This window comes from Hakea prostrata, chromosome 1 (assembly GCF_041222555.1).
Source record: "Hakea prostrata isolate BN-2017 chromosome 1, UWA_Hpros_2, whole genome shotgun sequence".
In the NCBI taxonomy this organism is placed as follows: Eukaryota; Viridiplantae; Streptophyta; class Magnoliopsida; order Proteales; family Proteaceae; genus Hakea; species Hakea prostrata.
Genome location: NC_142600.1, coordinates 73,600,689 through 73,672,777, shown reverse-complemented (window position 1 = coordinate 73,672,777; position 72,089 = coordinate 73,600,689). Strand labels below are relative to the sequence as shown.

The 72,089-nt window shown below is 38.5% G+C and overlaps 2 protein-coding genes and 5 pseudogenes across 3 annotated transcripts; all 7 read right to left on the bottom strand.

The window, feature by feature from the left end:
- Positions 1 to 7,322: 7,322 nt before the first annotated feature.
- Positions 7,323 to 8,717, bottom strand: LOC149029964 (cytochrome P450 86A22 pseudogene; annotated as a pseudogene).
- A 1,418-nt stretch (positions 8,718 to 10,135) lies between these two features.
- Positions 10,136 to 11,734, bottom strand: LOC149029963 (cytochrome P450 86A4 pseudogene; annotated as a pseudogene).
- Positions 11,735 to 18,346: 6,612 nt separating this feature from the next.
- On the bottom strand, positions 18,347 to 20,347 carry LOC149029962 (cytochrome P450 86A8 pseudogene; annotated as a pseudogene).
- Positions 20,348 to 34,991: 14,644 nt separating this feature from the next.
- On the bottom strand, positions 34,992 to 36,628 carry LOC149029961 (cytochrome P450 86A8 pseudogene; annotated as a pseudogene).
- Positions 36,629 to 40,649: 4,021 nt separating this feature from the next.
- On the bottom strand, positions 40,650 to 42,849 carry LOC149029960 (cytochrome P450 86A22 pseudogene; annotated as a pseudogene).
- Positions 42,850 to 44,364: 1,515 nt separating this feature from the next.
- Positions 44,365 to 53,925, bottom strand: LOC149029959 (Divalent ion symporter). Of its 2 annotated transcripts, none has more exons than XM_089142284.1 (6): positions 53,664 to 53,925; positions 53,150 to 53,314; positions 52,640 to 52,724; positions 51,227 to 52,538; positions 50,806 to 50,995; positions 44,365 to 46,091 (listed from the first exon to the last, which is right to left on the bottom strand). In XM_089142284.1, the coding sequence occupies exons 4-6, from the start codon at positions 52,442 to 52,444 to the stop codon at positions 45,832 to 45,834; spliced, it is 1,668 nt and encodes a 555-aa protein (XP_088998410.1). In that variant the 5' UTR covers positions 52,445 to 52,538; positions 52,640 to 52,724; positions 53,150 to 53,314; positions 53,664 to 53,925; the 3' UTR covers positions 44,365 to 45,831. The 2 variants fall into 2 exon arrangements, with proteins under 2 accessions (XP_088998410.1, XP_088998409.1); XM_089142283.1 differs by having other exon boundaries at positions 53,150 to 53,235.
- Positions 53,926 to 57,070: 3,145 nt separating this feature from the next.
- LOC149029958 (uncharacterized) lies at positions 57,071 to 65,547 on the bottom strand. Its single transcript, XM_089144160.1, is given in 6 exon segments — positions 57,071 to 57,501; positions 59,739 to 60,039; positions 60,539 to 60,885; positions 63,924 to 64,113; positions 64,329 to 64,970; positions 64,972 to 65,547. Coding segments are annotated over 6 exon segments (2,487 nt in total).
- Between the last annotated feature and the right edge of the window lie 6,542 nt (positions 65,548 to 72,089).

The following is a 72,089-nucleotide window of genomic DNA, read 5'->3' as shown; positions in this document are numbered from 1 at the left end:
TAGCTTGTAAATACAATAGCTGTTTCTAGCTACCAAGAAGAAAAGATACTTGAGGGTTTCTAATAATGCACTTTTAGATGTTGCATCACCTTGTCAAACATCATGGCTCTTCCAACCACTTGAGTGTCCCCTTTCTCCTGCCGTGCCATCTCGAACCTTCTCCTCTACTCTTGGTTTGAGCGATAGTAGCCCACTGCTCATCTGTTGTTTCTAGCTCCAGAGAAAAGTAGCTCCTGATCTCATCGAGTCTTATCACTCATATATCTGATACATCGGTGTCTTCTTGAACTCCCGTTCTGACACCTTTCTTTATATTCTGTCCGTATTCATTGATCTCTACCTACTCATTGACTTGTTCCCCCATCTCGATTTATCCTATTAGATTGCGTACTCTTTGAGATTTTTATATATAGTCCTTTTGTAGATCACTTGTGTCATATATTCTTGATCCTCCTCTTTATTCTTTCCCTTATTTTATTTTATTATTATTATTATTATTATTATTATTTTATTATTTTATTATTTTTATGTTTTCAGATGTTAATTCCCTATATTTGGCTCTATCTCTTGCACTTTTTTTTTCGATATACCGGAGTCGGACTCAACTACGAGCTCCCGTCTCCTCCACCCTGAGGACATCCCCTCCACACTCCATTGGTAACTAGACATCCTCCCCTTTTCCCTCCCTTCCTCCTCTCCCATCTCTCCCCCCCCTCCTCCCCCTCCCCATCCCCCTGGTCCGCTCTTTGCTTTCCGGATTGCCTCCTTGATCCTTCCCTCTGCTCCACTCCTTGCGTGATGACCTGCCCTGCCCTGTTCTCCTCTCTTCCTCCTCTTTTCTTCCTCTCTCTCCCCTTTTTTCCTCCCTCCCTCTCCCCTTCCCTTTTTTGTGCTCTCCCTTTTTGTCTCTCCTCTTCTGGTTTCTTGTGTCCCTTTTTTTTGTTTTGTCCCCCTCTTCCCCTCCGTTCCCTTTCTTTCCTTCCCCTCCTTTCCTTGCGTTTTCCTCCCCCCCATCCCTTCCCGTTCCCTCCCTTCTTCTTCTTTTCCCTTCGGTTCCCCGTCGTCTTTCCCCCCCCCTTCCCTCCCTTCTTCTTGCTTTTGCCCTTCGTTCCCCGTCTCTTTCCTCCCCCCCCTGGCTGGCTTCTTTGCTTCCTGTCCTTTCCACTTCCTGCCCGCTTGCCCTCTTGCTCTCTCTTTCTCTTCCCCTGTATCCATCTCTCCTGGATTCCTCTCTTTTCCCCCTCCCTCCTCCTTCCCCGTTTCTCCTTGCCCTCTTCCTCCCTTCCCTCCCTTCCTGTTTGTTCCTCTTTCCTCTTTCGTTCCCCCCCTCCTCCCCCTGCTCCTCCCCCTTTCTGTCCCCCTCCTCTCTCTCTTTTCCTCCCTGGTACATCTCCGCCCCTTCCCCTGCTTTCTTGTCCCTCCTCCTGTTTCTTGGGGTTCTTTTTCCCCGCTGTCCTGTTTTCTTTCCTTTGCTCTGCTCCCCTTGCTCTTGGTTTGGTTCCTGTTGTGCCCCTTCTCTGCCCCTCTGCCCCCCCCTTTCTTCTTTCCTTCTTGGGCTTCTTTGGCCTCCCTTCTCCCTCTCTCCGGTCCTCCTTTCCCTCCTTTTTCTTTCGTCTTCTCCCCTCTTTCCTTTTGTTTGTCTTCTCTTTGGTTTTGTTCTTTTCCTCTTTCTTCTTTTTTCCTCCTCCCTTTCTCCTCCCCTTCCTCGTTCCTTCTCTGTCGGGTGCCTCTTCCCCTTGGGTGTTTCGTGGGTTTTGTTTCTCTTTCTTGGGATCCTGTTTGTTTCCTTTTCCTGGTCCCTGTTTGGCTTCCCCTGTCTTTTTTCCTCTGGCGGTCTTTTCCTCTGGCCCGCTCCCTTTCCTTTCGTTCTGTGGTCCCCTTGTGCGTTCCCTTTCTTTCCTCCTCTGTCGTCGTTTCTTTCTCTTCGTTTTTTTGTGTGTTCCCTTCCCTTTCCGTTTGGGTGTTGCGTTTTTTTTTTCTCTTGTTTTTGATTGTCCTCTCTCCTTCCTCTTTTCCTCTTTTTTCCTTCTCTTTTTTTTCCTTCTTCTTTTCTCTTTTTGCCTTTTTGTTGTGTGTCTTTTTTGGTTTGCCTTTTCGGTGGCTCGTTTTATATTTCTTGCTATCTCCGTTATTCTTTTTGCGTTTGTCTCTCTCTTGGACTTTTGGATTTTCCTGACTCTGCTTGGCCCTGGGCGGTCTTTTATTTGGATACTTTGTCTTTCTTTCTTCTTCTTCTTTTTATTTTTATTTTATTTTTATTATTTTTTATTGGGTGGGTGTATTTATCTTCACTGATACATGCTTGTTCTGTTTCTTTTCTCTTTCCTGTTCCCTTCTTATCCGTGTCTTGTTTGGCCGTTTTTCTTCGTTTCTTTATTTCAATCTCCTTCTCTCTGGTCTGTTCTTTCTTTTTTGTTTATTTTGGATGTTTCTGTTTATCCATTTGTTGTTATGTTCAATCTTTCCTTGATGTATGGTGAATCTCTTTCCCCTCCCTAATCTCTTCCTTTTGTGTTGTTCTCTTTCATGATCTAATTCCCCCCTCTCCCATTTGAATCCTTTGTCTCGGTTCGCCCCCCCTTGTATCTTTTTCATCTATCTATCTTTGTTGGTGTTCTTTTTTTTGTCTTCTTTGTCTTCTTTTTCCGTCCTTAATCTCTTAATTTCCCTCGTCACTCTGCTCTTCCCCACTTGGGTGTCCCCCTTTCTCCTCCTCCTCTCCCTTCTCCTCCTCTTGGTTTGCGTGTGCCCCTGCTCGTCTCTTCTCTCCGTTTTTGATAGCTGCTGTTCTTTGGTCTGTCCCTCTTTTCTCGTGTCTTCGCTCCCGTTCTCCCGTTCTTTTTTCTTGTATTCGTTTCTTGTCCGACCGTTCTTGCTTGTTCCCTCTCGGTTTCCTTTCCGTTTTTTATATAAAGTCATTTTAGTAGATCACAAATTAATGTTGGATTCATTAGTAGTGCAATATATTACGTGTGGATCCTAACTAGACTGTTAAGTATATATTCAAATTTCAAACGTATTAAAAACTATACACATAAGTTTTTGTGCTACATGCACAGCTTTATTAGAAACTAAAACACGACGTACATACACATGGTTTCTTGATGCACCTTATTTATTTAGTAGTGCCATCGACCATCTAATCAACTGCGTCCAAGTTGCTGCGACAGTGGACATTTCCAGTGGAAGTTGCCCCATCCATTTCCTTGCGTATTTCAGCTGCCACCGCTACGAGATCCCTGTGGTGCACCTTTACCAATGTCCCATTCTTCATTGGCAGATTAATTGCTACCTTCAAAACATGATACATGTGAATTCAAATTTTTCATCATTTCCTTAGTTCTCCTTCAAATATAAAATCCATATAAGTCATTGTTTTAGATATCTATAGTTCTATCATATAATATCATTTGTATGAGATGATATGCATTAATTTTGTATGATGTTGATATCATATTAAGTCAATATCGTTTTGATTGCATGATATGGACAGACATAATAAAATCTAAAAACATAATTTTTAAGAAATATTAGAATTTTTTACTTGTGGATCCTCGTAATAGAACTTAAACTAATGTTGGGTCCCCTTAAAACAATAAATTACATCTAGTTCCCAAAATAACGAATATTTTTTGAAAGTTGTTAAATTTGTCAGTGAAATGACCAAAGTTACTCTTCCACTTAAACGAGCTTTGCAGAATTATCTTCCCCTTCAGTTCGCTCTTTCGATGGATCCACCAATTTGTGATCATCATCATCAAGGAGATATCCGTTTGGAGATACACTATCTCCTAGTAGATCATGGAGTGCAGCATGCGCCGTGTTTGCAAATATAGGAGGGTGGATTGCCGATACTCTTGTAAGCAAAGGTCTTTCTATAACCTCAGTTCGCAAGGTAAGCTCTGCTTAATTAATATTCACCACGGAGCATAACTGGCAAAATTATAGGACTAAAGCCCCCTCTCACGATTGCTTTCACAATATTTAGTATTTTCACTCGGGGAAGCTAAATCTCACCCTAAGCTACAAGTAAGGTTATGGTAAGTAATGATCATATATATGGTTTTCTGCAAGGCTGAGCCCACATCTCTATCGTCCATCATGTCCTCCTGTCAATTCTGAGTCTCTCTTTGGGCTTCAAGTCAATCTCCTTAAATCCTAACTCTTTGTCTTTGGGACTTTCAATAGTCCTTCATTGCCTCTTTTTCTTCACATCACAGGCTTCTCCTTGGTTCCATCCCATTAAAATACCTTGTGCTTCCCCTTCTTCCTGCTTTGTTTGGTTGGGGTTATCTCTACACTCCCATGTTTGACCCAATTCGGAAAAGACTCTAGCTTTGGAAGGCAAACTCCTATGCTTATTTTGATCAGATCGATCTTCCAATCTTCCTACATCAACTGGTGTGGAGTCTTTGCCTTCCTAAAAATCATTATCAAAGCCATGGAATCCCTTTTTTGGAGAATCACGGATGTTTGTATGACAGAAACTGTTAAATTAATCCTTGTTATGTATGTTCTCGGGCTCTCGTGAGTCAAGCAAAACTTGAAATGTTAAATTTATCCCACACACACATATGTATAGCCACCTGAGTGTGACGATAATCTTTTCTTTCTTCATGCCAACACATATGGGCTTGTTTTTTTTTATTAGGAACCTCTCTATGTAGGAAACTGTTGTTGGGGGTGGGGAGAGAGGAGACCATAAATTGACATGTATTATAAAGCAATGATAACTTAAATAGGTTAGTTGCAAAGGTTAAAGGAACCAACCCCAACACCCCTCCCCCAACCCAACCAAAAAAAAAAAAAAAAAAAAAAAAAAAAAAAAAAAAGAAAAAGAAAAAGAAAGAAAGAGAAAAAGAAAAGAAGAGAAGGTAAAAATAGGATGAGAAGGAGTCAACCCCTAGAACCAATCTCCTATTGGAGCTTGTTTATTTTAGTAGCAGTCTAAGCCCATACTATCTGTGAGATTGCAATATGAAAATGCACTGATGTGATGTACCACACAGCTTATTGAAACAAATGTAATTTATTTACCCAACACTTATGTGTTGTATCTTATCTTTTTTGGAGAATAACAAATGTTCGTGTGGGCAGAAAACATTAAATTCATCATTGTTATATATGTTCTTGGGATCTCATGAGTAAAGCAAAAATTGAAATTCATCACTAGAGCAGAATTGAGTTCAATTTCTTCTTCCCTTTTTTAGTTAATTTTCATAGTATCTCTCTCGCGTTCATCATTGATGAGTATTGGAAGCAAATTGATCAATTAGCTTTTTTGTATTCCTTCATGAATTTTTTTTTGTGTGTGGAAGAATTATCCCTCATGATTGCTTTTGTTGTTTCTCTCAATTTCACATCATTTACAGTCCTGTTTGGTCCAGTCAACAGTTTTCATTTAATCTAATTTGAGTGTACGTATGTTATTTCTCACAGTTTCCACAGTCTGGTCTCTATTCTAATCACCAAGACATTGGACCACGTTATGTAAGTTTGCTGCGTTATTTTTCCTACTTTTTATGGGATTTTATAATATGTTTTTCTGGTTTGAGCTCCATAAAGGTTGCTTCCATGCAAGTTAATTTTCCTGCGTGAAATTTATAGATATATTTTGTTCGGAAAAAAAAAGGTAACATTGCAAACAGAATGTGATAAAACAACAGTGAAGGGTAAGTGAGTGGTTCATACACTATGCAGCACCAATAGGTTGAGCATCTAGTATAGTATGAAATATTAATGACAATGACCTATAAACGTTATCTCCATATCTTCATCAAAATAACTTGGGTCTGTCAATGCAGTTTGTTATGTAAATTTGGTAAATATAGGGAGTGCTGCTGGGATTATCAAACACTGCAGGAGTGCTTGCTGGTGTTTTTGGCAAGGCTGCCACTGAATACATTCTCTAACGAGGTATTGCAGTGAAATCAACACTGTTTCACTCAATTGTTGTAGGTTGTTGCATTTGGCTGAACTTACTGAATTGATCTTTGGGTTTTACCTCTTGCAGGTTCATGGGATGATGTCTTCAAAGTTTCTGTCGCCTTGTATATCATTGGCACGCTGGTCTGGAACTTGTTTTCAACTGGAGAGAAAATTCTCGACTAGGGAAAATATGGAATGATAGGAAGAAACGGAATGGAAAAGATGATGTGTATTATGTATAATAAAGACTCTTTTGAGTTCATGAAGGTAACAAGAAGAGAAACTTGAAAACCAGGTATCAAATGAATGAAGCTGAAAGCTTGAAAGTGGAAAAATTCAGAATGACACTGTTTTGGACTTCAATCTCCTTCCTGTGAACTAACTCATTTGAACCTTTGCTCCACCAATATGAGGTAGTCCCTCGGCTCGAAAAGCATCGTTGCATAGGTTTTCAGATTTCCTTGAATTTCTGTGTACATGTATTCGTTTTAGAAAATTTCGTGTAACTAATTCTTGTTGAACCTCTCCCTCCAATTGACACTATGCAGTAATAAGGTGAAAACTTCAATCTTAATAGTGTTATCTTTTACCGGGTGAAAAGAAAACCCATTAGAAACTAACAGCTATTATAGAAATTAGATTTCCTTTACTTTTTTTTTTAAGTTCAAACTCGAGATCTCTTCGGTCTTTTTACTACAAGAAAAGGATTGTTAGTGGTGGTTTTTTCTGCCATTAATTGTGTAAAAAACTGCTCCTAAACAAGTATTTTTCTGTGCCACAAATTTGTGACGGTTTCTAATAAATCACCATTAATTGAAGCTAATTGGAGGTGTTTTTCAGCAAATTTCAGCTAACTAAAGTGTAGAAGTGTCATCTTTATATTGGAGGTTATCACCATAACCGACCCACGTTTTATATATTTGCTAATACATGAGCCAGTTTAAACATCTTTCATGATATTAGCAGCAGCGATAGCATAAGGAAACTAATATTACCTGTAATTTTCTATTAGAAAAGAAAAGCCAGGCCTTGGTAAAACACATCAAATTTATATTGTACCACTGGTTCCTATAGAAGATTACAGCAACGCCAACTTGGCTTCGAAACGAGCTCACACAGTGATAAGTGATGGTACAGTAACGCCAACTTGGCTCACACACTGATAGGTGATGCTACCAGCAACACCTGGGGCACCTCGACTGACAGAACATATGTGACGAGATACAGTTTCAACATGTCCCTTGTCTCTCACCAAGGATCGATCAGATAGACCCCTTATGTAATGAAGATCGACTAGTAGAGTAGAAGTTCAAATACCAAACGCTCCTCAGGTTATGCAGTCCTTGGTTATCCCTACTCCTGAGTTACATAGTTTGAGTAGCTTCAACGACCATCTAATCAACTGCGGACAAGGTGCTCCCGCAGTTGACGTTTCTGGCCGGAGTTGCTCCTTCCCTCTCCTTGCGTATTTCAGATGCCACTGCCGTGAGATCCCTATGGTGCACTTTGACCAACAACCCATTCTTCATTGGCAGATTAAGTGTTATCTTCGGCTCCACAAGATGACCTGGTATTAATGTCAGCCGGTGCCTGAGCAACACCGCCATGGCAATGGATTTCATTTGGATATAAGCCATGTCCTTTCCTAAACACATCCTAGGACCTGCATTGAAAGCCAAGAACTCAAACTGGTTCTTCTCTTTGTAACTCTTCCAATCAGGTGACAACCAGCTCTCAGGACGGAATTCCATACAATCTTTTCCCACGTCCACTCCATCCTTCCAGCAGAGTATATAGAATAAAATACCTTCGTGCCTGCTGGTACAAATGTGCCATTTGGCAACACGTCATCTCTAACCACTTCCCGATTGTTTATTGGTATTGGCGGATACAACCGGAGGGTTTCTGACAATGCCGATTTTAGGTAATCCAGACGAGCAGCCTCCTCGAACCCCAATGGTTCCTCCAACCACTTTGGCATGTCATTGCCACGTGTATCCATTAAAACTGTGCAAGTCTCACGCAAGATCTTTTCCTCAACTTCTGGGTGCAACATTAGCGACCAAAAGAACCAGCTTAGCGCCACTGATGATGTTTCTCGTCCAGCTAAGATGAAGCTAAGTAGCGTGAGTTGGAGGGAGGTGTCGGATGGAAAGAGTTCTTTTTGATTTAACAGCCTAGAGAGCAAGTCATCATGTGGGCTTTCTTTCTCTCCGACTTGAAGATTTTGTTGCAGTTCTAGCTTACGTGTCCTGATGATATCTAATAGGTATTGGTCCACGTGTTCTTTTCCGTCTTGTTTGAAGATTTTGCTCTAGTTCTAGCTTATGTGTCTTGATGACATCTAATAGGTATTGGTCCACATGTTGAATGCTCCTTCTCATGCCAACCTCCAACCCCAGCCAAAGCCATTTCTTCAACTTCCATATGGCTTCGGGAACAATGAATCGCTGTAGGATGGCCTCGACAGCTATGTAAAATGTTGATCCAAACTAGTGCTCTGGTAGATTGGGGGATGTGGTTTGAGGGTCATTTCCAAAGGCTAGTGCACATACGTTATCAGAAGTTAATCGGAGGATGGGATCTTCAAGATCCACGATCATAGATTCCAATTCAGCTATTTTAAGGATCAGGTAGAACTGTAGCTTGATGGTTTTATTTAGTCGCTAAGTGATGGCTTGTCGTAGTCTCCTTAGGGTGAACTTTGATGCGGGTGCCTTTCTCTTGGATCCACATCCTTTGTAATTCTTTTCTCTACAATTCCCTCTTAGGATTGTGCCATGTGGCATTAAGTAATCCAACGATCACCCAATTCAAACTAGAGTTTAAATAAAATTTAAATTTATGGGCGGGTTTAAATAAAATTCAAATTTAGTTTGAATTGGGTAACCATTGGATCACTTAATGTCACATGGCACAATCCTAGGAGGGAATTGTAGGGAAACGGAATTACAAAGGATGTGAATCCCTTTGTTGGGATCACACGTAATAGTCACTAAATTGTGTTTTTGCATGACAAAAGGTACAAAAAAGAGAAATGTTTGGTACATCGCACCACATGTAAGGAAAATATCGATGAGCCAATCATGGAAGCGATTATAGTTATGGAACACTCCTGGAAGAGAATCGACTAAAGGCCATACTCGTGGGCTTGTAAGCAAATGAGAGGTAAATTAAGGTGAACGTACCACATCATATATATAGCGGTAGCAACAAAGAGTAGTATAGCCATTGATGACTCCATTGAGAATGTTAGAAAAGAAGTTGCTTAGTCTTTCGGAATAATTTGATCAACAGATAAAGGGTGTTTAGGAAGGTTCAAAGAGAGTAATAGAGATAGAAAATATATGGTAAGTGTAAGAAGTGATTGTGAAGGTGATGATAAAGTGATTTATGGATGAATACTCAATTGTTACTGACTGATTCATATGTTGACACGCTTCACACTTCTCAAGCGTTGAGACATACCTATAAATATTAATAACCTTGACACACGTCACACTTCTCAATCTATAGGTATACCAATGAAAAGGAGACATGCCTATAGATAAATGTTCAAACATAGATGAATATTCAAAGTTATTGATTGAGCCACATCTTGACAAACTTCACACTTTCAATTACCGATACATATACTATTAAATTAAAAGTTGATAAGGAAAATTTGAAGACTAAAATAATTTGAAATTTCTTCTCACCTGGTGTGAGGCTGAGTAGAAATAAAAGTTGATAGGGATAATTACTAAAGCTCCCAATTATTATTTTATTTAGGAGGCTCTTTTTTTTCGAGTTACTAATCCCCTATTATTTATTGAGGACTTGTTTTTTTTTTTTTTAAGAACCCAAAATAACCCTGACATTTGTCAAATCCTGTCACGAATATTGTTGCTCTGACTTTTTGATCTCTATGTTGGCCTTCAGCTTCAGTTGTAGATTCTATATACGAATGAATAACTTAGATGAATATTCAGCTCTATCAGAAAACATGAAGCACTTTGAATATAAAACATGTCGGTTACTATAGAAGATTACTACTGTATCGCCTCTTGGCATCCAAGTGAAGTTCACACACTCATAAGTGAAAACACTAGCAACAACACAAGCACCTCAAATGACACACCAATGTAACAAAACATAATTACTGTGTTACATACACAACTTTGTTTATTAAACTAATGGAACACAATAAATGGTTTCTCGATGCACCTTATTTACTCCTCTCTTCCACCTGCAATCCTCGTATTTCAGCTGCCACTGCCATGAGATCCCTATGGTGCACCTTTACCAACAACCCATTCTTCATTGGCAGATTAATTGTTAACTTTGGTTCGACATGGTGACCGGGCACTAATGTCAGCCGGTGCCTTAGCAAAACCGCCGTGGCGATGGACTTCATTTGCATATAAGCCATGTCCTTTCCTAAACATATCCTAGGACCTGCATTGAAAGCCAAGAACTCAAATTGGTTCTTCTCTTTGTAACTCTTCCCATCCGGTGACAACCATCTCTCTGGACGGAATTCCATACAATCTTTTCCCCACGTCAACTCCATCCTTCCAGCAGAGTATGTAGAGTAAACTACCTTTGAACCTGCTGGTAAGAATGTCCCATCTGGCAATACATCGTCTCTAACGACTTCCCGTATGTTTATTGGCACCGATGGATACAGTCGGAGGGTTTCTGACAATGCTGCTTTCAAGTAAACTAATCGACCAACCTCCTCAAACCCTAATGGCTCCTCCAACCACTTTGATGTGTCATCGCCACGTGTATCCGTTAGAACCGTGCAAGTCTCGTGCAAGATTTTTTCCTCCACTTTTGGGTGCAACATTAGTAACCAAAAGAACCAGCTTAATGCCACCGATGACGTTTCTCGTCCTGCTATGATGAAGCTGAGTAACGCATGTTGGATCAAGGTGTCGGAGGGGAAGAGTTCTTTTTGATTCATCAACCTAGAGAGCATGTCATCGTGTGCGTTTTGTTTCCGTCTTGTTTGAAGATTTTGCATTAGTTCCAGCTTACGTGTCTTGATGATATCTAATAGGTATTGGTCCACATGTTGAATGCTCCTTCTCATGCCAACCTCCAGCCCCAGCCGAAACCGTTTCTTCAACTTCCAAATGGCTTGGGGAACAATAAATCGTTGTAGGATGGCCTCAACAACTACGTAAAATGCTGATCCAAACCAATGCTCTGGTAGTCCGGGGGATAACGTCTGAGGGTCCTTTCCGAAGGCCAGTGCACATATGTTATCAAAAGTTAATCGGAGAAGGAGGTCTTCAAGATTCACAGTCGTGGATTCCAATTGAGTCGTTTGAAGGATCGGGCAGAATCGTAGCTTGATGGTTTTGTTCAATTGTTGAGCCATGGCTTGTCGTAGTCTTCTGGGAATGAACTCCATCGCGGTCACCTTTCTTTGAGATACCCATGTTTCGCCATCAGATACGAAGACACTATCTCCTAATAGATCATGGAGCGCAGCATGCGCAGTGGCACCCTTTTGGTAGTTGTCGAAGTGCGTTTTAAGTATGTGCTCTAGGTTCTTGGGATCACATGTCAAAGTCAGCAAATCATGTTTTCGCATAAGAAAAGGTACCAAAAAGAGACATGTTTGGAACGTCGAACCACATGTGCGGAAATTATCAGTGATCCAATCATGGAAGCGGTCATAGTTGTGGAACACTCCTGGAAGACAACCGACTAAAGGCCATACTCGTGGGCCTTTCAATAAACGCGAGGTAAAGGTGAACCACGTCAAGTATATAGCGGTAGCAACAAGGAGCAATATTGTAATTGATGCCTCCATTGCGAAAGCCAGAGAAGAAGCAGTCGCTAATTTTCCAGTTTCAAATTAGTTTGATTTGCAGAAAAGTGGGGTGTACAAGACTGTTCAAAAAGAGTAGTAGAGATAGAATATGGGAAGTGTATGGAGTGATTGCAAAGATGATAGAGCGATTTATAGATGAATGCTCAACTGTTGTATACTAAGTGAGTCGCATCTTGACTTGCTTCATGCTTCTTAAATGTTGAGATGTAAATTTGTGCCTTCTGAGACAGTTGGGATTTAAGGAAATATGGCTAAAGACTTTCTTCTTTTTCTTCTTGTAGATAGGTAAAACCTTCAGCCTAAACGGTACTCTCTTTTGAGCCAAAAACAAATTTTGTTGTTGAACGCAACTAAGAACATTTACTAAATGGTTTACGGTTTTGGTGGAGCAACTGAAAGTCTTTTAGCATATGTTCAATATTGGCTTCTGAATCGTTACAACAGATATGCCATTGCTTGTAATAGCTCCTTCATTCAATAAATTTCGTATAAAAAAACATCCATTCAGAGAAATGAGTTAGTGTGAAAGCTAACAAATTCTTTTACCAAAACAAGGAAGAAAGGGGACGAGTAATTGGTTATTTTGGATTAGAAAGGTATTATGAACTTCAAAACATGATTCAATCATGTGAACTTGTTACATGTCAATTCAAATGTTTCACCATTTCCTTAGTTTTCCTTGGAATGTTAAATTCATCTGAGTTCATGGTTTCAGGTATCAGTGTTCTATCATATTGTGTCATTCGTATGAAATGATAAGTATTAGTTAACTTTGTATCTTGTCAAAACATATCAGGTCAAATACCATATTGATGCATGATATGGATAAGTATAACAAAGACTAGATCTATCTTTCAAGAAATATTATTATTTGATACTATTGATACCTGCCAAATTCAAATTTGATATTATTTAGGTTTCGTGTCTACAATACTCATTCTAATACCTTGCACTAAAACCATGTTCATGCATGTGTAGTTTAGGATTTTAGTTAAGGGTGATTTTCACAGGTGGGGAAAGTTAGGCTAGGGTTGGGTGCATGTACCTTTTTCATGTGCAGTTTAGGGTTTTAATTAAGGGTGCTTTTCACAAGTGGGCAATGTTCAGCTAGGATTGGGTGGGTACCATATTTTGGGGTTGTTTTATTTATTATTTTTTTTTTTTGGGGGGGGGGGGGGGTTGTTATAATTTATATGTATATAGTTTTGAAGTAAATAAAAATATCATAGCTATGAATCTTGAATATAATTCTTGATATCATATAGGTTTCGTGTCTATAATACTCATTCTAATACCTTACGCAAAAACTATATTCATGCATATGCAGTTTAGGGTTCAAACTAAGGGTGCCTTTCATAGATGGGCAAAGTTGGGCTAAGGACTAAGGTTAGTGAAAGAATTCTGATATTTGGTTTTGAATGCTCAAGACTTCACATTAGCTTGAATATTGTATTTATAGTGTAATCAATTACATGAATAGGAAGTTGAGATATACAGGGAAACAAACTTAAACAAAATACCAACTTTTAAGTTGTGAAATATAATTCAAACTTTAAACTAAAAAGTTTTTCTCTCACTCAAACTCTGGTTTATCAGTTAGGTGTGTGTACATTTCCATGTGCAGTTTAGGATTTTAATTAATAGCACTTCTCATAGGTGGGCAAAGTTGGGGTAGGGTTGGGTGTGTGTACCTTTTTTTTTTTTCGGGGTGGGGGGTTTATATGTATATAATTTTTTAAGTAAAAAAATACCACGACCATGAATCTTGAATACACACTTATATATGTATCATTCAAATGAAAACACCAAGGAGTGTCAGTCTTCAAGCCAACCAAGAAATTGCTCTCAAACCAAATTGAAACCAATTTAAATCAAACCAAAGTTTATTGGATTGGTCCAACTTGATTTTATTATTGAGTGATGTCATGCAACCACTAAAGTCGAATTAACTTTTGGAGGAGTTCGGATCACCTCCATGTCAGGGTAGAAGTATGTGGTCATTTGACACTTCTTCACTACACAACAAGGGTGGGCTCCAGTGGGATCTATGGGAGGTTCCACCTCTGATTAATCTTAGGGAAAATTACCTGCATGATTATCTATTTTTAGGTTTTCTTTTACAAGAGTATCCACTCGATGTTTCAATTAATCAAACTTACTAAAACTGAGTTTGGATTTACGCAACTAACCAAAACAATGACTTTTCATCCCCATGTTGGTTTATGGGTAAAAATATCCAAAAGGATAAAAAATAACTATTTTGGATAATTTTGCAAACACAAACCTAGTTTTAGCTAGTTTTGTTAATTAAAACATTTTTTTTAGTAAATAAAAGTATCATTCATTAAAAACTAAAAGGTAATACAAAGATAACCGCATGTAGCAGAAGATGTGAATGCCTCCATCCAACATCCAAGAATGGAATTTGATTGATCTATCAGACATGAGATAGACAAGGCCTTCCAGACTAGGGTGTCAATAAACCTAGTAACCCTAGAAAGAGAGCTTTAATAAAGGGATCGACCAAATTTATGCCCTGAAACTTACAAGCACAAAGGGAAACAACCATGTCATTGCAAGGAAGAGGCACTAAGGGAAAGAGAGTTTCGGGTCACTAAGATGTAAATAGACTAGGAAAATATCAAAAGGTGAAAAAACGATTGAAAGAGATACAAAGAAGTGAGAAGCAAGTGATAAGGGAAAGAGAAGAAAGGAAGAGGCAAGAACAAAATGGAGGGCAGTGAGTTCAAGGAGAGGAAAAACAAACAAACACGCAAAAGCTCTCACTTATATGAAGCTTGAGGGTAATGGAAGTCACATTATTCTCTTTAAATTCATATGCTACCTTTGGATTGCAGATTCATAATTTATTGTTAATGCACTTCTTCACTACCAATCTCCACCTTCAGTAATGAAAAGATTTGTTACTTCCATGGGAAGTCGGGCATGCATATGTGAAATCTCCTATGATCCTAACTCGAAATTCCATATTGCAGGTTTGAGAACCCCGAATGCGGGTAGAAGACAACTATGGGCCATTTAGATAGAGATTATTTGATTTGAACTTGAACCAATGGAGGCGGATGGTGATATTGATGAAGTTGGAAAATTGTTGAAGTTCGGAAGAAGATTTCACTTGAACATTAATAGATATGGAAGGTGGATCAAGAGTTCAAAGGTGGCAAGTTTGGAAGGCCCTAGAGATTAGGTAAGACCTCCCCTAAGTGTGGACTAAGTGTTAGAGTAGAGCCAAGGGTCTCCCTTGGCGACCCTTATAGGTTACTATTGAAGCAACCCATGCCTCCTAGGTTGATTAAGCAAAGGTCTCTCCAATCAACCCATATGGTTATTGTTCATGCAACCTATACCCCATGGGTTGATTGACTAAGGGTCTCCCAGTCAACCCATACGATTATTGTTCATTCAATCCATACCCCCTGGGTTGATTAGGGTCTCTTCGGGCAACCCATACCTATTACTGTTCATGAGACCCATACCGAACAATTTTCGGTTTTTGTTTCTATTTTTGACGTAGAACTTCTAGGGTTGTTTTTAACTTTTAACCAATGTTTAAAAGGTTTATGTGGCACGTGTTTAGGAACTTTTTGATTACTTTAATAAAGTTCAACTTACTCGCAAGGTGAGGACATTCAAATTTATATGTTTATTCTTAATTCTTAATATGATGTTAGTCTTGTCTCATGTATGATATTCTATTGTTTAGAGACTTTTACACTCTTGTTATGTTATGAAATTATGGATTTATGGTTGCTTGCTGGATTATAGTTGTAATTGTTGAGTCGAAATAAAAGAGGACTTGATCTGGGGTTGTGGTTTAACCATTACCTTAGAAAGAGAACATATAGATTAGGGAACGTTTCTAAGTTGACTAGATGAAACATGATTAGGCACGTACCCGATCATGTTATTACCCTATTGGCAGAGGTATTGAGGCCGAGTGACATATGGCAGCAGTGTAGAGTGGTGGGCATTCAAGACTGATAATCAACCCGTTGAGGACACAATCATATTGTGCGGTTCATTCATTGGTAGGATTGCATATAATAGGCTTGGGCTCATGGGAGTTCGAGGTTGGTGAGACTCTGTGAGAGGATATGAGAGCTTCCCACCCATTATATGTGGATGACTAATAAGGTTAAGAGAATGCATAGTCTGAGTTGGTTGGAGCCATAGGATACGTTGACTCTAGATAAGGAAATATATTGAACCAAGAAGGAGAGAAGCATGAGGAGAGGTATTTGAACCTAGCTAAAATGATATGATTAAGCAGAAGACTATGCATTGGGCTAAGTAATACCCTAACACACACCAAGTTTTACACCAATGGCCGTGGTGAGAGAGTGTGGTCCTATATCCCTAGCCATGGTCGATGATTGGATTGTTATCCCTATACCTCGATGTCGTGGCGCTTAAGATCGGTGAAATTTTATGAGAGATTTGTGTGAGACTAACCAGAGGAGGCTAGTCTTCTAACTTAATGAGTGTCTACCTATAGATAGAGACCTGCATTGGTTAGAGTATATGAGTATTGTTTCATTGCATTGCATTATCATGACACTTAATTCATAGCATACGAACATATAACGGTTTTATCTCATGTTTGAATGATGTATATGCATATTTATTTGAATTACTCACCAAGTTCTTCAAAATTCATCCCTCATGGAATTGTGTTTTAAATTTATTACATATCAAGATGCCACGACGTTTCAAGATCATGAGATGCCGGCGAATGATGCGTACGGTACACCAAATTATTGGAATGACGACGTGCAGGGTGACATGTGTGCATGTCACGAATGTACATATAGAGATTAGTCCTAACCTCAGGAAGACATAAACTATTCGTGAAACTAAGACATTTGAGTTCCTTACTTACCATTTAATTGAAGACACATATTTGATGTAGACCTTAGGAGTTTGATTCTTTCCTAGTTTCCTTTTTCATTTTTGGACAAACGTGCATACTAGTTTGATTCTGCTTGTTATTTTGAGATCCTTTGATTGTTTGTTATATTTTTTCTTTAATATTAAACATCTATTATTGTTCATGATTATGTTATTAAGTGGAATGGTATGTGTGATGTGACTTGAAACTAGATTGTGATTGTCGACCACTCCCTCGAGTATTCAGGTAAATGAATGTCGCGCAATTGGGTGACTATGACAGCATTAGTAAGGAAAAATTTCCACACACAAGAACCCAACAAAAAAAACAAAACCTACTGTTTTCAGCATTACCAAGAAATCTACAACTCTCTTATTCCTATTGTTTTAATCCACATAAATCATTTTTTATGCCTGCCCATATTATATTTGGAGACATAGCATTACCCACAGAGACACTGGTAAAGCGATAGGTGTTCCTTTTATAAATCAGAACATATATCCTGTAGGCTTTATTTTTATATATATTTTTTTTTTTTTATATATATAAAATTAATGTTCTTGCACCCATTCTTACATGGATGATACCAATCTTGGGTAATTATTTTTCCTTGTGGCTGTAGTTTGAGCTATAGATGAGGCTAAAGAAGCATTTCTTGGATGATTTTTAAATTGATAATTTGATCATTTTGAAAGTTTAGAAGCGAAGGAGAGATCATAATTTATTTTTTGAGGGAAATTAAAGGACAAATTTTTGAAAGAAAATTATGAGCAAATAGAGAGTAAGCATGAGGGAGAGAGAAATTTTCTCATAATAAAATTTCTGGTTCACCAGATTATAGGCCCATTCCATTGATAATGGCAACACCTTTGGACTGAGAGCAAAAAATTAAATAGGAAAGGAAAGGAAAGAAAAGAAAGATAAGGGAAACACAAGTTGGAAGACGTCTTACATTATTTTCTAAATTTGTTCCACTTTCAAACAGCACCAAATTGAAAGACATCTTGGCATCCAAACGAAGCTCCCACAATGATTGGCACTTAGAATACAAAACACATCAGTTCCTATAGATCATCACAATATATATCACCTCTTGGCATCCAAGCGAAGCTGCCACAGTGATAAGTGATGACACTACCAACACTAGAAGCACCTCAATCGACACAACAACGTAACAACACAGTTTTTTTTTTTTTGGGGTTTAAGAACTCCGGTTTTCAAGGCTTTGCCCTGACTACTCCGGTGTTCGACCGGGATCGCACACCTGACTGTGGTGGGTGAGTCTCCCAGTGAGGATTTTTTGCATCCACAAGGTTTTGATACCGAAATCTTGCTTAAGCGGACCAAGCTGCTTACCACTTGGACCAACCCCCATTGGTACGTAACAACACTGTTATTGTATTACATGCACAACTTTATTAGAAACTAATGGAACACAACACATGATTTCACGATGCACCTTATTTACTCCATCTCTCTTGCACTAGCACTACTTTTACTTCCATCTCTCATGCACAACACATGTTTCTCGATGCAACACTAGAAGCACCTCAATCCACACATCTCAATCCACACATCAATGTAACGACACAATTATTGTGTTACATGTGCAACTTTATTAGAAACTAATGGAACACAACGCATGGTTTCTCGATGCACCTAATTATTTACTCCATGTCACTTTCAGTAGCAGTACTTCTGTCACTGTACTTTAATTATAGCCTCGAAAATGCCCCTTATCTCTCATAAAGCAATCAATGAGGCCCCTTCTGCAATCAAGATCGACTAGCATCCAACATATATGAATGCACAACACCAGTACTAGTAGTTGTTTATATGCGTTTACCAAAAAAAACAGTAGTTGTTTATATGCCAAACACTCATCAGATTACGTAGTCCTTAGTAGACCTTGCTCTCGAGTTACGTGGTTTAGCAGTGCCATCGACCATCTAATCAACCGTGTCCAAGTTGCTGCCACAGTTGACATTTCCACCAGGAGTCGCCCCATCCATTTCCTTGCGTATTTCAGCTGCCACCGCCACGAGATCCCTGTGGTGCATCATTACCAGCATCCCATTCTTCATTGGTAGATTAATTGTTAACTTTGGTTCCACACAATGAATGACCTGGTACTAATGTCAGGCGATGCCTGAGCAACACCGCCGTGGCGATGGACTTCATTTGCATATAAGCCATGTCCTTTCCTAAACATATCCTAGGACCTGCATTGAAAGCCAAGAACTCAAACTGGCTCTTCTCTTTGTAACTCTTCCCATCCGATGACAACCATCTCTCCGGCCGAAAGTCCATGCAGTCTTTTCCCCACGTCCACTCCATCCTTCCCGCAGAGTAAGTAGAGTAAACTACCTTTGAACCTGCTGGTACAAATGTGCCATCTGGCAATACATCGTCTCTAACGACTTCCCGTATGTTTATTGGCACAGATGGATACAGTCGGAGGGTTTCTGACAATGCTGCTTTCAAGTAGTCTAATCGACCAACCTCCTCGAACCCCAATGGCTCCTCCAACCATTTTGATATGTCATCGCCACGTGTATCCATTAGAACTCTGCAAGTCTCTCGCAAGATCTTTTCCTCCACTTTTGGGTGCAACATCAGTAACCAAAAGAACCAGCTCAATGCCCCTGATGACGTTTCTCGTCCAGCTATGATGAAGCTAAGTAACGCATGTTGGATTGAGGTGTCGGAGGGGAAGAGTTCTTTTTGAATCATCAACCTAGAGAGCATGTCGTCGTGTGGGTTTTCTTTCTGTCCTGTTCGAAGACTTTGTTGTAGTTCCAGTTTACGTGTCTTGATGACATCTAATAGGTATTGGTCCACATGTTGAATGCTCCTTCTCATGCCAACCTCCATCCCCAGCCGAAACCGTTTCTTCAACTTCCATATGGCTTGGGGAACAATAAATCGTTGTAGCAGGGCCTCAATAACTACGTAAAATGCTGATCCAAACCAGTGTTCTGGTAGTCCAGGGGATAACGTTTGAGGGTCCTTTCCGAACGCGAGTGCACATATGTTATCAAAAGATAATCGGAGGAGGAGGTCTTCAAGATCCACAATCATGGATTCCAATTGAGTTGTTTGAAGGATCGGGCAGAATCGTAGCTTGATGGTCTTGTTCAATTGTTGAGCCATGGCCCGTCGTAGTCTTGTGGGAGTGAACTCCATCGCGGTCACCTTTCTCTGAGATACCCACGTTTCGCCATCAGAGTTAAAGATGCTATCTCCATATAGATCATGGAGCGCAGCAAGCGTGGTGGCACCCTTTGGGTAGTTGTTGAAGTGGGTTTTTAGTATGTGCTCTACGTTCTTGGGATCACATGTCAAAGTCACCAAACCATGTTTTCGCGTGAGAAAAGGTACCAAGAAGAGACATGTTTGGAACGTTGCACCACTTCTGCGGAAATTATCGGTGACCCAATCATGGAAGCGGTCATAGTTGTGGAAAACTCCTGGAAGACAACCGACTAAAGGCCATACTCGTGGACCTTTCAGTAAACGCAAGGTAAAGGTGAACCATGTCAAGTATATAGCGGTTGCAACAACGAGCAATATTGCAATTGATGCCTCCATCGTGAATGCAAGTGTAGAAGTTTCTAATTTCTACTTCCAGAATAGTTTGATTTGCAGAAGGGGGTGTTTCAGGACTGTTCAAAGAAAATACTAGAGATAGAATGCAGGAAGTGTAAGGAGTGATTGCAAAGGTGATGATAGAGAGATTTATAGATGAATGCTCAACTGTTATATAATGATTGAGTCACATCTTGGCTCACTTCAGGCTTCTTAAAAATTGAGACACATCATTAAATTTGTACCTTCAAAGACCGTTGAGATTTAATGGAACATAGCCTTCTTCCTTTTCTTCTTGTAAATGGATTAAAACCTTGAGCCCAAACCATACTCTCTTTTGAGACAAAAATAAATTTTATAGTTGAATGTAACAACAACATTTTTTAAGTGGGTTGTCTTGTCGGTGGAGCTACCGAAAGTTTGGTATACATTCAATTGCCATGTCTTGTAATAACTCATTTATTCAATAATTTAAAAAGAAAATGAAGAAGAACAAGTTAATGTGAAACATGACAATGGACTCATGAGTAGGACTTTTTGAAAGATTTATCAACAATGGAAAACTCATAAATGCATTGGGACCTAGTTTTTAATTTGGGACATCCTCTAGCAATATAGTCCAGCAAACTCCTTGTCTCTCTATCTTGGTGCAATTTTTTTTAAACCCACACCCCACCCCCAAGTCATTGATTATTTTGGATACTAATTTGTAAACTTTCTTGGGGGGGGGGGTAGGAGGGTTTCTATAAACTTCAAAACATGATACATGTGAACTTGTTACATGTCAATTCAAAATTTTCATCATTTCTTTAGCTCTCCTTCAAATGTTAAATCCATAAAGATTCATTATTTTTAGATATATGTAGTTCTATCATATAATATCATTTGTATGAGATGATATGTATTAATTTTGTATGATGTGAATATCACATTAAGTTAATATCATTTTGATTGCATGGTATGGACTTTGTGTTTCGTAAGATAAGATGATTCTCATTCTTCAAATGCTTCATTGTTGAGGCGGAATAAGTTTACAAATGTCAAAAGAGAAGAAACTTTGGAAGGGCTCGACATCCATGTTCAACACGGAAAACCAAACGAGTCGGAGACAAACCCAAAGTAAAAAAAAACCCCCTCGGAGGTTTTTGGTGTATCCATTCTTTGTTCGCCGTTCGTCGCCGGCCCATTCAAAATTAGTATGGTACGTACCGAAACTGAATTTCTTTTGTACGGTTCCACTTTCAGGTAGTCATACCGTCGGTATGTACCGAATTGGTGCTGTATCGAATTGATACTGTACCAAATTAAGGGATTTAAATATAATTTTACAATTAAAACACTTTACCTTTACCCTATTCCTAATTCTCTTTTTCAGTTTTTCGTTTTGTCATTCACTCCTCTTCTTAAATTTACTTGTTTTGTCTCTGTTAATATCAAATTATATCGATTGTTTGATCACAATTTTACTAGGATCTTAATGAATTAATAACAATAGTGATATGGGTTCGTTCATACAAAAATTGTACCGCACTATATACTGTGTTTAACCATTTTTCCAGCACCGATTTAATACCGAAACCGTACTAAACCCTTTTTGCAAATACCGAAACCGTACGGTACCGTGTAAATTTGGTATGATAAGGTTATAGTTTTCGGTATTCAAAGTTGGTGTCGTATCGAAACCATACCGAATTACCGAAACCGTATTGATTGACACCCTTAGGCACGATAGGGTGGCTGGGAATGGGGTGACTGGGTGGGGGAGTGGGGTATTTTGGTCATTTTATGGACAAATTTAACGTCTCTCAAATAGTTTGAGTTATTTTGGAACATGAACGTAATTTATTGTACTAAGCGGACCCCAAACATTAATTTATGCTTCGCTAAAAGGACCCACACATAAAAATATTATCATCTGAAACTACTGATACCTTGCCGACATAAATTTAATATTTTGACGGTTTTGTGTCTATAATACTCATTATGATACGTTGCACTAAAACCATGTTCATGCATGTGCACTTTAAGATTTTAATTAAGGATGCTTTCATAGGTGGACAATGTTTGTTGAGGGTTGGAGGGAGGGGTCACATCCTCTAAAATTCTCACCTCATACAATTCCCTGTAATTCCTATCTAGGATTGTGACTCATGGCAGTTGGGTTCTAATCATGACCCTTGGATAATTAAATGCCACATGTCACGATCCAAGATAGGAATTGCAGGGAATTATATGAGGTGAGAATTGTAGAGGATGTAAATTAACCCAGGGTTGGAGGTGTGTATACTTTTTTTTTAGGGTGGTGAGCCATATGTATATAATTTCTTATAGAAAAAAAAATACGATGGCTATGAATCTTGAATACACTCTCGTATATGTATCTATCAAATGGATACACCCAGGAGTGTCAGTCTTCAAGCCAACCAAGACTGGTCTCAAACTAAATTGAAACCAATTCAAATCAAACCAAAGTTTTATTGTATTGGCCCAACTCGATTTGTTGTTGAGTGAATCTTTAACGTTGTCTTTGTAGAGCTTTTGGAAAAGTCTGGATCACCTCCTCGTCAGAGGAGAATTATATACTCCCATAATGCTTTTTTATTATACAATAGGGCTAGACCCACGTTAGATTCAAGGGAGGTTCCACCTTCGATTCATTTTGTCAAGTATTCAAAGGTGGGTTTCATCTCTATTGTGTGGTGGAAAAGTATTAAGTGAGTATATACTTCTTCCCTGGCGGAGATATGAAGACTCTTGAGAAACATCCTCTTTTGTTGTAGTACACAATAGTGCATTATCATATGTTCAACAATTAGACAAATATCAAATCAATGGCTGAAATTGTGGAAACCCTCGAGTAAAACTTGTTTAATATATACCAATCAATTTCCAAAAACCCCATCCTCAGCCTTGCCCCATTAGGTTTTCCCCATATGTTCTTTATTTCTCAAGCGACAACTTCCCTTTTCCGGCCAAGTTTATTTTGGATTTCTATGGTTTCAAATTTGTTCTTCTGAGGTTCCGATGTGGGTATTCTTGAGTTATAGCACAATGACGACTTAGGGTTCCTCTTCCTTCTGCTGCTTCTTTTGGGGGCATATGCCATATGGTATTTCTTTGTTGAACAGAACCTTCACTCTTTTGATCGTGGATTTTAATGAAAAGCATTAACATATCCTGGACTTTCGGAGAGTGTTTGGTAGATCAGAAAAGAAACTGACGTTGGTGCCATCACTTAGATAAACCTTGTCGACTGTGAAAAATTACATTATTCGCTTTAAATCTACTGTTACCTTTGAATTGCAGTTTCAGATTGTATTGTTAATGCAGTTACTCTTCTTCTGTTCTTCACCTGCCAATCTCCACCTTCAGCAATTGGAAAGCTTCATTACTTCTTAAGGGAAGTCAGCCAGTCAGGCATGCATGAGTAACGAACAATTTCTCACAAAAGAAAAATCGAAGGAAAAAAAAAGAAGAAGAAGAAAGAACGAAAGAAAGCAGCATCATCAAGAAATCTGCTAACTAATTTCTTATTCCTGTCTTTTTAATCCACAAGAATCATTTTTACGGTTGCCCATATCATACAGAAATATAGCATTACCCACCAACACACAAAACACAGAGAGAGCTACTGGTAAAGCAATATTTATTTCATTTTTGTGAATGGAAAAACTTATATATCCTGCAAGTTTCCTTTAATGAAAAAACTGGAAAAAAAAAAGATATTGATTGTCTTTTTATAAAGCAGTAGCAGCTTAAGCATCAACAGCAGCAATAGTATTAGTAATGTATATCTTTCTGATACCGAATAGTCTTTAGTTATTAATCATCTAAGGTGATCAAGTATGGCCGGCCGGTTACGCAGGCAGTTCCTTCCCTTGCCTTGAGAATTACGCCCATTAGGTCTCTTTGGTGCACATTTACCATCAATCCATTCTTCATGAAGAGTGTCAACGACGTATATCTTCTGCTCCACACGGTGGCCAGGTGCCAATGTCAGCTGATGCCTCAGCAACACTGAGGCAGCAATGGACTTCATTTGTTGCTAAGCCAAGTCCTTCCCTAAACATATTCTGGGCCCAGCATTGAATGACACGTATTTGAACTGATCCTTCGCTTTGTAACTCTTCTCATCCAGTGACAACCACCTCTCAGTTTATGCTCTAAACTGAGTTCTGGAATTTTAGTTGGCAACTGGTAACAAGGTTTATGCTATTTTTTTTAACTAATTATGAAGTCAATCTATGGTCGGTGAGAATCTTTTGTGCTAATTACATAACTTATACCTCCCACTAGGAAAACACATCTAGATTAGGCATAGGCTGTTTGAAAATTTAAATTCATCTAAGTGTTTTTGATAAATGTAGGAAACTTGAGAGCCTTTTACAAAGCAGTTTCTCCGACCTAAGCTGAAAATGAATTCTTTTTTTTTTTTTTTTTTTGGTAAAGAGCTGAAAATGAATTCTCATGGATGAAAAGTACAAGTGCCTATTCCATGAGAGGTGCTGGACAACCAAGTAAGGAAACAGGGACATATTTACATAACAAATAAATATAATCCAATCAAATTACTCTTATAGCTCTGAAATACGCACTTCGGTCATATTTTAACTAAGCAACATCACACAAAAGAAGTAACAATGCTTACCAAAACCATGCAGCTTAAACCAAACATTTTACTGAGAAACTTGGGGTCCTAATAAATGCAGACGTTGCCAGCTTCTGCTCAAGTCCAGACCAGAGCAGGAAAAAAAGAAGAGCAAGCGATGCAACAATGGTGTGTTAGTATAAAATTTACAGTTGTGATATGTGATACTACAATTTACACTCCATCACCAATAAATGATGCAGAGGAGGTCCAGACCCATTCACAAGCTTGTGTTCACAAGGAAAAGATAAATGCTAATAAGCATCATATGATAGTGAATTCAGTTCATCGTTAAATACAAGATAATATTAAAATCCCATACTGGTATAAAGGGTCTGTCAACATGGTGAATGTCACACTACAATGGAAGATATGGCTCAGGCCAATGAAATCCAGATTCCCATTTTCTTTTTTTTTTTTTTTTTGGTAAGATACATTTCCATTTTCAAACAATAATTCCATTGTTCTTGTTAATGCACGACAAACATAATGTGAACTGTGAAGCACATACTTTTCAAGCTTCAAGACATTTAGGGAAATCATCAAATCACATAGACTATAACTGAAGTAGTTGACATAAGATGAACTCAGAAGCTGAATTTAAGGCTCTCATGGTTGGATTATACATCATGTTTACATGGAATGGGGATCCAAAAGCTATGGGTGAAGTGCCATTCAGATGCAGTGGTTGTGTAGATCACCAACAATCATAATTTTAATGAAGAAACAACAATACAAGCATCCATTGATATCCAAATTAATAACCCATACCTGTGCAAGATAACCTCTAACAGCTGGACCAATAATCAATCCAATGCCTCTTGATGTACTAACCTGAAATCAAATGCATGTTGAGCTAAATTATATTCTTCTCCATAAATGAATACATACCAAACAAATAAATTAAACTCTAAAAATAAAATATATTTAAAATAGACAATAACTGTTTAATCCAAGTTCATTCAGCCATTAAAACCCACAAAGAGAAGTACAAGAACACGCCCTAAACCTAGCATCCATTCTCTATTTTTCTTATACAAAATTCAATTTGAACTAAAAATTGATACATTGGATCCATCGAACAATTAAAAGAAAATAAAATTAAATTTACAAAAGAAAAAAAAAAAAAACATGAACTGATGAGCGTGAACTCTAGGGCTCTAAAATCTATGAGAATATCATTTCTACTCAACTAAGTATAACTACTGATGAGATTAAAATTTTTAAATAAAAGAACTTTCAGAGGGGAAAATCACACTTACAATTTGCAACTTGATCGTAGACGAAACAAACCCTAAAGTTAGGTTGTGAAGCTAAAATGGAAGAAGAAGAAACCAGGATTCCTTGCATTGATATTCCAATAACTTCTTCCTTAGGAATGGGTTGAATCTACACCCAACATTTTTCAGAGCTTCTTCTTCTTCTAAAATTATGATAGAAAGAAATGGGTCAAATCTCTTTTGTGCTCACCATTTGTCAACCACCAAAATCAAAAGCTCAAATGGAAGAGGGCATCCAATAGAGGGCTTCGGTTGCACTGATATTGTAAAGTTCAAATGGAGGAGAGAATCGTGAGGGAAAATCATGGGAGATGATTTTTTCAAAAATACCAGAGAGCTTCAAATGCGGGGGGACTGGTTCCTAAGGGGGGTCATGGGTTCAACTCCTACTGGCGGCATGTGTAATATCCCTATCCCTATATATAAGCGCCTTTCAAAACAAGAAAGAGAGTTCACGTGCTTGGTTTTGGTCATTTTGGAAAAAATGTATTGTTTATGGTTCGTCTAGTCCAGTGGTTCGGTTCGTCAACTCTAAAAACCAGGCGGTTTCTCACATAACCCCTCCTACCACCATCAACGGCCATAATTTATTTGGCAAGATCGAACGGTCGGCTGAATCGTCCTGTGCATTTAATGCGCAGGACTGAAGCAAAATCGGTTAAAAAGAGTAGTAACATAGAATATGCATGATTTACTCAAATGTAAACCAATCGGGTCTTCAAATTACTGTTAGGTGAACCACCTCAACCGTAATAGAATTGAGACCTTATAATCTTCAACATAATTCATGGAAATTTCAATAGATCTTCTCGTGTTGCACAATAATCTAAATATAGATTTTATAATTAAGATTCTTAATCACCATTATTTTTTAGGGAAATTTTCATCTAAACCCCCTAAGGTTTGGTTCAGGTCACTTTTAGTCCAGTTTAAGTTTCCTTTTGCATATGGCTTCCCCGTGGTTTCAAGAAATGATTAAATAAGGACAAGCTTAATAGAAACTGTTAGTTAAATAAATTTTGTGACAAAAATACCCTTTGTGTCCTTTAGAAATTTTTTAAATTTATTTTAGTTTTAATCTACTAAAATAGATACTACAAAATAAATAAATTATAAATAAATAAATGAAAACCTTACCAAACTATTTCTCTCGCAAAAACAGCAAAGTTTTCATTTTGGTAAATTGCGCGCCTAAATCTGCACAGACGCCTTTCACCGTCAATGAAGTTGAAGCACTTGACACCATCATCTATGTGAAACTATAGATGTTGATGGCGGATTGGACTAAGAGAGGAACGTCAACCCTTTCCTTCATCGATTGGTTATTCCTCTCCATTCGTTTCTCCTTATCTCCTTCTCCAATTTCGGTCTCGATTAGTTCACAAGATTGAATGGCCAAGTCCTATGCTACTATTGCTGGATGGGACGTAAGCACCCGATTCGATTGTTTTCCAAGAATGTTGAGCCGGTTATTCCTCTCCATTCGTATCTCCTTCTCCAATTTAGGTTTTTTGCATCCTATTTTGGTCTTGCAGCTAAGAATTTATAGACGGCGGCACCAGCAAGGACGGTAATTCCAAACTCCTTTTCTAGAGGAGAGAGCATCATAAACAGTATTTTCCACACCGATGGAGTCTTTTTTTTTTTATTCCGGAAAATCTTTTGATGTTTTAATTCCCTTTTTGATTTTTTTTTTTTAACGAGCTTGATATAAGAAAGCTTCTTGGTTCTTGGTAGGTTTGTGCCGAACCGGCATTTTGGTTGGAGGAAGAAAAAAAATCAGACACACACCTCAACCAGCCCATTGCTTTTGTGTGTCGACAGATTTTTTTTATCAGAATATTATTTTTGTGAAATATACATATTTTCGCCTTCATTTTGAGATGTTGCTGGAGGGGGTGGAGGCTTGAAGCTTCAACCTACATTTTCAATCTCGTTTTTGAGAGGGAGTTATTTGCTAAGTCTTTTTTTTTTTTAGTTTTTTTTTCTTTTAATAGATTGAACAAAAGAAGGAAACTTATTATAAAATAAAAAAATAAATAACAAATAATAAATAAATAAATAAACTAAAACAAATAAATCAACAAAAAGACAAGGGTATTTTCGTCACAAAAATTATTAAACTAACGGTTTCTGTTAAGCTTGTCCTTATTTAATCATGTCTTGAAACCACATGGGAGCCATATACAAAAGGAAACTTAAACTGAACCAAAAGTGACCTAGACCAAACCTCAAGGGGTCCAAATGAAAATTACCCTATTTTTTATATATTGAAAATAATAGGCAGAATTAAACCCACGATTCTTCACTAAGAGGTATTTGTCTCCTCAACTAAACAACCATTTGAGAATAAGATTCTTAATCACCATTTACCTAGAAATTCAAACTATAATTAAGATTCTTAGTCACCGCTTCCCCTAAAAGCTCTATTATCATGGAAAAAAAGCAGCCTAAAGTGTACATTGACAAGACTAAGGATATATGTTAATCAATTCAATTCAAAGATGCATTTTCTATAAATCAAAATTGAACAGAACATCTTATATTACCCATCAAGATACTTGTATTACACATCAAGATAGACATATGTACTTCCCCCACATTTTTCCAGCATACATTAAGAGAATGACTCACCTTTGAATTCTTACAAAATGAATTAAAAATAAAGCTTTTATCAAAAGTTTAAAATAAGAAAAATAAAAAAATTGGAGATAAGACCCCCAATGGACCCGCAATTCCCTCCAAATGTATTGTAGAAAGGTGAGAAGGGGGTTTAAAGTCCTACGGGTGTAAACGGATCGGATTTGAAGTGAATAGTAGTAATACCATATCCGCATTTTATTATATTTAGATAATATCCTCGGTTTTCGAACGGATTCAGCCAAATTCAGATGATGATAATCGAATAATTATTTTCTTAAATAGATTCTTGTTGTTCCATCTGGCTGAGATTACATATGTTGTCATTGTTGGCAACTAAAATATAGTGTGTTCTAAGAGTACATGACTTGTACTGAAGTGAAGCTCCTACAGAAGACTTTGGGCATTTGTTATATATTTTAGAAGGTGATTAACACTATTACAACTAGTTTTGAGTGTTTGTGAGAAGATTTAAGTGTTTGGGTTGAAGCAAAGATTACTTAGAATAGTGGATTTGAAAGGTCACTGCACAAGGGTCACATTGGATGAATTTTTGAGTAGTCATCCAGTTTTTTTCTGGGTTCGACTTAAACTGAAGAAACGTAGTTCATGAAGTCCTCTTTCCAACGCACTTTTTGGATTGTGATTTCGATATCAAAACAAGGGAGTTATGAGATTTCTCATGAGAGTGTGCGATATGGAAGCAAATCTGGGCATTGTAGAAGAAATATCAAATTTGGCTACTGTGATTTAATCTACTCTAAGGGGTTCGAAAATAATTTTTAAGAGTTGAGGGGTCTTTGTGAAATAAGTCTTACATCTCAAGGAGGAAAGTGTAATTTTGAAAGATTGAATGATTCAATCTAATGGTCATTAGAAGGACGTGGATGAAGATCCAATTTTGAGGGTCGAGATTGATGAGCTTGGTTTTCAAGTGTCCAAGACGGAAAAGATTTCATCGTGTACCTTTTGGTTGGTCGGGAGCATGATAATGTGGTGCACTGCAAATTATAATGATCAACATGATCCCGTGTATCGCAGCTTAAAGGTAAGATTAAAAAAAGTTTCCATTTGAAATAATTTGGTGAAGAGTACTCTAATCTTACATCACTTAAAGGATCTGACGGCCCAGATCTCACCCGCCTTTTTAAAGTGGACATCCAACAGCTGTGGGATTAGATTCTCTTTGGGACTCATCTAGAAGATGAAATCCAACGGTTCCTGTGCATCAACGTTCATTCTCTTTTAAAGCTCGAATTTGAGCGAAACAAAAGAGGGTTTTTGGTGTTTTTGGCTTGTGGAGACTAAGAAAAACGTGGAGGAGAAGCCAAGAGGCAATATGGGTATGGAGAACAAGCTTGGATGCATATTTTGGTGAAAACGTTGAAGAAGAAGGTGAGTAATCTATTGTAATCTCCCTTAATTTGAAAAGTTTCACCTTTCAAATAGTTGCTTGTTAGGGTTGAGTTATTTGGGGTTGACGCCTTATACTTTTGTGGGTGTAAGAATTAATACTAGAGACGGTGCTCTATGTTTTGAATTAATTGAGAGTGGGTGCTCTCTGATCATTGTAGTGAAAAGTTTCACCTTTCAAGTAATTGCTTGTTAGGGTTGAATTGTTTGAGATTGACGCCTTATATTTTTAGTGGTTACAAGAGTTAATACTGGAGTGGGTGCTCTATGTTTTGAATTAATTGAGAGTGGGTGCTCTCTGATCATTGTAGTAATCAAAATTTTAGTTGGAAAGTATTGAGTAAATACGAAGCTCTATTTAGGGCATTGCTCCGTGGATGTAGGCAATTGGTGAACCACGTAAATTTGGTGTCTTGCGTTTTTAGTTTATTTTTCATTGCATACATTGGAGTGCTTTGATTGCAGAGTGGTGGTGCACTATCTGGTAGACCCAGCCACATTGTGGTGTGTAATGGACGTGCACTTGTGTAATTGATAATTACAGGATTATCTTGACCAACCTTATCTTGAATTTAAAGAAACGTCACATCAAAGATAATTTTAGAAGACACTGATTCTCCCCCTCTTAGTATCAACCTGGGAATAATAATTCTTTTAAATGAACATGAATATAGATTGAATACAAGTTTTCAACTATCTTTTGACATTTTTACCATTTTATTTGTGAGACTAGATCTAAAAATTTAAGAATATAGCAACTTTGATAGTTATTTTAGTAAAAAATCTAGAAAAGTAATCACATACCTCAAGTAAAAAATTATAAAAATTAAAAAAAAAAATCCAAAAAAGTAACTTTATCGGATAAATATAGTTTGGTTCATAGTCATGACTATAATCAATCAAGGCCTTCAAATCCTCTACTAAGGAGGACTTATTCAGTTTAGATTTGAAAGAATTAAAAGGGAGACTGTAAAAGTTACAAACAACCACCATGGTTGTTCAATTAGGAATGACCAACAACTTTTAGTGAAAAGGTCATGGATCAACTCTCCCTTGGCAAAAGACCAACAGGTCTTTGGCCATTTTAGTTTGGTTCATAGTCATGACTAAGGATCAATCAAGGCTCTTAGGTCCTTTACTAAGGACTTATTTCAGTTTAGATTTGAACAAATTAAAAGGGAAACTTTGAAAGTTACAAACAACCACCATGGTTGTTCAATTAGCATATGACATACAAATTTTAGTGAAAAGTCATGTATTTGACTCTCCTGAATGGTATAGATAAAACTACTAGTTCCGAAAAGAAGGATCACCAGCAACTCGCATAGCTAAGTCAACCGGTCGGCGACTATAATCTCAACTCGAGCGGACTACTGGGCATTGATCTTATAACCAACCCCCCACCGCTACCATTTTGTGTATCCTCATGGTGCAACAGTGACTTAATCACTGTGTTTACCTGATAAAACATTCAAAAGTTTTATTCTCTCTTTTGAAAATTAATCATCAACCACTGACTGATTCTCCTACCATGATTTGAGAAACAGAGAGAGCTTATGGAGACTGTTTGAATAGCAATGAAACCTCCAGCAAACATCAGACGATACAGAGGCACATACTCAGCTCATCTCTTGATAAGGCCACGGAGTAACTTCTCTGAGGCAAAAGTCGAACAAGTAGGGATCCTGGTTTTACACCCTCTCTGGTCTCTAATGCTCATTGCTGATGGATGTCTTAAACTCCAAAACTCAAGAAAATGCGGTATGTAGCAGGTATCCCAGCCCTCACGGGAAAGCATTTCATGTATTCTATTGCTTCACTCAAAATAGATATACCTCCATCATGAGAAGCAATTACACATTTCCAGTGTATGCCTGTGGAATGGATTCTGGGGAGACCAGATTACTCAGAGCCAAATAGTCTTTGTTTAGCATGAGTAACGAGCAGTTTCCACACACACAAGAACCCAACAACAAAAAACAAAACCTACTGTTTTCAGCATGACCAAGAAATCTACAACTCTCTTATTCCTATTGTTTTAATCCACATAAATAATTTTTTACGCTTGCCCATATTATATTCGGAGACATAGCATTACCCACACAGAGCGATACGTATTCCTTTTATAAATCAGAACATATATCCTGCAGGCTTTAATAATGAAAATATGACATCTCAGCTGATGCTTAAGCAACGCTGCAGTGGCAATGGACTTCATTTGTAAAGTTTTTCCCTAAACATATTCTGGGCCGCGCATTGGATAACGCTTATTTGAACTGGTCCTTCACTGCGTAGGTGAGAACCATCTCTCCGGCAGAAATTCCATGCAATCTTTGATTCTTTTCCCACGTACACTCGATCTCCCCCCATAAAATATATCGAGTAAGTTATTGCCAGAGCTGTTGGTACAGATGTGCCATCTCATAACGCATCATATGTAACTATATGCTTTGAGTCTTGCGGTGCTGATGGGTTCCATATGAGGGTTTCCAACAATGCAGCTTTTAGATTGATTAAGTGATCAACCTTGTTGAACACCAATGGCTCTTCCAACTACTTGGAACTTGGAAGTGTCATCACCACGTGTCTCCATAAGAACCATGCATATCTCAAGCAAGATCTTCTCCTCGACTCCTGGGTTGAGCGTGAGCAGCCACAAGAACTAGCTGATCAGCAAATACAATAGCTGTTTCTACCAAAAGAGAAGAGAGAAAAAAAAAAGGGAATACATACCTGTGAATCTCGAATACACAGTCACGTATCCACTCATATATATATGAATACATCAAGGAGTGTCATTCTTGAAACTCAGCCAAGTTCAAATGACACCAAGGTTCTATTATATTTGTTTGGATATTGACTGAGTATTACGAAATTAAATCATACCGAAAACCAAAAGAGCTCAAATTGACTCAAAACCCTAACCAAAACGGAATCCGAGCGGATCTATCCTATTAAGAACTTGATGAAAGAGCAAAGTCATTAAAAAAAGGAGTTTTTTTTACGTGTGGGTTTCTTAAGTAGACCACAAACTAATGTTGAGTCCCGTTAGTGCAATATGTTACTTGTGGGTCCCAACCAGACTAACCCCGTTAGCCGCTATTAAGTATAAATTTTTAGTCCTTCCATGTTTGAAATTTAAATATACTTAATGGCGGCTAATGGTGTTAGTCTAGTTGGAACCCACACGTAATATTTTATACTAAGAAGACCCAATATTAATTTGTGGTCAACTAAAGGGACCCACACATAAAAAATTCAAAAGAAAATCATGTTTTTGCACCCATTCATACATGGATGATATCAATCTTGGGTAGTTAATTTTCCTTGTGGCTGTAGTTTGACCTATAGATGATGGCTAAAGAAGCATTTCTTGGATGATTTTTAAATTGGTAATTTGGCCATTTTGAAATTTTAGAAGTCGAAGGAGAGATATTTTTTAGGGAAATTGAAGGTCAAATTTTTGAAAGAAAATTATGAGCAAATTGAGAGTAAGCACGAGGGAGAGAGAAATTTTTTCATAATAAATTTTCTGATTCACTAGTATATACACCCCCCCCCCCCACCCACCCCCCCAAAAAAAGAAGAAGAAGAAGGGAGATTAGGGTAACACAAATTGGAAGAAGAAAATTATGAACAAATGGAGAATAAGCACAAGAATAAAAGAAATTTTATAAATTTCCTGGTTCACTTGGCCCGTTCCATTGATAATGGCAACACCTTTGGACTGGAGGAAAAAATATAAATAGGAAAGGAAAGAAACGAAAGAAAGATAGATAAGGAAAACACCAAGTTGGAAGACATCTTGCATTATTTTCTAAATTTGTTCCACTTTCAAACAATTGAAAGACATCTTGCATTATTTCTAAAAGAAAATTTTAACAAGGAAAACAAATTAAACCACCGTCTTATACTTATCATAAGGCCATATTTTGACATGAGCCTGACTAGAGAAATTACTGACGCCACCCATATTATGGTTTAATTATTATTTTATTTTTATATATTTAGAAATTATTAATCCAATGTAAAATTTTCCCTGAAATTATAGTGCCTTATACGCTTTTAAATTTCGTTAATTAACACTTATAACGTGATATCATTATATTTTTCAAAAATTCTAAAATAATCATAAGGTTTGTTAAATCCTATGACAAATACTGCTGTTTTGACATTTTTATCTCTATAGTCCCCTTATTTCAGCTTCATCTGTGGATTCTATATACCAATGAATAACTTAGATGAATATTTGGCTCTATCAGAATACATTAAGCACTTTGAATATATATAACACATCAGTTCATGTAGAAGATGACAATATCACCTCTTGGCATCCAAACGAGGCTCCCACAGTGATAAGTGATGACACTAGCAACACTAGAAGCACCTCAATTGGCACAACAATGTAACACTAACACATAGTTGTTGTTGTTGTGTTACATGCACAACTTTATTAGAAACTAATGGAACACAACACATGGTTTCTTGATGCACCTTATTTACTCCATCTCTCTTGCACTAGTAGTAGTACTTGTACTTCTGTCTCCGCACTTTAATTATAGCCTTAAAAATGCCCCTTATCTCTCATAAAGCAATCAATGAGACCCCTTCTGCAATCAAGATCGACTAGCATCCAACATATACGAATGCACAACACTAGTAGTAGTAGTTGTTTATATGCCAAAAACTCATCAGATTACGTACTCCTTAGTAGACCTTGCTCTTGAGTTACGTGGTTTTGGCAGTGCCATCGACCATCTAATCAACCGCGTCCAAGTTGCTGCCACAGTTGACATTTCCAGCAGGAGTTGCCCCATCCATTTCCTTGCATATTTCAGCTGCCACCGCCACAAGATCCCTGTGGTGCACCATTACCAACATCCCATTCTTCGTTGGCAAATTAATTGTTAATTTCGGTTCCACACGGTGACCTGGTTTTAATGTCAGCCGGTGCCTGAGCAACACTGCCGTGGCAATGGACTTCATTTGCATATAAGCCATGTCCTTCCCTAAACATGTCCTAGGACCTGCATTGAAAGCCAAGAACTCAAACTGGTTCTTCTCTTTGTAACTCTTCCCATCCGGTGACAGCCATCTCTCTGGACGGAATTCCATACAATCTTTTCCCCATGTCAACTCCATCCTTCTAGCAGAGTATGTAGAGTAAACTACCCTTGAACCTACTGGTACAAATGTGCCATCTGGCAATACATCGTCTCTAACGACTTCCCGTATATTTATTGGCACAGATGGATACAGTCGGAGGGTTTTGGACAATGCTGCTTTCAAGTAGTCTAATCGACCAACCTCCTCGAACCCCAATGGCTCCTCCAACCACTTTGATATGTCATCGCCACATGTATCCATTAGAACTCTGCAAGTCTCGCGCAAGATCTTTTCCTCCACTTTTGGGTGCAACATCAGTAACCAAAAGAACCAGCTCAATGTCCCCGATGACGTTTCTCGTCCAGCTATGATGAAGCTGAGTAACGCATGTTGGATCAAGGTGTTGGAGGGGAAGAGTTCCTTATGATTCATCAACCTAGAGAGCATGTCATCGTGTGGGTTTTCTTTCTGACATGTTCGAAGATTTTGCTCTAGTTCCATCTTACGTGTCTTGATGACATCTAATAGGTATTGGTCCACATGTTGAATGCTCCTTCTCATGCCAACCTCCAACCCCAACCGAAATTGTTTCTTCAACTTCCATATGGCTTGGGGAACAATAAATCGTTGTAGGATGGCCTCAACTACTACATAAAATGCTGATCCAAACTAGTGCTCTGGTAGTCCGGGGGATAACGTCTGAGGGACCTTTCCGAAAGCTAGTGCACATATGTTATCAAAAGTTAATCGGAGGAGGAGGTCTTCAAGACCACAATAGTGGATTCCAATTGACTTGTTTGAAGGATCGGGTAGAACCGTAGCTTGATGGTTTTGTTTAATTGTTGAGCCATGGCTTGTCGTATTCTTCTGGGAATGAACTCCATCGCGGTCACCTTTCTTTTAGATACCCACATTTTACCATCAAAGTTGAAGATGCTATCTCCAAATAGATCATGGAGCGCAACATGCGTGGTGGCACCCTTTGGGTAGTTGTCGAAGTGGGTTTTTAGTATGTGCTCTAGGTTCTTGGGATAACATGTGAAAGTCAGCAAACCATGTTTTCGCATGAGAAAATGTACCAAAAAGAGACATATTTGGAACATTGCACCACATGTGCGGAAATTATCGGTGATCCAATCATGGAAGCGGTCATAGTTGTGGAACACTCCTGGAAGACAACCGACTAAAGGCCACACTCGTGGACCCTTCAGTAAATGCGAGGTAAAGGGGAACGACATCAAGTATATACAGGTAGCAACAACAAGAAATATTGCAATTGATGCGTCCATCGTGAATGCAAGTGCAGAAGTTTCTAATTTCTACTTCCAGAATAGTTTGATTTGCAGAAGGGGGTGTTCAGGACTGTTCAAAGAAAATACTAGAGATAGAATATGTGAAGTGTAAGGAGTGATTGCAAAGGTGGTGATAGAGTGATTTATAGATGAATGTTTAATTGTTATATATTGATTGAGTCATTTCTTGGCTCACTTCAGGATGCATCATTAAATTTGTGCCTTCAAAGACCGTTGGGATTTAAGGGAATATAGCCTTGAATATAGCCTTCTTCCTTTTCTTCTTGTAAATGGATTAAAACCTTGAGCCCAAATCATACTCTCTTTTGACTCAAAAATAAATTTTATAGTTGAATGCAGCAACATTTATTAAGTGGTTTGCCTTTTCGGTGGAGCTACTGAAAGTTTGTTGTGTATTCAATTGCCATGTCTTGTAATAACTCCTTTATTCAATAATTTTAAAAAAAAAATTTAAGAGGAACAAGTTAATGTGAAACATGACAATGGACTCATGAGTAGGACTTTTTGAAAGATTTATCAACAATGGAAAATTCATAAATGCATTGGGACTTAGTTTCTAATTTGGAACATCCTCTATTGCTATCGTCCAGCAAACTCCTTGTGTCTTACCTGGGTCCAATTTTTTCTACCCAAATCGGTCCCTTAGAGGTTTAGTTCTTGGAAGACCTAACTGATTCTCAAGGAGCCTTACATGACCGATCTAGTTCTTGGCAAGAGCCTTGGCCAACGGCGTTAACTCAGGATTAAACCTCATATGTTTGGTTCGAACTGGACCTCAGATGGTTTGGTCTGTTTGAGGGGAAAAAAAAAAAACAATTTATTCTCACTCAAATTGGTGTTTGGTGCATCTCATAATGGACAGTGGAAATTTTATCTAACACCCAACTTTAAATCTTGACCGTTCACTACTTGGAACATTGCCACATAGGCACTGCTCCCAAGCAAAATCCGAATTGGACTTTTCATTTCCTTGTAGATGTATGACATGTGTCTCAACATCACATCAAATGGTTGAAATCCATTTATAAGTCACATCATAGAGTTGTGATCAAATTTAAAAAAAAAAAATGATGTGATTTATAAATGAACTTCAATCTTTTGATGTGATGTTGGAACATATGTCACACATCTACAAAGAAATGGATGGTTCATTTTCTTGTCAGAAATGAACTCAATATTAGTCCCTATAATACTCAATATGGTACGTTGCACTAAAACCATGCATGAACGTGCTTGTGATTTTAATTAAGGATGCTTTCACAGGTGGACAATGTCGGTCGAGGGTTGAAGTGTGTATACCTTTTTTTTCTTAGGGTGGTGGGCCATATGTATATTTTTTCATAAAATACCATGGTAATGAATTTGAATTTCATTATGTATCTATCAATGGTGTGTCGTCTTGAGGTTGGTTTTAAGTGAAATCAAGTCATTTCAAACCAAAGTTTTATTGGATTGCCCCAACTCAATTTGTTAGTCAGTGAACCTTTAAGGTTGTCTTAGTAGAGCTTTTGGAAAAATCTAGATCGCCTCCTCATCAGAGGAGAAGTATATGTTCCCCTAATGCTTCTTTATTACACAATAGAGGTATTCTTTTTGTCAGTATTTAAATATGGGTTTCATCCTATTTTATGGTGGAGAAGTATTAGTTTTGATGGGGATGTGATCCACACTTTTGAGAAACATCCTCTGTTGTAGTCGCAGGTGAATTCTTAGACATACATCAAACCATGGGTATGTAGAAACCCTTCCCCGTTTAATATACCTAGGGGTGTCAACGGTCGAGATTTGATCTAGACTTTTAAGAAAACGGGGGGGGGGGGGCTAACATCTGGGCTAACGGTTTAGAATTGGGTGTATTAACGGTTTGGGTTTGGTTTATTAGCTTTATGTTTTGAGTACTTTATTGATATGTGAAATTTATCAAGAGTATGTGAACACATATAAGCATTAAGTTATCTCCAAGTCTTTTGTGTTGGGGTTAAAATAAATTTTTTTTTTACAAAGAAATAAAACTTAAAGAACTAATAACAAAGGTGGCCATGATGAATTTTAGTGGGTTGTCTTTGCTTATTTTTCTTCCCCATCTTGACATTTGTAGAAATAAATCAAAAGAAAGCATTAAAAGATTTTCAAATGATAATACACTTGCTAATATTTACTAAACCCATCTTCAAATGGTGAAAGCTTTGACAGCTTGATGTTTGCATATCCAATATTAGTGGTTGGGGGTTTTCTTGTCTTTTATATTTAAATTTATTTTATTTTTTTCTTAAGGGCTTCGGTTGGCAACCTCGGTTCGTGTTGACACCCGTTTAATATATACCAATCAATTTCCAAAACCCCATTAATCGACCCCACCTCAGCCTTCCTTCACTAGGTTTTCTCTATATATTCTTTGACTTCTCAAGCGACAACTTCCCTTTTCAGGCCAAGTTTATTTTGGATTTCTATGGTTTCAAATTTGTTCTTCCGAGGTTTCGATGTGGGTATTCTTGAGTCAAGCAGAGACAAATTAGGGTTTCTCTTCTTCTTTCAATCTTCTGCTGTTTCTTTTGGTGGCATATTGTTAGGATTAGAACAATCAATCACACACAATCGAATAGAAAACAAGGAAGAAAGAGACACATATTTTACCGTGATTCACTTCAATGTAAGAAACTACATCCAGCATTAGGTTTTTCACTATATTTAATGTTCTATTACAAGAGAATATATATAAGCGCTTAGAAACCCTAAGCCACAGGCCCAGGCCCAAACTGTAAAGAAACTCCGAGGCCCACATAAACATGGACCCTCTACAGGTTATGGGGGTGCTACCCCCAAACCCTCGCTCCCCAAACCCCCGGGGGGGCCTCGTTTGCATCGGGATTTCAATGAGAAGCATGACGCCATACCCCATTGCCTTGGTTTTCTTGCTTGGTACTTTCCTCTTTTGATCGTGGATTTTAATGAAAAGCATTAACATATCTTGGACTTTGGGAGAGTGTTTGGTAGATCAGAAAAGAACCTGACATTGGTGCCATCACTTATTTGAAGTTTGATTGTGATAAAAATTACATTATTCGCTTTAAATTTTGCTGCTACCTTCGAATTGCACTTTCAGATTGTATTGTTGTTGGTGCAAGAAATGTTACCCTAGCTTTGATGTTCACTCCAGATCCAACCCTTATTCCTGAGACCAAAGCAAAGTAAAAATGGGCCGCCTCTGAGGACGGGAAGCCACCTCCAACAATCGAGTTAGCTTAGGCCAGCAAATAAGGGACTCCATAGAGGAGTGCAAACCCAAAGAGATGACGAGGATCAAGCTCTTTTAGGGGTTAGAGGACTAAAAATGAGATGACCGGAGTGTGTCCCGCCCAACATGATGAGGGATACATATATCAAGTTCATACCTTCAAAGATGGTTTGCTTGTCGTCCTGCAGAACAGTAGTCACTTCCGCCGTTCGGCTGGTCCCGTCAGATAGTCTCGCCTTGCTTGGCGGCGTGTCGAAGCCTACAGAGATCCTGTCGCCCCAAGGCTCGAGGAGATCGATCTCTGATCATGCAATATCCCTGGTATAATTGATTCCCTAAATGGGTTTCTAGCTCAAGCATGCTGGCCATATGCCTCGTGGACCGTTCATGCCTTGCTAGCTAGAGACGATGAGCTGGCCTGGACCCACTAGCCATTCCAGGACCGATCTGAGGATTATACTTCCGGACCAAAAGTAGTCGTGATGATAACAATTGTTAATGCAGTTACTCTTCTTCTGTACTTCACCTGCCAATCTCCACCTTCAGCAATGAAACGCTTCATTACCTCTATGGGAAGTCAGCCAGTTAAGCATGCACGAGTAACGATCAATTTCTCAGAAAAGAAAAAACGAAGGAAAAAAATAAAAATAAAAAGGAAAGTATTCAGCATTATCAAGAAATCTGCTAACTAATTTCTTATTCTTATCGTTTTAATCCACAAGAATCAATTTTACGGTTGCCCACATATTATCCAGAAATATAGCATTACCCACTGACACACACACACAGAGCTACTGGTAAAGCAATATTTATTTCATTTTTTTGAATGGAAAAACATATATCCTGCAAGTTTCCTTCAATGAAAAAACTGAAAAACAAAATAAATAGATATTGATTGTCTTTTTATAAAGCAGTAGCAGCTTAAGTATCAACAGCAGAAATAGTAGCAGTAATGTATATCTTTCTGATACCGAATAGTCTTTAGTTCTTAATCATCTAAGGTGATCAAGTATGGCTGGTTACGCAGGCTGTTCCTTCCCTCGCCTTGCGAATTACGTCCATTAAATCTCTTTGGTGCACATTTACCATCAATCCATTCTTCATGAAGAGTGTCAATGACATCTTCTGCTCCACTCGGTGGCCAGGTGCCAATGTCAGCCGATGCCTCAGCAACACTGAGGCAGCAATGGACTTCATTTGTAGATAAGCCAAGTCCTTCCCCAAACATATTCTCGGCCCAGCATTGAATGACACATATTTGAACTGATCCTTCGCTTCATAACCCTTCTCATCCGGTGACAACCACCTCTCAGGCCGAAATTCCATGCAATCTTTTCCCCACGTCCACTCCATCCTCCCCACAGAGTATATGGAGTAAGTTATAGCTGAACCTGCCGGTACAAATGTGCCGTCTGGTAACACATCGTCGGCAATTACATGCTTCGAGTCTTGTGGCACTGAAGGGTACAATCTGAGGGCTTCCGACAATGCGGCTTTCAAGTAGATTAAGCAGTCAACCTCATCGAACATCAACGGATCTTCCAACCACTTGGAAGTGTCATCGCCACGTGTCTCCATTAGAACTGTGCATATCTCAAGCAAGATCTTCTCCTCGACTCTTGGGTTGAGTGTTAGGAGCCAAAAGAACCAGCTCAGCGCCACTGATGATGTATCTCGTCCAGCTAAGATGAAGTTGAGTGCCACGTGTTGGAGGAAGGAATCCGAGTAAGCTTCTTTCTTTTTCATGAACCTAGACAATAGGTCATCGTGTGGGTGGTTGCCCTTTCCTCCGGGAGACTCAAGATTTTGTTGTAGCTCCAGCTTGCGTGTGTCGATGACATCAGAAAGGTATTTATCCACGTGGCTAAGACTTTGGCTTAGACTGACCTCCTGGCCCAACCTTAGCCATTTCTTCAACTTCCATATGAATTTGGGTAAGATGAACCGTTGTAGGGTGGCTTCAGTGGCTCGATCAAATGCCAATGCAAATCTGTTTTCAGGTAGATCGGGCAGTAGGGTTTGGGGGTCCTTACCAAAAGTTAATCCACATATGTTATCAAAAGTCAAGCGAAGGAGCAAGTCTTGAAGATCCACCGTCTTGGATTCTAGTTGGGCGGTTTTAAGGATTGGGCAAAATCGCAACTTGATGGCACGGTTCACCCAACGAGCCATGGCTTGCCGTAGAGTTCGAGTGGTGAACTCCAATGCAGCAGTCTTCCTCTGAAATAGCCACGTGTCACCATCGGAGTTGAAGATGCCTTCACCAAGCAGATCATGGAACACCGATTGCCAAGTGGGGCCTTTTGGGTAATTGTCGAAGCGTGTCTTTAATACGTGCTCGAGATTCTTAGGATCACACGTGACAGTCACCAAGCCTTGTTTACGTGCCAAGAATGGAATAGGGCAGATGCATGTTTGGTACGTGCCACCACACTTGCGGAGATTCTCGCTGATCCAATCATGCATGCGGTTGGAGTTCTCGATAAGCCCCGGCAGACTACCCAATAAAGGCCAAACACGTGGACCTCGGCCCAGGCCCCTTAGAGAGCGGCAAAATAAGGTGAACCACAGTAAATACGCGGCGATCCCAGCCACTAGCAGTAGAGTAGTTGATATCTCCATCATCTTTAGCAGCAGCTACAACTCTCTGGCCACCTTAGTTTTCAGTTTTCAGTTTTCCAGATAGAACTAGCTTGATTCAAAACCTCACCGGAAAGCTTAATCTGCCGGCGGAGGTGAATTCCTTAACTGGGTCTTCTTCTTTCCAAATCTACCTAGCTACCCAGAAGCTTCAGTTGAGCTTTCAGTTTCAACTGAAGCTAGCTAGCTATATACCCAGATCAATCAGGAGAAAGTGTTGAATCAAAAAAGCTGTGAAGATTAAGTGTTGGGACTTGGGAGTACTGAGAGTACTGAAAATAGAAAGATTTATAGGAAAAAAAAGCACAAGCAATTAATGTGGTAGCTACAACAGTACTAAAGCTCCAGGTTTGCACCATTTTTTCCAACTCTCTTTCTGTCATATTCGCTTTCTAACCATTGAATGCCTCAAGAAGCCGGTGTGAATTTAAGGAAAACCAGCAATGACTGGCACAGATTTAAAAATGCTTTAGCTCAAGCCTTTTAAATCAATACATTTCTCTTTCTTTCTTCTTCGCTGCTCTCATTTTCCATTCTCTTCCATGCGAAACCTTAACTACTTTAGACAGAAATAAATGCAATCAAACTAAACAGAAATGGGTCACCGGTAATATGGATGGTTGCCTGTAGCTGCTATTGTCAGTAAAGAGTAGTAACACAGAATATGCACGATTTACTCAGATGTAAACCAATCGGGTCTTCAGATTACCGTTAGGTGAACCACCTCAACCGTAATAGAATTGAGACCTTCTAATCTTCAACATAGTTCCTGGAAATTTCAATAGATATTCTTGTCTTGCACAGTAATCTAAATATAGATTTTATAATTAAGATTCTTAATCACCATTGTTTTTTTGTATATTGAAAATAATAGACAGAATTGAACCTATGATTTTTTTTCACTAAGAGACGTTGATCTCATTAACTGAACAACCCTGTGACAATAAGATTCTTAATCACCATTTACTCAGAAATTTAAACTATAATTAAGATTCTTAATCATAGCTTCCCTTAAAAACTCTATTATCATGCAAAAAAAGCTAAGTATATATGTTAATCAATTCAATTCAAGATAACATTTCGTATAAATCAAAATTGAACAGAACATCTTATATTACCCATCAAGATACTTATATTACACATCAAGATAGATATATGTACTTTCCCCCACATTTTTCCACTATACATTAAGAGGATGACCACCTTTGAATTCTAACAAATTGAATTAAAAGTAAAGCTTTTATCAAAAGTTAAAAAAATTAAATTAAATAAATAAAATGTAGATAACCCCCCCCCCAATGGACCAGCAATTCCCTCTTAATGTAGTAGAAAGGTGAGAAGGCGGTGCAAAGTTCTAGGGGTGTAAATGGATCAGATTCGAATCAGATAGTAGTAATATCATATCTGCATTTTATTATATTCGGACGGATTCGGATAAAGAATCCTATCGGTTTTCGGACGAATTCAGCCGGATTCTGATAATAATCGGATAATTATTTTTTTTAGTAAATTCTTCTAAATGAGCATGAATACAGATTGAATACAAGTTTTCGACTATTTGTTGACATTTTTACCATTTTATTTGTAAGACTAAGTTAGAAATTTAAGAATTTAGCAACTTTGATAGTTATTTTAATTAAAAAAAAATCTAGAAAAATAATCACATATCTTAGGTAAAAAATTATAAAAATAAGAAAAATAAATCCAAACAAGTGACTTTATTGAATAATTTTATTGGGCTGATAATAATCGGTAGGAAAAGGGTAATGCGATATACGCATTCTATTAGTAATCAAACAGATACATATACCACTAAATGGATGCAGATGCAGATGCAGATGCAGATTCAAAAGTGAATTTCGATTATTCATTTACACCCCTAGACCGCAAACCCTTGCATGTTAGGATCCAGATTCTTTTATTTGGTTCCTATTCTATAATTTTTTGAAAAACAACCCAGCCTAGAAAAAATAAAATAAATGCTAAGATACATTGAGTTCAGAGATTTCAACATCAACTGGGTCTCAAAGTTGACCTTCCTGTTATACATTGATGAGTGTATTTATTGGGTTGGTTCTATTAATTGGCCGTTTTAGTTTGGTTCATGGTCATGACTATGATCAATCAAGGCTTTTAAATCCTCTACTAAGGAGGAATTATTCAGTTTAGTTTTGAACGAATTAAAAGGAAAACTGTGAAAGTTACTCACAGCCACCATGGTTGTTCTACTCTTAGTGAAAAGGTCATGATCAACTCTCCCTTGGCAATGACCAACAGCTCTTTGGCCGTTTTAGTTTGGTTCATAGTCATGACTATGATTAATCAAGGCTTTTAAATCCTTTACTAAGGACTAATTCAGTTTAGATTTGAACAAATTAAAAGGGAAACTGTGAAAGTTACAAACAACCATCATGGTTGTTCAATTAGCATATGACGAACCGCTTTTAGTGAAAGGTCATGGATTCGACTCTCCTTGATGGTATAGATAAAACTAGCAGTTCCAAAAAGAAAAATCACCAGCAACATGCATAGCTAAGTCGACTGGTCGGGACTATAATCTCAACTCGAGCGGACTACTGAGCAATGCTCTTATAACCAACCCCAACCCCCCACCGCTACCATTTTGTGTATCTTCATGGTGCAACAGTGACTTAATCACTGTGTTTACCTGATCAAACATTCAAAAGTTTTATTCTCTCTTTTGAAAATTAATCATCAACCCCTGACTGATTCTCCTACCATGATTTGAGAAACAGAGAGAGCCTATGGAGACTGTTCGAATAGCAATGAAACCTCCAGCAAACATCAGAAGATACAGAGGCACATACTCCTTGATAAGGCCACGGAGTAACTTCTCTGAGGCAAAAGTCGAACAAGTAGGGATCCTGGTTTTACACCCTCTCTGGTCTCTAATGCTCATTGCTGATGGATGTCATAAACTCCAAAACTCAAGAAAATGTGGTATGTAGCAGGTTTCCCAGCCCTCACAGGAAAGCATTTCATGTACTCTATTGCTTCACTCAATATGGATATACCTCCATCATGAGAAACAATTAAAGATGTTCCAGTGCATGCCTGTGGATTGGATTCTGGGGAGAACAGATTACTTGGAGCCAAATAGTCTTTGTTTAGGCCAAGAGTTCAAAAACCCTGGATGGAAATCTGGGTTGCGTCTAGCCAATAACAATCCAGATTGAAATCAGGCTGAATCAGTTCAGTTTGGCTCCCCTGGTATCATTTTTATTTTTCGTGGAAATAATTACAGAACTTACCTTTGTAGACTTTTGGCTAGAAAATCAGGAATTCACCTGATGAGTAACAGGCCAATGGCAGTGACAATGAGAGTAGAGGGAAGTCCAAATTTAAGATGGCTCAAGAAAGATAGTGTGTAACCGAAGCTTGACCTGCGAGCCTGTTCGCACACTATCAAGTTTGCAGCTGAACCCAAAAGTGACAGGTTTCCAGCTACGGTGCTAACCCATGCCAAGATGAGCCATGCCCTTTTCTCATCTGCTGAAGAAATTGCAGCTGCTGATGCTGCCACACGCGCTCCAAGCAACAAAACTGAGAGATGAAATGCAAATGCAATCAGAATATGTTCATTAATGGTATTTAACTGAATTCTTCATATGCAGAACAAAATGGAGGTAAATTCTTCCATGGGACATATGAGACTGGTGAATTGAGAAATTGCAAATAGAGTACAGTTAACTTTAAGTGAATCAAGGATCTCTAATATTCAATGCCAGCTTCTATTATTATTGTGCACTTACCCATTCCCCAATTCAAGACTGGGCACATGATCAATTAAAGTAGTCCTCACATTAAAACACCAAACAAAAGGAAGGGCAAAGCCATCAATACTGCAATATGGAAGGACTTGAAAATGCTAGATGGGCATCATTTTATCCATGTAACTCCAATTATAGTGAAAAAGAGAGTGCACACACAGTAAATAAGGCTCTGCCACTGCAGGATCTTGGGAGTGTCATAACGTATGCAGCCTTAATGCTGCTTTTACAGAGAGGTTGTTTCCACACATGAACCCATGATCTCCTGATAAGAACGGAGTCACCTTAAAGGTGCACCAAGACTTGCCCTCAACATCCTTCAAAGAGTAGAAGACACCAATTACTTTTACTACACAACATATTCTAGAAGCACCCCGATTACTCAACATATTTTTTCTCTTCTTAAAGGCAAACTGGATATCGCCAAAACATTGTCAACTTGTATTGGAGAAGCCCTTCAAGAAAATAGGACAATCAACTTCCACCCTGCTTTTGCAGCTGAATATCAGAGTCGCTTATTACCTGCCTTGCATTTAATTTTCTAATATCCCAGCAAACGAGGAGATACCAAAATGTCTCCCTAAAGGTTTTCTGGAGTCTTTGCTGACAGCCTTTGTAACAATAGTGCTCTTGTTCTCAATCCTTTCTTCTCTTTGAGATCAATCAAGCCACTATTGTAAAATAAGCACCGTTTAGCTGATCCTCAATGCATGAAGCTCTGCTACTGCAGGGTTTGGGGAGGGTAATACTGTATACAACCATCACCCTGATTCTTTAGAGAGGCTGTTTCTAGACTAGAACTGGTGACCACCTAGTGAGGATGGAATAACCTCAAAGTCAGACCAAGGCTCCCTTGCTACATCCATTAAAGAACGGAAGCACTTATATTTACTGCATAATATATTTTAAGGCACCGTGATTACTCAACACATTTTATCTCGTTTTGTAAGGCAAACTAGATGATTCCACAACATTGTTAGCTTATATTGGTGAAGCCCTTCAAGAAAATAGGACATGTCAAAAGAAATACTTTTCCCCTGCTTTTACAGTTAAAACCAGACTCATTCATTATTTGCTTTCCATTTAATTTTCTAGTTCAAAAAGACATACCAAAGTGTTTACACAAAGGTTTTTTGTAGTCTTTTCAGATAGCTTTCCAACAATATTGCACTTGTTCTTGGCCCTTTCTTCTCTTTGAGATCAATCAACCCACCCATTATCAAATGAGCATCATTTAGCTGATCCTCAGCTTCTCCATTACTTCCTTTTGGTTCACCATGGATGTTCACAACATATTCTGATTAATTTGACTAGCCTTCATAGTTTGTTGTAGCATAAGCAAGTGTCAGAAGGCTTCCTCGACTCTTTGAGTTGATGATGGGATATGCAGATCTAAGAAAGTGTTCAACAGGCCACTAGTAACCAATCTGCTGAACATGACAACTAAATCTACTTAAAGCATCTACAACATCCGCTGTCCCAGGTTCAAAAACAGCAAGGACTCATAAACCAAGCATAGGGAACTCTCAGTCTTACAAGGAAAGGAAGCAATTCTCCTGACATTCTTCCCAATTGTGATGCAAAAGTTTTGATACTTTGGTAAAGGATGTATTGAGTCGAATTCACAACAACTTAGCCAACCAAATGGCATCAGCTATATGGATGATTCCCTCCAATCATCTCTGTTTGAAGTCATACTTGATACAAAGCCTAGACTAGAAACTATGCATGTCTTTTTTCAGTTATGCTATGGTCATTTTAGGTCTGCATCAGACTCTTCTAGTTCCTTCAATTTGAACTGAATCAATCCTCCATACTGGAGCAACCAAAGCCTTCATTGAGCATGGTTGCACCACCTTAAATAAGTTTTTTTTGTAGCTTATCATGTATCGAAACTACTTCCAAGCCAACTTTATGTCATTCCTTATCTTATCCTTCCTAGTTTTGCCACTCATCCATTTAAGCACTATCATCTCTGCTAGTTCTAATAGTAAAACTAAAGATAATCCCATGAAGAATTTATGGGCTTAAATAAGTAAAAGTATCTCACATATTTTATCCACTAAGTCATGCATAGGAACCCTCCAACTCATCATCACTTTGCAGAACTGGTCAAAGGCGCAATTGGTTTCTTTTCTGGTAAATTATCTATCCCATTGCTCCCTAGGCTTACACAAATCCTCCAAATGGGTTAATAAATGATGAACTCCATTTTACAGATGATAGGATATGACAAAGTCTATAATCTCAATGGACAGTAGGATGTGCTTTTGATGCAATTCAGGAGAACATGAAAGACAACAGAAAATTGGACCTTTGGATTGAGCGAAGAATGAGATAATATGTTTAATTTTGAGAGTCCAATGTGATACATGCATAGGAGTCAAGGTGTCCTCTAGGCGGAAACTCAGCACCCAGGTGCATAAGTCCCCTAGGCAGAAGCTAGGCACCTTATTAGCGTTACTTGCCTGGGTGAAGTGTCATTTTTGAGGACCCCTGGAACACCTAAGGTTTCCTAGACATTCTAACAACTATAGTTATATGGTCATGGGCTTGCTATTGTAATAGGCACAAACATAAAGGAATATCATATCATATACTGGATTAGGTAGCTAATTATTACTCAGAAATGTTTCAGAATAGCTTCAATCTTAAAGAGATACTTAAGTTGTAAGTGATTCTCCTGACAATAAAAAGGGTTTCCTATTTTGCATATTTTTTATGAAGTGATAAATCAAGAGTAGGGGATTGTATGCACAACCAACACTTTGAACCATTTGTTGATCCTATGCCTGCAAACTTCGGTGAGATTCAGAACTCCTTTACTGAGAAATACAGTAAAGCCCTTAATGCGATGTCAAGTTGGACTGGTGAGTCAGTGAGATGCTAGTCAAGTTCTGATATGCGAAGCCTGCTTCATATCCTTCTCTCCTTTTATTTAGTTATCAAAGTTCAGTCCCTAGTTTCAAACCCAGAATTGGTAACTCCCCCCCCCCCCCCCCCAACCTTTTTACTGATCCTATTTACTGAACATATGCTTTTGGGGTGATGTTATTGGTTTCTTCAATCAATTTTTACTGATCTCCAATTTCCACTTACAGACCTGATTTTGGTTATGTATAAAACTCGTGACCACTTCATGTCATCAGCTACTGTTTGTCAAAGTGGCCTAGGTAGGCTGATCACTGGTTCCCAGTTTGACTTTAGTTCCAATTCTTGGACCTTTCTATTTCAATTAGTTTCTGGGTTCTGAAGTTTACCACTAATCCGTAGAGTGTCTAAATTTGTTTTTATCAAAGTTAAATTTTCTAGTCAGCACCAAAAACCAAAAAGAACTGAATTGGAACCATATTTTGAGTGTTTATTTCCATCTTCCATAGTGAATTTGAACTGGATTACGGCCACATCTGAGGTCAGCTTTGAGCTACTTCAAAACTCTTATGTCTGGTCATAAGGATGTGTCATGCTATCAAAACCTGTGATTTGCATCTGAACTGACATTTAGTTTAACTAGAATGCATTAGCTTTACCCTAGCATGGTTCTTTCCTTAAACTTGTTGATACAAATCTCTTCTCATTTGTATCCCGGTCATGCTTTGACACTATATTGTATGACAAAATGAGGCTGATAAAAACTCAGTTTGGGCTTTACTTCAATGGACAGAAGCCCTGGATTGGGTTATATATGTGTCAGGCCTTTAGTCCAAGAGGTGTTCTTTGTGATAGACCATTTTAATGGTTCTAGATCATGGATAGGAGATTCATTATTAGTTTTGCTTTAAGTGTTTTATCAATCTGAGGTTTGGATAACCTATATGAAAAGAACTCTTATTTCAACTTCGGATAAAGCCCTGACCATAGGACTCCTATTCTAACTAGTCTATATTTTAATAATATAGGCCATCTATTCTTATTATGGATAGAGTTTCCAATTTCAATTACACTTTCCTTTCCTACCGTACATAAACTTTACTTTCCATGTCTCTATGTATGGGCAAGAGCTCCATATGATTTTCCTGTTGAATAAGAGAGACTTTTGCTGCCTCTATTGTTTTGTGGAATTGAGAATGCTACACGGTGGGATGCTACAACCCTTGGTGAGATGCTAAGGTTGGTTGATGGAATGTTAGCCTAGTTCCAAGCAAGATGCTTGGTTCATATATTTCTTCTATCCATCTATTCCTCCAGCCTATCTATCATCATTCAAGTTAATGATTTTAGGTTTCTATCTTTTCTTGTGCATACCTACTGATAAGATTTTTATATTCTCCTCTGTTTCCATCTCTGATCTCCAAATCAGATTGCATATTTGGCAATTGGATGGTATTCTAAACATCACCATGGTTTCAAATATTGGAAATCAATATGAAACAAATTGCATGACACAAAAATATTTTTTTCAAATTTCAACTGAACACGAGAATCTTGGAAAATTAAAAAAATAAATAAAAATAAAAATAAGTGAGAGGAAATTGAAGTTGACTAACCAGTAGGTACATTTGAAGCAAAATTTGAGAGGACAAGTATGACAATGGAAAGTACAGCAATCCCACTGGCATGATCTATTCTTGCATAAGGTTCCATGAAATCCCATATAGCACTTGGTATTCCTGTTTTATTGAAGCCATCAACAGTGATAAACATCCCACAAAAGAAGATCAGAAGTGAATACGAGACCTGGTTTAAGATAGATAAAGCAGTGCTTAGTATTTAACACCATCGAGAGCAAGTGGTTGACATAATCTAGGATCTGGAATAATATATCAAAACAACAGCCAAATTTTTCCAAACTTTCTGCAAACCAATGACAAAAAAGAGAACACTGGATGAAGCAAAAGTAGTTAGAAAAAGAAGCCAAGCTTCTATATCATTACCAAGAAAACATAGCATTACGTTTCCAGTATATACCTTTTCAAGGGATGGGCGCGCATCCTTAAAGTCCAGAACCACAAGAGCAAGTGCAGCTGTGATTGCTGTCCAAGACATGTTTAGACCCATCAGCAGAGAAATGAGCATTCCAACAGTAACAAGATAAACACAAGTTTTCCATAACAACCTCTTCCATTTCTTTCCCAATTCCTCTTCATCTGAGGAATGAAAAGAAAGTGCTTCGCCTGGAACATTTGGGGTTGCAGTATTACCATTGGTTGAACTCCTAAAAACCCTTCTTGAAGGAACACTTTCATCCCTCATCTGGGAAGAACTATCAACAGTGAGAATATCCTTTGATGCATTCGAGTTTCTTGTGGAATCAACTGTTGGACTTGAGACCCTTTGTATTTCATTCCCACTCAAACTATTTTGACTTCTAGGAGTCTCTGCATTCCAGGAATCCCTATTCAGATTTGATGAGCTGTGCACATTCAAAGATTCCAGTGTGGAGTTCCACTCTTGCGAATTCAAGGATGTGAGATGTGACATTGTAGCGGGTGAGAATCTATGAGATGTGACATCCTCCTCTGCAACTACTTCTACAGGCACATCTTCTTCATCCTTCTCAATAGATAACAACTTCCAATACATGCATAGAAGGATAGCAGCATTCAAAAAAACCCCCACAAGCATAGCAGGGAGAATGCCAACTAAAAATTGACCAAATGAAATTTTACTCTGAACGGCTATGACCAAATTCTGAGGGTTTCCAATTGGAGTTGCAGAAGACCCGATATTTGCACTAGAGGCCAACGCTAGTAAAAATGGGTGGGGAGGGAGATTATGCTGTCTCGCAATCTTCAGTACAAACTCAGTCAGGACAACACAACTGGTATCATTGGTGAACAAAGCACTGGAAATGGCAGACACTAGGCAGATTCGGCACAGTAAGTCTTTGGATCCTTGGGATTTCCAAGAGAGTAATTTTCCCAAGTACTTAAACATGTCGGCTCTTTCAAGATAGACGCTTACAACCATAGTCCCAAAGAGAAGACCTAGGATTGGGAGATCAATTGCTGCATAAGCCTGTTCTGGAGTTATGACTCCAAAGATGACCATGAGCATGGCCCCTAGGAGAGCTCCGGCAGTCCTTCCTACAGGAAGGAAAGGGACAGCAGGGAATACTGCCAGTACCCAGAAGATTGCAAAAGCAATTGAGCCTAAAACAACTTTAACAGTTGCTGCCATGGCCATATCTGCAACTTGAGAAACTTAAAACCTTTTCCACATAAGATGTTTTAAAGTGCAAAACTGCAAACCATGGAAAACTTCATCTATGCTGGCATGCCTGTTTGATAAGGAAAAGCCACTCAGAAAGCCAGAAGTACAGAAACAAGACATGGATTTAAAATAGCACAAGCCTTGAACAGGATTAACTAATATTCTTACATTTCTACTGTTTAACTCGGTTAAGCTTTCATTGGAGAGAAAGAAAAAGCCCATTGTTTCTGGGAATGCTCCAACCACTCTGGCTCTGGGGAAAAAAAATGAAATGTTTCGGCCAAATTAGAGAACAATAAAACAGTATGCAACAAGAATTCAAACTCTCTACCAGAGGCAAGATGAACCCAAACTGACTCATCTCCCCTCCCCAAGCAGGGACAGGTCACAAAAATCTCCGAGTGTTTCTAACGACCAATCAGAAATTACAGTCGGAAGAGAAGAAAACCCAATATTTAAACTGCCAGGAAACCCAAGCCACTCAAACATTATCAAGTCTTGCAATTACCAATTCAACGCAACACCATGAGAAACTTTGGGGGGAAAAAAAGAATTGAAGGATCCCTTCTTTTTCTCTTTAGGATTAAGAATTTCTAATTACAAGAAGGGAATTAAACCAATTCCGTGCAGAACCCATCACTACTAGAGATTGCCACATGGAGAAGAAGCTACACGAACCTTCTCTGGGAAGAATTGCTACTCGAACTGAAACATGACTAGGCTCGTTGTCAATGAAATATAGCGAAGAAAGAAGATCTGAGCATCTGCATGATAAGATTCGGTGACATTACCAGCTTTTTGTTGATGTTTTATAGAGAGGTTACGAGATCAGTATCATAAGCTCTGCATCATTATGAACAATAATAAATATTGGTAAACCAACTAACGAGTGTCATCATTGTCATATAGTCAAAGGCTCATCTCATCAGTTTTGTGATCTACTTAATAAAATAAATCGCCTGGTTTTGTTTTGATTAGAATCTCCACGAACCCATGCGTAAGATCCTATTATATTTCAATAACACAAGCGACTAATGTTAAGAAATTTGTTTTTTCAGAGAAGATTTGGATTTTAGATTAAATAAACAACTATGACAGGCTCCTTATCGACTAAACCAGAAGAAGGAAGCTGGTGTTTCTCTGTCTCAAGAGATTGTTAAGTCAACTAGGCATGGGAGAACGGATGGTTTACCTAACACGAGAGCTGAGTTCTGTCGTTTCAACGTCTGATGGCGATGCAAGATTATCAACTGTGAATCTGTGATGTGAGTCACTAGAAACGGACGAAAAACCAAACCAACCAGATCCGCCGGAGAAAGAAAGGAAGAGGGATTCCGGCAACCGGAATGAGATAACGCATGAAGCTATGCTGCATTGCTGAAAGTCCTTTCACGGCTTTGTTGTTTAAGCGTTGATATGGGCGGTGGCGATGGCGAAGGGAAGGGTAAAAAACACGAGTGTACCGAACGAGCTCACCATGCATCAGAAGTCAGAACACAACCCCAAGGTGATGCCGTTAAGTGGGGCCCACATTGAAAAGGTAGTTGGGATCAGCTCCCGAGGGCTTCTAAACCACATATTTAGGTCATTTTAATGCAATATGTTACATATGGGCCTCAACTAGAATAACACTGTTAACCACCATTAAGTGTTTACCATCAAAGATTTCCAATGACCACTTCTGCGGGGCTCAATTTTTGGGTTTTTTTTTGTGGGCTGTCTTTTTTTTGTTGAAGGGACGCAACAACACCTATGGGCGCGTCGGGGGTCCGTGAGACGTTTGATCAGCACATGTGATATGACAAAAATACCCTTAATAATCAATTTTTATCAACCATATAGGTGGGTGAAAGGAAGAATCCCCGAATCCATCTTCTTCGTGGAGATGAACCAAACTCGAAACCTTGAATTGTACCTAATCACATAATTTTCCCCATTTATTCTAGTTCGAGAATTTGCATACAGTGATATCATGTGTGTCCACGTGGCACCTAAGAAGATTTCATCCCTGGACCCCACCAATACCATAAATCAACGCTCTTCATGTCTCGCTCACTAGCGCTTTATTATGATCCAATCACAATCCATTAAAACCATTATACAACCAATATTATGGAAATCACCAAGGTTGTTTTTTAGTGGTAAGACCAACACTTCTTAGTGAAAAGGTCATGAGTTCGACTCTCACCAAAGCATATGTAATATCCCCATCCCCTATATCATACTATAATATAAAAGCATGTAGTATATATTCTTGTTTGTGGCAAATCTTTTCTTATCCTTCTTTTTCTTTGAAATACCTTTAGTTTTCTATTGTCTATTATTTCTCTACTTATTTTTTATTGGATACTTTTTACATTTTAATTACTATCATCTTCAGTCCTCTAACGAACTTGGCTTTGGAATGTAGTTTTGTTTTTTCCTACAAGAATTGTTTCATTAGCCTAGATTTAATATACGCCACTACGACGCGTCCTCCATTGATCGCTACATTCCTAATAGATCCAACTCCATACTTGATCTACAAAGCTTGGTAGGTTTCTTTTCCTCTATTTTTCTCATCATTTTAACTCTTCGCTGGTGTGGGTAGCATTCAATTTTGTCCACATCAAATTCTGTGGTGTAAGGATTTCTAGTTTCATTAGAAACTGATTCTTCTTCTCCTTTTTCATCTTTTATCATTCTTGTTAAAAAATTTAGAAGTTGTTGATGTTTTGCATCAGAACATCACCTTCAGTGTGAGGAATGCAAACAAAGATCGATACAAGGAATGCAACAAAAGAAGGTCTAGGAGGCCATGCGATCAATTAAAAGGACAAGTGAACGCCATATCTTTAAGCTCTTTCTTTTACTATGAAACTCTCGACTCTCTCTTTCTTTCATGACACAGTGCACCCCCCAGATAAAAAAAAGATTTAGTGGATATCCCTAAGGGCTGCTAGGCTATCTTTATGATATGACCGTTGAAAGAATGTGATTCTTAAATTTTAGTTTTCTTTCTTGGGGGTTGTATAAGTTTACTCCCATAAATTTTCATGTTGTCAATAGTTCGTAAGATTATGATGTCTCATTCTTCTTTATTTTGCATCAAAATTCCAAAGGATAGATCGCATCTCATCTTGTTTTTGCTATGTTTTGTTTGGACGTATTTTTTAATGTTAAGTGAATTCACTTGTACTACTTGTTTGGTTGACTTAGACACACAATGTGGACTTTGTTTCTTCTTTTTCTTCTCTTTTTATATATTTTTTAGATAGTTGGCCTCATGAAGAGGGAAACTCATGAACCTGTATAGGTTTTACGTAGAAACAAAAGCCTCTTACACTTCCAAATATGTTCATAGGTTCTCTTGAATGTTACAAATTATAGTATTGTTAGTATCCTTCATAGTGTTCCTCAATCTATCATTCTTTTCATGTAAGGTTGATGCTTTTTTTCCTTTCATGTCGGCTTCTTTGTTAACTTAGATTTAAGCTGAGAATCATTGGAGTGGCATTTTCCAAATGTTGAAGTTCCTGTTCTATTGGCTCAATGACATTGACCGCTAAAAACAACACCAACACCAACACAACACAAGCATAGAGGTTTTATTAGGTTTAGCTAGCCATTAGGTATTGATGGCAACTTCTTTTCTTCCAGTCTCTTGCATTACATGCATTCAATATTGTAAGTAAGATAAGTACTAAGTAAGTATCTAACATGTTCATTTGTTTATTGGATTTACAGGCTAGCCTTCTAATATGTTTAGAGAAGTAATTTGCTTCTCAACAAATGAAGATAGTACCCCCAAGAAGAAATTTAACCCCCAAAATACATCAGCAGTACATCAACCCCTTTCCAAGTATGGCCTTGCCACTACATCATTTGCTTCCTCCACTTTGTTCTCCCTTTGCTCCCACCTATCATGCTTTTCGGGCCTGTTTTCTTGCTGACCTCATAGACTCCCTTCTATGATTTTTGCCCTCCTCTTCTCAGATACTCTTTGTTGAATAGAAAGTGAGGAATCCATCCTCCTATTGTTGCTCCCCTATGTGCCACTCTACAATATCATCACAAATAGAATGTAAATTGAAAGTATTCAAAACTGCCCACAAGTGGACCATTAAGAAATTATACACAAATAATTCAAAGTATTGAAAACCACCTACAAGTGGACTTAGGTTGCTCTACATTGTACTTACAGAATCATCATCTACTTGCCTCACACATGTATGCTTCCTATTGTAGGTCCTCACTTGCATTCTATGCTTAGACTTGTTGTTTCTGTCAACCTTTGCTGCATAGATTTTCCTAGGACAACCATTTGCCTTGTAAATGGCCACCACCCTACGTCTTTCATTGTGGACCATAATCCTTTGAAAACCTTCTTGCTTGACATAATTTTCAAGTGTAGCCCTAAAAGCATACACGTTGTCGAATGTATCTCCCACTGTGAACTCTACCCTTCTCATTCTTGATCAGACGTCATTCAAAACCTTCTTGGTCAAAATATTTTGCTAGAGCTGCCCTAAAAGCGTAGACATGCATCTTCAAACGTGTCACCCACCTTGAACTTATATTGACTAGGTGGGGGACTTGAAACTGGTGGGGGTTGGTGGGTCAACGCATCCTCCGATCCATATCTGTAGCGTCAATATAGGGGCTTGAGTTTAGGGGGGGCCATTGATGGTGGCTGATCCCTGCTATGTTGTGCTGCCCCTCTTCACCTGCATTGTCTAGATCCCTTTCAATGTCCACTGGTTTCAACGGTCTTCTTCTCTGACCAATTATATCATTTGGGAAGTTGTTTATCCTATAGGAGGAGTTTGTTGAAGGGCTGTATCTTATGTCACTAATCTGAAACGTATATACACCTCCTTCCTGTTTGCTAAACATGTCGCACAATGTAGCATCTCCGGTCACATCAATAGTTATCCCCAACTGAAGTAGCCCTCTCACTTTGAAGGTCACATTGTGACTAACTGGAATATCCCACAATATGTCGTTGTACATGTCGTACAACATATCGACGTAGGAATATTTATCAGGATCTACAAGTTTGGTAAAGGTAAAGACCTTATTGTCGAATTCAAATTAGATTGCAACTTTAATATCTATTTCCCTACACTCACAAACACAATGTATGCATTAGACTACAATACTTTCACAGTTGCAAACAAAAACAACCACAATTCAAAACAGGATAAATAGTCACAATAACCCACAATTCTAGTGTTCAAAATAAACTACAATTAAAAATAGTTAGAATGACAAACTAGCCACAAAGGAAAATATTGAAATCAGGAGAGAGGATCCTCCCACAATTTCTATTTGTAACAAAAAAAAACAATAGCTATAACATAGGAAAGAATCCTAGAAAGAAAACAAGACTATAAAACAAAAGATCCTAGCTCAAGTTTGGTTAATTGAAACTTGGTGAATCCTATTGTACAAATCAGGAGAGAGGGTCCTCTTTTTATGTGGTACTATGGAATGAGTGTTCATGAAATTCAACAAAATCTTGTGGGAGACTGCTTGCAAAGCAATCGAATTATCAAAAAGAAACATATATATGTTTCTAGTATATTTAGGAAAAATCTTTCCACCAGACAAATCTACAATTTAACCATTGCTAACATCAACAAGAAGTCCCCAAATATATCAGCGAAGCAAGTTTGGTTAATTGAAACTTGGTGAATCCCATTGTACAAATCAAGAGAGAGGATCTCTTTTTATGTGGTAATATGGAATGAGTGTTTAGGAAATTTCAAGAAAATCTTATGGGAGACTGCTCAACTATTAATAGCCACAATAATTCCTTTGAAATGTCAAAATTTCAAACTAGCCTAACTATAACCCACAATTCTAGTGTTCAAATTAATAGTTAGAATTCACAAATAATAGGATAAATATCTACCTATGTCATTCACAAGGGAAAGATTAATGCACCTTCATTGGGGGGCATTGGGGGCTGGTGCTGGGGGTTGGGTAACTAGAGGGTGAGGGGGGGGGGGGGGGTGGAGGTGTATGTGCCTGCATTGGGGGCTGGTGATGAGGGTGGGCACTTAGGGCCGCGAATAGGGTCAGCAGGTGCATTGGGTTGGGGCCTTGCATGGGCCCCTAAGGGTGTGGTCAATGGCATATGAGGTGCTCACAAAGGCAAATCATCAAGCACCCTGCATGAACATGAACTACAATCTTCGAAGAACCAAAATGGAACCTATGCAGACAACCAATGATGTGTATGTGTGATTGGGTGTGCCAAATAAGCCTTATGGTATATGATTTCTTCAACGGAAGCCTCTGTTGGCGATGGAGAGTGTTGATCAGACAAGTTGCAGACGAAAGATTGTAGAGGTTGCGGACTCTGCCACAGTGGTTAGGTTTAAAAGGAAATGGCGTGAGTTGCGTTGACCTCAAGATTAGTGGGAGTTCACCAAAGTTGTCGGAGTCATGGGAATCATTGGAGAAGGAAGAGGCGATGGACCATTTACCTTGCGATGAAGCTTCTTCATGAAGTTAGGGGTAAATGGGGGAAAACTCAATTTTACAGATGGGTATTTTTATCTTTATGCACACAAGAGGGTATTTTCATCTTTTCTAACCCTCATTTGACAAACAAAAGGCTTGACCGTCAAAATGGGTAACTTGGAATATTGGGTTATGCCTTGGAGGTGCCGTGGAATTTTTTACATATGAGGGAGCAGTCAGGAAATTAGCCACTCAAGGGGCCCCCATGAAAAAAAAAAACTCTATATTAAAAGGTAAGTAGAATTGTAGCTTTGGAACTGTATATGGTATTTCTTTGTTTTGGAAGTTGTAGTTTCTATTTTGTTCAAAGGCAGGCCAATGAAATGGCAGATACCTTGGTTAGAAGGGCCCAATTTGTAACAGAAAATGCTGTTTTGCCCAATCCGGATCCCTATTACATAGTGAGATGTATTGTTGAACATAGAAACTATATCCATCTTTCTAAAATAATATCTAATTTACCAAAAGTAAACTTTATACTTCTAATAACTAAATTATAGTTAACCAATCTACTTTGTTAAATTTTTTATTTTGTTTATTGAAACCAAAGGTACCATGTTTAGCCAGAATCAATTTCTGATTTTCTTAAATATTTTTGGGATGATGTTCCAGAACGAAAGCATAGCTACACTAATATATCTCTGTATCTGTATCTCTCTTCCTCTTCACTTCATTGCAATCTTTCCTTTCCTCAGTCGTGTAAAATTTCTTTTTGGTTCAACAAAATTATATTTGGGAGTCAAGGCAAGGTACATACTATACATCTCAGAGGCAATTGAACTATTAAGAAGTGTGGCGCCACTCTTGTGGTCTCCATGATTAAGTTCTTCCTTGCTGTCACTGTGAAGGTGGTATCTGTACTGTCTTTGTTTCCTACTTGGCGCCTCGTTGGGCGTGCTGTTGCGTTTGATTTGCGCAACTCTGAATTCTTTTTCACTAGAACCTCTGCAATCTTGGTGTACCCACAATCTTGGGGAGACCAGATTATTCAGAGCCAAATGCTCTTTGTTTAGGCCAAGAATTCGAAAAGCCTGGATGGAAATCTGGGTTGGGTTTGGCTGATAACGATATGGATTGGAATCAGGCAGAATCAGTTCAGTTTGGCTTCCTTGGTATCATTTTTAGTTTGTGGATTTCAATTTATCTATCGACTTTTGGCTGGAAATCGGATTCACCTGATGAGTAACAGGCCATGCGTGACTGGGTTGGGGGTCAATTTAGATGACTCGGAGCGCGTGTACGCTTGACCTGCGGCCTGTTGACACTTCAGTTTGCAGCTGAACCCAATGACGGTTTCGCTACGGTGCTCCTGCCGATGGCCTGCCCTTTTCTCTCTGCTGGTTGCAGCTGCTGATGCTGCCCCGCCCTCAGCACAGACTGAGGTGTGATGCATCGAATGTCCATTGCTGTTGTTTTAGTAGTGATTTTTCTTGGACTGGTGTTGGATATAAGACTACAATTACTTTAGTGGCAGGCTCTCATATTCGTGGGCACTTCGCATTCCCCTTCGACTGGTCACAGGTCTTGTGGTCCTCATTTACACCAAAAAAGGGCAACCTCATACTGCTTGGGGACCTGTTGCTTCATGGACATCATTTTATCCTGTACTCCTTTGTGTGCACACGGTACTGGCTCTGCCACTGCAGGTCTTTGGGGATCATAACATATGCAGCCTTTGCTGCTTTTGCGGGGCTGTTTCCACACTGAATCCATGTCACCTGTGTGGGTCCTTAAAGGTGCACCAGGTTGCCCTCTACATCCTTCGGTGGCACTAATTACACTTACTGCACATAGTCTAGGCACCCCGTTACTCCTATATTTCTCTTCTTGGTACTGGATATCGCCAAAACATTGTTCTTGTTTGGAGGCCCTTTGTGGACATAACTTCCACCCTGCTTCTGCAGCTGAAAATCAGAGTCACTTATTACCTGCCTTCCATTTTTTTCTTATATACCAGCAAACTAGGAGATACCAAAATGTTTCCATTAAGGTTTTCTACAGTCTCTGCAGACAGCTTTCTGTAAATAGTGCTCTTGTTCTCAGCCCTTTCTTCTCTTTGAGATCAATCAAGCCACCATTGTTGAATAAGCATTGTTCGGCTAATCTCAACGCATGGGGGCTCTGCTACTGTAGGGTTTGGGGAAGGTCATACTGTACACAACCTTCACCCTGCTTCTGTAAAGAGGTTGTTTCTAGACTTGAACTAGTGATCACTTAGTTAGAATAGAATAACCTTAAAGTCAAGTGTCGCCTGCTACTTCCTTTAGAGAATGGGAGATGCAGCACTTAGATTTAATGCAGGATATATTTTAAGACACCGTGATTACTCAACATATTTTATCTCGTTTGGTAAGGTGCACTGGATGATTCCACAGTATTGTTAACTTATCAATGGCCCTTCAATAAAATACGACATGTCAATACTTTTCCCCTGCTTTTACAGTTAAAACCAGAGTCATCCATTATATCTGCTTTCCATTTAACTTTCTAGTTCAACGAGAGATACCAAAATGTTTATGGAAAGGTTTTTTGGAGCCTTTTCAGACAGCTTTCCAACAATAGTGCAGTTGTTCTTGGCCCTTTCTTCTCCTTGAGATCAATCAAGCCACCCATTGTCAAATGAGCATCATTTAGCTGATCCTCTGCTTCTCCATTACTTCCTTCTTGTTCACTATGGATGTTCACAACATATTTTGATTAATTTGAGTAGCCTTCATGTTTGTTGCAGCACAAGCAAGTTTCGGAAGGCTTACTCAATTCTTTGAGTTTCCGATGGTATCTACAGATCTAAGAAAGTTTTCAACAGGCCACTAGTAACCAATCTGTTGAACATGACAACTAATTGTACTTAAAGCATCTGCAACATCCACCGTTCCAGATTCAAAAACAGCAAGGACTCGTAAACCAAGCATAGGGAACTCTCAGTCTTACGAGGAAAGGAAGCAATTCTCCCGACATTCTTCCCAATTGTGATGTACAAGATTTGATACTTATCAAAGGGATGCATTGAGTCGAATTCACAACAACTCAGCCAACTAAATGGCATGAGCTATATGGATCATTCCCTCCAATCATCTCTATTCAAAGTCATACTTGATACAAAGCCTAAACTAGAAACCATGCATATCTTTTTTCGGTTATGCTAAGGTCATTTTAGGTCTGCATCAGACTCTTTGAGTTCCTTCAATCTGAACTGAATCAATCCTCCATACTTAGAGCAACCAAAGCCCTTCGTTGAGCATTGATCATGGCCTGCGCCACCTTAAATATTTTTTTTGTAGCTATCATGTATCGAAGCTACTCCCAAGCCAACTTTGTCATTACTTATTTTATCCTTCCTAGTTTTGCAACTCATCATCTCAGCATCACCATCTCTGCTATTTTCTAGTTCTAAAACCAAAGATATCCCAAGAGTTTATGGGCTTAAATAAGTAAAAGTTCTCACATATTTTATTACTACGTCATGCGTAGGAACCCTCGAACTCAATCATCACTTTGTGTGATAAATCCAGAACTGGTCAAAGGCGCAATTGGTTTCCTTTCTAGTAAATCATCTATCCTATTGCTCTCTAGGCTTACACAAATCCTCCAAATGGGTTATTAAATGATGCACTCCATTTTACAGATGATAGGATATGACAAAGGCTATAATCCCAATGGACACTAGGATGCAGTTTGATGCAGTTCAGGGGAACAAGAAAAACAACAGAAAAGTGGACCATTGGATTGAGCTAAGAACGAGATAATATGTCTAATTTTGAGAGTCCATGTGTACACACGAGAGTCGGTGTCACCTAGGCGGAAACTCAGCACCCAGGTGCATTAAGTCTCCTAGCAGAAGCTAGGCGCCTTGTTAGCGTTCCTTGCCTAGATGAAGTGTCATTTTGAGGACCCCTGGAACACCTAAGGTTGCCTAGACACTCTGACAAATGTAGTTATATTGCCATGGCTTTCTCTTCTATAGGCCATTCCATGGCACATTGGTTGGCTAATTATTACTTAGAAATGTTTTAGAATAGCTTCAATTTTAAAGAGATACTTAAGTTATAAGTGATTCTCCTGACAACAAAAAGGTGATGAAGTGATAAATCTAGAGTAGGGGATTGTACATACAACCAACACTTTGAACCATTTGTTAATCCTATGCCTGCAAACTTTGGTGAGATTCAGAACTCCTTTACTGGGTCAGTGCCCTTTGGTGTCAAGTTGGACTGGTGAGTCAGTGAGATGCTAGTCAAGTTCTGATGTGCGAAGCCTGGTTCATATTCTTCTTTTCTTTTTCTTAGTTATCAAAGTTCAGTCCCTAGTTTCAGACCCACAATTGGGCAATTTTTTTTTTTTACTGATCCTATTAACTGAACATATGCTTTTGGGGTGCTGTTATTGGTTTCTTCAATCAATTTTACTGATCTCCAATTTTCACTTTTTATTTTCACCTTATCACAGACCTGATTTTGGTTGTGCATAAAACTTGTGACCACTTAATGTCATCAGCTACTGTTTGTCAAAGTGGCCAAGGTATGCTGATCACTGGTTCCCAGTTAAGAATTCTCTGCTGTAGGATGCAACAACCGTTGGTGGGATGCTAAGGTTGGCTGGTGGGATGTTAGCCTAGTTCCAAGCGAGAAAGATGCTTGGTTCACATATTTCTGCTATCCGTCTCCATTCCTCCAGCCTATCTGTCATTCATTCAGGTTAATGATTTTAGGTTTCTATATTTTCTTGTGCATACCTACTGCTAAGAATTTAAAATTCTCCTATGTTTCCATCTTTGATTTTCAAATCAGATTGCAGATTTGGCATGGTTTTAAACATTGGAAATCAATATGAAACAAATTGCATGACACGACAATATTTTTTCAAACTTCTCACAATTGAACAAAAGGATCTTGGACAAATTAAAAAAAAAAAAAAAAAAAAAAGGAAACTGCAGTTGACTAACCAGTAGGTACATTTGAAGCAATATTTGAGAGGACAAGTACGACAATTGAAAGTATAACAACCCCACTGACATGATCTATTCTTGCATAAGGCTCCATGAAATCCCATATAGCACTTGGTACTCCTGTTTTATTGAAGCCATCAACAGTGATAAACATCCCACAAAAGAAGATCAAAAGCGAATATGAGACCTGGTTTAAGATAGATATATAGCAGTGCTCAGTATTTAACACCATCGAGAGCAGGTGGTTTAATAATATATCAAAACAATAGCCGAAATTTTCCATATTTTATGTAAATCAATGACAAGAAAGAGAACACTGTATAAAGCAAAACTAGTTAGAAAAAGAAATGATGCTTTCATATCATTACCAAGAAAACTTAGCAATATGTTTCCCGTATTTACCTTTTCAAGGCATGGGTGTGCATCCTTGAAGTCCAGAACCACAAGAGCAAGTGCAGCAGTGATTGCTGTCCAAGACATGTTTAGACCCATCAGCAGAGAGATGAGCATTCCGATAGTAACAAGATAAACACAAGTCTTCCATAACAACCTCTTCCATCTCTTTCCTAGTTCCTTTTCATCTGAGGAATGAAAAGGAAGTGCTTCTCCTGGAACGTTTGGGGTTGAAGTATTACCATTGGGTGAACTCCTAAAAACTCGTCTTGAAGGAATACTTTCATCCCTCCTCTGGGAAGAACTATCTACAGTGAGAATATCATTTGATGCATTCGAGTTTCTTGTGGAATCAACTGTTGGACTTGAGACCCTTTGTATTTCATTCCCGCTCAAACTATTCTGACTTCTAGGAGTGTCTGCATTCCCGGAATCCCTATTCCGATTTGATGAGCTGTGCACATTCAAAGATTCCAATGTGAAGTTCCACTCTTGCGAATTCAAGGATGCGAGATGCGACATTGTAACGGGTGAGAACCTATGAAATGTGACATCCTCCTCTGCAACTACTTCAACTGGCACATTTTCTTTATCCTTCTCAATAGATAACAACTTCCAATACATGCATAGAAGGATAGCAGCATTCAAAAAAAACTCCCACGAGCATAGCAGGGAGAATGCCAACTAAAAATTGACCAAATGAAATTTTGCTCTGAATGGCTATGACCAAATTCTGAGGATTGCCAATTGGAGTTGCAGAGGACCCAATGTTTGCACTGGAGGCCAACGCCAGTAAAAACGGGTGGGGAGGGAGATTATGTTGTCTTGCAATCTTCAGTACAAACTCAGTCAGGACAACACAACTGGTATCGTTGGTGAACAAAGCACTGGAAATGGCAGATACAAGGCAGATTCGGCACAGTAAGTCTTTGGCTCCATGGGACTTCCAATAGAGTAATTTTCCCAAGTACTTGAACATATAGGCTCTTTCAAGATACACGCTTACAACCATGGTCCCAAAGAGAAGGCCTAGGATTGGGAGATCAACTGCTGCATAAGCCTGTTCTGGAGTTATGACTCCGAAGATGACCATGAGCATGGCCCCAAGGAGAGCTCCTGCAGTCCTTCCTATGGGAAGGAAAGGGACAGCGGGGAATACCGCCAGGACCCAGAAGATGGCAAAAGCAATTGAGCCTAAAACAACTTTAACAGCTGCTGCCATGGCCATATCTGCAACTTGAGAAACTTAAAACCTCTTGCACATAAGATTTTCTAAGGCACAAAACTGCAAACCAAGAAAAACTTCATCTATGCTGACATGCATGTTTGATAGGGAAAAGCCACTCAGAAAGCCAGAAGTGCAGAAGCAAGGCATGGATTTAAAAAAGCGTAAGCCTTGAACAGGAATAAGTAATATTCTTACATTACTACTGTGTAACTCGGATAAGCTTCATTGGAGAGAAAGAAAAAGCCCATTGTTTGTGGGAATGCTCCAACCAGTTTGGCTCAGAAACAAAAAGTGAAATGTTTCGACCAAATTAGAGAACAATAAAACAGTATGCAACAAGAATTCAAACTCTCTACCAGAGGGAAGATGAACCCAAACTGACTCATTCCCCTACCCAATATTTAAACTGCCAGGAAACCCAAGCCACTCAAACACTGTCAAGTCTTGCAATTACCAATTCATCGCAACACCATGAGAAACACAATAATAAAAAAAATTAAAATGGAAATTGAAGGATTCCTTCCTTTTCTCTTTAGGATTGAGAAATTCCTAGTTAGAACTTACAAGAAGGGAATTAAACCAATTCCCTGGAAAGCCCATCACTACTAGAGATTGCCACATGGAGGAGAAGCTACACAAACCTTCGTTGCTAGTCGAACTGAAACATGACCAGGGTCGTCGTCAATGAAACGTAGTGAAGAAAGAAGATCTGGGCATCTGCATGATAAGATTCGGTGACATTATCAGCTTTTTGTCTATGGTTTATAGAGTGGTTTCGAGATCAGTATCACACGCTCTGCATCATGATGAACAATAATAAATATTCGTAAACCGACTAACAAGAGTCATCATTGTCATATAGTCAAAAGCTCATCTCATCAGTTTTGTGATCTACTTAATAAAATAAATCGCCTGGTTTTGTTTTGATTAGAATCTCCACGAACCTATGTGTAAGATCCTAATATATTTCAATTACACATGGGATTAATTTTAAGAAATTTGTTTTTTCAGAGAGGATTTGGATTTTACATTAAATAAACAACTATGACAGGCTCCTTATCGACTAAACCAGAAGAGGGAAGCTGGTGCTTCTGTGTCTCAAGAGATTGTTAAATCAACTAGGCATGGGAAAATGGTTGGTTTACCTAACACGAGAGCTGAGTTCTGTCGTTTAAACGTCTGATGGCGATGCAAGATTATTAAACTGTGAAGTGAGTCACCTGAAACAGGCGAAAAACCAAACCAACCAGATCCGCCGGAGAGAGAAAGGAAGAGGGATTTCGGCAACCGTAATGAGATTGTGCATGAAGCTATACTGCATTGCCGAAAGTCCTTTCACGGCTTTGTTGTTTAAGAGTTGAAATGGGCGATGGCGAAGGGAATGGTAAAAAATGAGTGTATTGAACGAGTTCACCATGCATCAGAACACAGAGCCAAGGTGATGCTGTGAACTATTGTAGACTCTTTATAGCTTCCCAAGCTCACGGTCCTCTTCTTAGTGGTCTTTAATCAACATCATCTGTCTCCAGAGGAAGTTGTTGCAGCGGCCGGGATTGGGGAAGCTTCATCTGTCTTGTTCATTTTCTCATATTTCTAGGAATTTTAACAGTCTTACAGATTTTTTTTATCCAGAAAAGCACAGATATTTCCACTCTCTGGCTGCAAGACTTGATTCTTGTAACCACTCGAATCACGTGAAGTTGACTTCGCTAAGAAAAGCACATTCCTTAACAATGGGGGACGGGGACTGTGTGAGATATTTACGTGTGTACGTGTGATTAAATTAAAATAAAATAAATAAATAAAAATTAAGAAAGAAAAAAAGAGAGAGAAGAAGACTGAACGTACCATGCTAAGGTCTTAGTTTTTGAACGACTGAATATTTCATAACCATATGTGGAACAAACCACGTCAAGAAAAAGAGGAAATCGCGACAAAAGGTACAGTGTAACTGGGATCTTGGACACTAGCAAAGAAAGTGATGGAAATGGAAACCCAGGTATGTTGATTATTGAGGATCAGAAGTAGAGTTGCACAGAAGGCCACCATCATTGTAACTATTGAGAAGAAGAGGGTGGAAGGACCAATGATCAATTCGAGAAAATCTTTTTCTGCATAACGTTAAAGGGTACGTAGATGGAGAGAACTTGGGTGAAATTATGCATGAAGATGTTGCATTGCTGAAAAATCCTTTCACGGCCTTATCATTTGCAAGTGTTGAAAGATGGGCAATGGCGATGGGAATGGGAAAAAACGAGTCTATTGAACGACCATCAATAGACTCGTTCTAGCTTCACAAGCTCATAGTCTCAACTCTGAAGTGCCAAGTTTCCCCAGCAAGTATAGAAGTATTAAATACACTATCCATCCCCACGTCGGGTACTTCTTTGGAAAACCAGAGGTCATGAACATAATCACCATCAGTAGACCTTTATGTAACCCCACCCCAAAAAGGAATAAAGGAAAAGAAAAGAAAAAGAAAAAAAGTAAAAGAAGAAGAAGAAAGAAAAAGAAAAACATAATTATCACCAAAGGGTTTTTATCAGTTGCTAATGATTGTCGATGGAGGCTTGTTAGTGAAGAGTTCAAGATTTGATTCTTCTGGGCGTACATGCAATAGTCCCCCACCCCAATATATATAAATTCATTCAATTGATATTTTGTTAAAGTGGTGCAACAGCTATAGAGCATATAGGATAAAGAAATAAAAATCGTGGATCTTGTAGGGGCGGAGACAAGATTCAACATTGGGGTGGGAAGGAGAGGGGTATAATGACATTTTTACCCATTATCATTACCTTTAAAAATTTTCTCCAATAGAAAGAAAGAGGGGGGCGAGAGGGAAGGAGGCGAGCACTCATATTTCACGTATAAAAAGAGAATCACATTTTAAAGCAACAATTTTAAAATTTTTTCTGCCAAATTACATATACATCCACAAATCTATCCTCTATTCCACCACTTTGCAGTTCTCTTTATTACGACAAATTTTAGTCTTTCTCTTTTTGGGTTTTTCAAGGTCTCTGGCAAAAATCATATCTTTCTATAATTGGAAGGCTTCAGTATCTTTTGAAGTAATTTCATGAACCGAAATAGGAAAAGAACCCGATTTATGTTTGCTTTATTGGAAATCCCCAGCTTGGGAAACCTGAAACATGTCCTAACGATGTTACAACGAGGACTATAACAATCTCTCCTTCTTCTTCTTCTTCTCCATGAATGGTAGCTAGGGGAGGTTGAAGTTTGAAGTTTACATTTGTGGTTTGGCTTATGTTAGTCCGAGTTTGGTTGGGTTTAGGTCTTAGTTAACTGGATTTAGATTTCATCCCCCATCTCTCACCTTCATCCAACTTTCTGTTTCACAAACCATCTGACATAAGCACATGAAAATTTTATTAGGTCCAATTCTAATAAAGAAATTGACCATTCATTTTCCTTTGAATGAATGACACATGTTCATCAATTACATCCAAAGGTTGAGGTAAGATTTAAAAGATATAATTTTTTTTTATTTTAATTTATTCTAAATGTTTGGATGCGACTGATGGACATGTGTCATTCATCCAAAGGGAAATGGATGGTCTATTTCTACCTAATAAAATTCCAAGCACATGGGCCTACCTATTGATAGGTGATGTGTGAGATAAAACTTCGGTTGGAGGGTCCAGATGGAGAGGGGATCTAGACTCGAGTAGTTGAATTAAACATGGTTCATTTCACTTAAATGAACTCAATCTGGTATTTTGACGGCTCAAATTATTTCCTGCTATCTTGTGCAATCCCAGAGGTGGACAACATGGGTGGCATCACGTAGAACGCAACAACCTCACACTATCTTGTTCTGGTTGGTGAATCAAAGGCAACCACAACTCTTTGCAACATTTCCCTAATTGCAAGGACCTACGTAAAAGCATGGAACCTTGATGAGGCCTTCTGCAGCGCAAATTATTGTGATTTTCTATGGAGATGGAGTGAAAAGAAGGAAAAAACTACCCTCCTATTCACAAGAAATGTCCTTGTCTTTCCTAAAGAGATTGATTGATTTCCTAAATGTCCTTGTCTGGTTCACCCTCCTCATTAGTGAAGAAATGTGTTCCTCTAGCGCTTTTCTATTATACAATGGGAGTGAGACCAACATGGAACTCATTAGGAGAGTCCCACCTCTTATTTATTTTGTCTGTATTTAGAGGTGGACCCCACCACTATTGCGTGGTGGAGAAACATTAGGGCTGCATTTGTTTGCAGAGGTGGGGGTGGAAAAAAAGGGGTGGAATAAAAATATGTGGGTCCCATGTGTAGTGGAACGAGGAAGAATGAATGGAAATGAAAGGGTTTTGTGGAAAAGTGATAGTGGTGGGTCCCACTTTTTACTTTTTCAAACTTTTCCACAAAGTCTCACATATTTTGTGGGGTTTTGAAAAGGCTTGAGGTGGGAAAATTGGGTTGCCACCTCAGCAAACAATGAAATTTGTCTCTCACTTTTTCACCCCAAGCAACCAAACAATTCACATTTTTAGAATTTAAAGGAAAAGTAAGAAAAATTTGCATTTTTCAAGAATTCTCCCACCCCACCTTTATTCCAGCAAACAAACGCAACTTAGGGGAACACATACCTCTCTACTGACGAGGAGGTGATCCAGACTCATGTAGATGTCCTCTATTCAATATAGAATGAATAATATAGATCTTCTACTCACATAGATAAGTAACTTTCCAAACTACATGGTTGGATTCTTGACACAAAAAATAATAATAATAAATCTTCAATTGTTTTCAAATTTGAAATGTGTCAAGAACTCAATTGTTTTCAATTGTAAGTTGAAAATTTTCCTCTCTATGTGGGTAAAGGATCCAGACTCTAACGTGAAAGCCAACAAATTGGTTTAGTACAACACTCACTGTAATCAAATTGTTCTCTTCTCTCTCATGAACCCGGGGTTTAGCTTTCCAATTACAATTTTACCAATAAAACAGAACAGTAGCATAACAGAACCAATGGAAAAAATCATACGCGAAGCAAAAACCAACACGTGTAAAACACAACTTTAGCCTCTTTTTGACATAATTTTGTTATTCCCAGATTGAAACTAAGAGGGGGTGAATCAGTGTCTTCAAAAATTCGCTATGATATGAAGCTTCTTTAATCTCAAAACAAGATTGATTAGAACAATCTCGTAGCTATCAACTGCATAAGGACACGTCCACCACACACTACACACCACAATGTGGTTGGGTCTATCAAACAGTGTACCATCACTCTGCAATCAAGGCACTCCAATATGTGCAACAAAGAAAAATAAAACAAAGACACAATGCACCAGCGTTAACGTGGTTCGGCCAAACTCTACGTCCACGGAGTAATACCCTACTTAGGGTTTCGTATATTACTCAATACACTCATAGATATTTTGACTGCTACAACAGTCCAGGAACACCAATGCCTACTTTAGTCTAAAATGCAATTCAGACATGGGCACCAACCCCAACCCCCTAGACAAGCTCCAACTTGGTAAGTTATAATGTAAAACAAAATAATTCAAGTTCCCCAAATACATTCATGATCTAGGTTTTTCATCAATAAACATAACCTAGAAAATAATAGACAAGAACTTGTGAATACGGATTACCTAAACTTGTATAAAATGCATGGTAACAAGATTTTCCTCTCTTTTTTTCATTTCTTCTTTCTCTTTTCAATCTTTCTCAGTTTTCTCTTTTTGAAAAAGAAAACTTGTTGCACCTCTGTTCTCTATTTCAAACACAACATTGCTGCATTTTTCTTTCCAGACACAAGATAACAGCAACCAACTTTCTTGAATGCAAGTAACAGCAACCATTTTTCCCTCTTTTCTTCTTCTTAAAAATAGGCAGCAACAGCATTTCTTTTAATTTTTCTTCTTAAGGTATACAACAACAGTTCTCTCATCCTCTGTTTTTCTTTCACTTCTTTCTTTCTCCCATTCTGTTTTTTTTTTTTAAATTGAACTCAACAATAAAATGCTAGTTTTCTCTGAACAACAACATTTCAAATACCTGCTACTTCTTCTTCCTTTTCCTTTCACTTTCTTCTTCTTAAATAATTAGGCAGCAACAACATCTTTTCTTAATTCTTCTTCTTTTTCTCTCATCTGTTTTTCTTTCACCTCTTTCTTTCTCCTGTTCTGCTGCTTCTTCTTATTTTTCTTTTTACTTTCTTTCTTATTCAGCAAAACAAAAAACTTTTCTACAGCAACTTCTTCTTATTCAAAAACACAGATTTTCAAGCAGCAGCAGCAACATCTTCCAGCAGCTTCTTTTCTTCTCTTTCACAATTTCAGAAATGGAAGATATATAGGAAGAATGATTAAAATCGTTGCACCAACATTTTCTCCCAAATCGTTGCAGCAACATTTTCTCTTCTTTCTCTCAAATTTGATTTCTCCCAAATCGTTGCAGCAACATTTTCTCTTCTTTCTCTCAAATCTCTGACTTATGGCTATTTTGAAGACCACTATTCTTTTCCACGCACAAAAGCCCTCATCTTTCCAATCTCAAAAACGATT

What these genes read in the sequence shown, in the direction of transcription:
- LOC149029959 (XM_089142284.1), bottom strand. Translation starts at nt 52,444, where the DNA reads ATGGCCATGGCAGCAACTGTTAAAGTTGTTTTAGGCTCAATTGCTTTT. An exon ending in CGCGCCCATCCCTTGAAAAG is followed by an intron (nt 50,996 to 51,226) that starts GTATATACTGGA and finishes ATCTTAAACCAG; the next exon opens with GTCTCGTATTCACTTCTGAT. An exon ending in TGCTTCAAATGTACCTACTG is followed by an intron (nt 46,092 to 50,805) that starts GTTAGTCAACTT and finishes TTCATCTCTCAG; the next exon opens with TTTTGTTGCTTGGAGCGCGT.